General features: G+C 35.8%; 2 protein-coding genes across 6 annotated transcripts in view; one reads left to right on the top strand and one right to left on the bottom strand.

The window, feature by feature from the left end:
* The first annotated feature begins 26561 nt into the window (after nucleotides 1-26561).
* On the top strand, nucleotides 26562-55528 carry LOC148941105 (BPTF-associated chromatin complex component 1-like). Of its 2 annotated transcripts, none has more exons than XM_089103982.1 (4): nucleotides 26562-26591; nucleotides 42212-42312; nucleotides 43564-43665; nucleotides 55238-55528. In XM_089103982.1, exons 1-4 carry the CDS (start codon nucleotides 26574-26576, stop codon nucleotides 55458-55460), a joined length of 444 nt encoding a protein of 147 aa, XP_088960108.1. In that variant the 5' UTR covers nucleotides 26562-26573; the 3' UTR covers nucleotides 55461-55528. The 2 variants fall into 2 exon arrangements, with proteins under 2 accessions (XP_088960108.1, XP_088960107.1); XM_089103981.1 differs by lacking the exon at nucleotides 26562-26591 and adding an exon at nucleotides 26687-26742.
* An 11683-nt stretch (nucleotides 55529-67211) lies between these two features.
* The window catches only part of LOC148941104 (serine protease inhibitor 88Ea-like), a 51258-nt gene continuing 46380 nt past the window's right edge, over nucleotides 67212-72089 (bottom strand). For all 4 annotated transcript variants that reach the window (XM_089103997.1, XM_089103994.1, XM_089103996.1 and 1 more), the window contains exons 5-7: nucleotides 71494-71629; nucleotides 69914-70137; nucleotides 67212-67588 (exon numbers count right to left, since the gene is read on the bottom strand). In XM_089103997.1, coding sequence (XP_088960123.1) covers nucleotides 67292-67588; nucleotides 69914-70137; nucleotides 71494-71629 — 657 coding nt within the window. In that variant the 3' untranslated portion in view covers nucleotides 67212-67291. The remainder of the gene's footprint in view (nucleotides 67589-69913; nucleotides 70138-71493; nucleotides 71630-72089) is intronic.

Genomic DNA, 72089 nt, shown 5'->3' with positions numbered 1-72089 from the left:
TGTAAACCGAAGACTGGCAGGATCAATACAAGATATTAGGGCGTGTAGGAGTGCTGTTGTTGCTTTTAAAAGTAAAGGTCACCATCTATTAGTGTCTAGGGTTAAAAGCTGAAATTTTGGAAGGGTAACTACCTTCTGGGAAGTTATGATGTTGGTAGACTCCAGGATAAGAATTTGAGAGAAACTTTTCAGGAACAGTTTGAATGCTAAACTCGAGAGTTTAAAATTTGGCAATGTAGAAGGGGGATGTAACAATTTTAGGAAAACAATTTGTGAAGCTGGAACAATTTTAGGAACCAAGGTAAGTGAAACTTTCCACCTGATCAATCTTCTCATTACCCAACGTCACCTTTTCATCTTCACTTATTCCTAGCCTTAGTGACTTAGTCTGCTTAACATTAATTTTCTTACCGGTTCTAGCACCCTGAACTTGCAAAACCTCTAAAAGTTCATTCATTTTGCTAACATTTTCATCTAGGATGCTTAAATCATCAGTATAATCTAAACCCAGGAGACTTTTTCCTCGCCATTTGATTCTGTGATCACCCATTGCCTTTCCTGTGCTCCTTATAACAAAGTCCATCAAAATAATCCATATAAAGGGGGATAGAACACAACCCTGCTTAACTCCTGATTTAATACAAAGCCGGCTGCTAACCTCATTTCCTACCTAAACCGCAGCAGTGTTATTCTCCTACATACCACTAATCACTTTAATGTATTTGGCTGGTATACCATACAAGGATAACATCTTTGCTAAAGCTCTTCTACCAACAGAATCGAAAGCTTACTCATAATCTATAAAACTGAGGACCAAAGGTGTTTGACAAGTCAGGCACATGTTAATTATTAACCTAAGAGTGAAAATTTGGTCGATATATCCTCTACCTTTTCTAAAACCGCTCTAAAACTGTTCTCCTCTTAAAACTTGTCTACAGTATTTCTCAGTCTAAAAAGTATTTTGTTACTAATTAATTTTCTATTTACAGAGACCAGACTAATGCTTCGATAATTACCACACTCATTACTATCCCCTTTCTTATAAAGTGGCTTAATAAAGATTTTCCTAAAATCGTTAGGTACTTCCCTTTTTTCAAAAAGTCATATTCATAATCTTCAGTAACTTATTTCTAACCTCAGAGCCACCATATTTAAGAAACTAATTTACCACACTATCTGAACCCGGAGCTTTATTATTTTTTAATCCTTTTAGTATTGTTGCTAATTCTCCCTCATAGGCAGCGCAATAGCGCTGCTTAAGTAAAGAACGAGTGGGCACAAAGTTTTTTTTTTCTTCTTTTTTCTCCATACCCGGGCACTTCGTATCGAAGGAGTTGTTGCAGAGACTTCGAAAAGAACTCATTCGATTGAAAATTGGAGGGGCTATTGCCCTTTTAAATAGTCAAAAGTGATTGGTGGGCAACTAACCCGCCCCACGCCCATCATTCCCCCAAACTCATCCAATCAAAATTTTGAGATAGCCATTTTGTTCAGAGTAGATGATTTCCAAATAGAAAATATGTTTTTGAGGAGCACACTCCCCCAAAAGCCACGGGGCAAGGGTTTTATGTTATGCACTGAGGTCATCAAACAGTTCGTGGTAACGAACTGTAAGTAAGGAGCGACCCGGTTCAATGGTAACCGAAACTCTAGAAAACGCGTTTTTGATGCACATATATATATCAAAAAAATTAGATTTCAATGCTGATTTCAAATATATAATTTTCATCAAGTTTAGAGCTACCCATCAAAAGTTACGCACCTGAGAAGATTTATCTGATTTTCAAAAAAAGAGGAAAATACCCCCTAAATATAATAGAACTTTAATGAAAATCACACCATCATAGTCAGTGTATCAGAGAACCCTACTGTAGAGGTTTCAAGTTCCTATCTACAAAAATGTGGAATTTTGCATTTTTTGCCAGAAGAAAGCTCACGGATGCGTGTTTATTTGTTTTTTTGTTTGTTTTTTTTTTTTTTTTTTTTTACCCAGGGGTAATCGTTTAGACCCAGTGGTCCTATAATATCGTAGGAGGGAGCATTGGAACGGAAATTAAAAGTTCTAGTGCCCTTTTTAATTTACAAAAAAAAATGGAGGGCAACTAGGCCCCCTCCCACGCTCATTTTTTTCCCAAAGTCACCCGATCAAAATTTTGAGATAGCCATTTTGTTCAGCATGGTCGAAAATATGATAAAAATGTCTTTTAGGATGACTTGATCCCCCAAAGTCCCCAGGGGGAGGGCTGAAAGTTATGAACTTTACTCAATGTTAACATATAGTATTGGTTATTGGGACGTATACAGACTTTTTCAGAGGAGATTTTTTCTCGTATGTGGGGAAAGGAGAGGGTGGGGGGCTATATGGAAAGATCTTTCCACGAAGGAAATTTGCATGGGGGAACGGACATTGCTCTGAAGGGGGCACCGGATCTCCCAGCATTATTAAAGAAAAAGATCAGGAATTAAATTAAAAAAAAACAAGTTTTTCAACTGATCAACTGATTTTAAGAGGTCATTTTTAAAGAACTGGAAAAAAAAATTCGAACTATAGTTTAAAGAGCAGGGTATTGACTAGGGGGCGAACCCCCTAATATACGTGTTAAAAATTTATGAATATAGAAGTTCGTTACGTAAGTTAATTCTAAGTTACGTATATTTATTACTAATAAAAACGTTCGTAAATAAAATTAAACAAGTTTCGAGAAAGCCATTTAACCAAATAATATGAAATTTTGTTTTAATTATTCATGTACGGTGAGCCAAAATCAAAACCTGCATTAATTCAAAAACGTTCAAAAATTAAATAAAAAAAACAAGTTTTTTTAACTGAAAGTAAGGAACGACGTTAAAACTTAAAACGAACAGAAATTATTCCGTATATGAAGGGGGCTGTCCCTCCTCAACGCCTCGCTCTTTACGCTAAAGTTTGACTTTCTCACAACTCTATTTTTTTAAACAATAAAAAAACTTTAGCGTAAAGAGCGAGGCGTTGAGGAGGGGACAGCCCCCTTCATATACGGAATAATTTCTGTTCGTTTTAAGTTTTAACGTCGTTCCTTACTTTCAGTTAAAAAAACTTGTTTTTTTTATTTAATAGCCTATAAGAACGATGTTGGTACAATGTATCCTTTATTATTATTTTTTTTTTCCTTTAGAGCAGGGCACTTCGTATCGAAGAAGTTGTCATAGAAACTTCAAAAAGGGCTCATTCAATTGGAAATTAGAGTGGCTTGTGCCCTTTTTAATAGTCGAAAGTGATTGGAAGGCAATTAACACCCCTTCCTAGGCCACTATTTCCTGAAACAAAATCAATCAAAATTTTTAGATAGTCAATTAGTTCAGTGTAGTTGATTTCTATATAAAAATTATGTTTTTGAGGAGGAAAATCCCCCACAGCCCTCAGGGCAAGGGTTATAAGCTATGCCCTGGGGGCATATAAGGTTTTTATAGAAGGTGTTGTCTAGAAACTTGAAAAAAGGCTCTATCGATGGGAAATTCAAGGGGCTAGTGCCCTTTTTAATAGTCGAAAGTGATTGGAGGGCAACTAGCCCCCCCCACGCCCATCATTCCCCCAAATATATCCAATCAAAATTTTGAGATAACCATTTTGTTCAGCGTAGTTGATTTCCAGATAGAAAATATATTTTTGAGGAGGACACTCCCCTCAACCCTCGGGGCAAGGGTTGTAAGTTATGCCCTGGGAGCATATAAGGTTTTTATAGAAGGTGTTGTCGTAGAAACTTCAAAGAAGGCTCATTCGATTGGAAATTCAAAGGACTAGTGCCTGTTTTAATAGTCGAAAGTGATTGGAAGGCAACTAACACCCCTTCCACGCCCACCAGTTCCCCAAACACATCCAGTAAAAACTTTGAGATAGCCATTTTGTTCTACGACGTTTAAATTTCAGAAAATCATAGCTTTGAGCCGGAAACTTACCCCAAAGTCTTCAGGGCAGGGGTTATAAGTTATGCCCTGGGGGCATATAAGGTTTTTAATGAAATCTTTGTCGTAGAAACTTAACAAAGGGCTCATTCGATTTGGAATTCAAAGGGCTAGTACCCTTTTTTTATAGTGGAAAGTAATTTTAGGGCAACTAATCCCCCTCTCACGCCCACTTTTTCCCCAAACACATCCAATCCAAATTTTTAGATAGCCATTTAATTCAACGTAGTTGAAAATTTTGGAAATTAGGTCTTTAAGGATGACAACCCCCCCCCCAACAGCCCTCAAGGCAAGGGTTGTAAGTTATGCCCTGGGAACATATAAAGTTTTTACTGAAAGCGTTGTCGTAGAAACTTCAAAAGGGCTCATTCAATTGGAAATTTAAAGGGCTAGTTCCTTTTTTAATAGTTGAAAGTGATTGGATAGCGACTAATGCCCCTCTCATGCCCACCATTTTCCCAAATACATCCAATCAAGATTTTGAGATATCTATTTTGTTCAACGTAGTTGAAAGTTCTGGAAATTAGGTCTTTTAGGATGATAACCCCCTCAGAGCCCTCAGTGCAAGGATTGTTAGTTATGCCCTGGAGGTAAATAAAGTTTTTATTGAAAGTGTTGTCATAGAAACTTTAAAAGGGCTCATTCAATTGGAAATTGAAAGGGCTAGTACCTTTTTTAATAGTTGAAAGTGATTGGATAGCGACTAACACCCCTCTCACGCCCATCATTTTCCAAACCACATCCAATCAAAATTTTGAGATATCCATTTTGTTCAACGTAGTTGAACGTTCTAGAAATTAGGTCTTTTAGGATGATAACCTCCTCAGAGCCCTCAGTGCAAGGGTTGTAAGTTATGCCCTGGAGGTATATAAAGTTTGTATAGAAAGTTGTTGTATAAATCATAGGCAGCGCGATCGTGCCGCCTAAGTAAAGAACGGGGACACTCGAGAACGAGACAAGAAACGGGGACTAACTAAAGAGGAGGACACTCCTCCCCAACCCTTAGGGCAAGATTTTTTAGTTATGCCCTGGGGGCATATAAGAACGATGTTGGCGCAATGTATTATTTATTATTTTATCCTTTAGAGCAGGGCACTTCGTATCGAAGAAGTTGTCGTAGAAACTTCAAAAAGGGCTCATTCAATTGGAAATTAGAGTGGCTTGTGCCCTTTTTAATAGTCGAAAGTGATTGAAAGGCAATTAACACCCCTTCCTAGCCCACCTTTTCCTGAAACACATCCAATCAAAATTTTGAGATAGCCACTTTGTTCAGCGTAGTTGATTTCCAGATAGAAATTATATTTTTGAGGAGGAAAATCCCCCACAGCCCTCAGGGCAAGGGTTTTAAGCTATGCCCTTGAGCATATAAGGTTTTTATAGAAGGTTTTGTCGTAGAAACTTTAAAAAGGCTCTATCGATGAGAAATTCAAAGGGCTAATGCCCTTTTTAATAGTCGAAAGTGATTTGAGTGCAACTAGCCCCCCCACGCCCATCATTCCCCAAAACAAATCCAATCAAAATTTTGAGATAACCATTTTGTTCAGCGTAGTGGATTTCCAAATAGAAAATATGTTTTTGAGGAGGACACACCCCCACAACCCTCGGGACAAGGGTTGTAAGTTATGCTCTGGGAGCATATAAGGTTTTTATAGAAGGCGTTGTCGTAGAAACTTCAAAGAAGGCCCATTCGATTCGAAATTCAAACGAATAGTGTCCGTTTTAATATTCGAAAGTCATTGGAGGGCAACTAACACCCCTCTCAAGCCCATGATTTTCCAAAACACATACAATCAAAATTTTGAGATAGCTATTTTGTTCAACGTAGTTGAACGTTCTGGATATTAGGTCTTTTAGGATGATAGCCCCCTCAGAGCCGTCAGTGCAAGGGTTGTAAGTTATGCCCTGCCGGGTGTATAAAGTTTATATACAAAGTTGTTGTATAAATCATAGGCAGCGCGGTCGTGCTGCCTAAGTAAAGAACGGGGACACTCGAGAACGAGACAAGAAACGGGGACTAAGTAAAAAGGAGGACACTCCCACACAACCCTTAGGGCAAGGGTTTTAAGTTATGCCCTGGGGGGCATATAAGAATAATATCGGTAGAATGTATTATTTATTAATTTTTTCCTTTAGAGCGAGGCACTTCGTCTTGAAGACGCTTTGAAGAAAACTCAGAAAGTGCCCATTGAATAGGAAATTTGAGTGGTTTTTGCAGTTTCGCATATTTAAAATTTATTTAACGGCCACTAACACTCCTTCCACGCCCACCATTTACCGAAACACATCCAATCAAAATTTTGAGATAGCCATTTTTTCAGCGTAGTTGATTTCCAGATAGAAATTATGTTTTTGAGGAGGACAGTCCCCCACAGCCCTTAGGGTAAGGGTTGTAAGTTTTGACCTGGGGCATATAAGGTTCTTTACAGAAGGCGTTGTCGTAGAAACTTCAAAAAAGGCTCATTCGATTGGAAATTCAAAGGGCTAGTTCCCTTCTTAATAGTCGAAAGTGATTAGAGGGCAACTATTCCGCCTCTCATGCCCATCTTTTCCCCAAACATATCTAATCAAAACTTTGTGATAGCCATTTTATTCACCGTAGTTTTAAGTTCTGGAAAGTAGATCTTTGACGATGACAACCCCTCCACAGCCCTCAGGGCAAGGGTCGTCAATTATGGCCAGGGGGCAGATAAGGTTCTTATGTAACGTGTTGTCGTATAAACTTCGGAAAGGGCTTATTCGTTTGGAAATTAAAATGGCTAGTGCCCTTTTTAATAGTCGAAAGTGATTGTAAAGCAACTAACACCCCTTCCACGCCCACCATTTTCCCAAACACATCCAATAATGATTTTGCGATTGCCATTTTGTTGCACGCAGTTCAATGTTCAGGAAATTATACCTTTGAGCAGGACACTCCCCCCACAGTCTTCAGGGCAAGGGTACTAAGTTATGCCCTTGGGGCATATTTGGTTTTTATTGAAATCTTTGTCGTAGAAACGCGAAAAAGGGCTCATTCGATTGGAAATTCAAAGGGCTAGTGCTCTTTTTAATAGTTGAAAGGGATTTGAGGGCAACTAACCCCCCTGTCACGCCCATCTTTTCCCCAAACACATCCAATCAATATTTTAGATAGCCATTTTATTCAACGTAGTTGAAAGTTTTGGAAATTAGGTCTTTAAGGATGACAACCCCTCCTCCCCCACAGTCCTCAGGGCAAGGGTTGTAAGTTTTGCCCTGGGGCATATAAGGTTTTTATTGAAAGCATAGAAACTTCAAGAAGGGTTCATTCAATTGGAAATTGAAATGGCTAGTGCCCTTTTTAACAGTCGAAAGTGATTGGAAAGCAACTAACACCCCTTCCACGCCCACCATTTCCCCAAACACATCCAATAATGATTTTGAGATAGTCATTTTGTTCCACGAAGTTCAATGTTCAGGAAATTATACCTTTGAGCAGGACAGTCCACCAACAGTCTTAAGGGCAAGGGTTATAAGTTATGCCCTGGGGGCATATAAGGTTTTTATTGAAATATTTGTCGTAGAAACTTGAAAAGGGGCTCATTTGATTGGAAACTCAAAGGACTAGTGCCCTTTTTAATAGTCGAAAGTGATTGGACGGCAACTAGCCCTCGTCTTACGCCCATTTTTTCCCCAACATTTCCAATCAATATTTTAGATAACCATTTTATTCAACGTAGTTTAAAGTTTTGGAAATTAGGTCTTTAAGGATGACAACCCCTCCTCCCCCACAGTCCTCAGGGCAAGGGTTGTAAGTTTTGCCCTGGAGCATATAAGGTTTTGATTGAAAGCGTAGAAACTTCAAAGAAGGCCCATTCGATTCGAAATTCAAACGAATAGTGTCCGTTTTAATAGTCGAAAGTCATTGGAGGGCAACTAACACCCCTCTCAAGCCCATGATTTTCCAAAACACATCCAATCAAAATTTTGAGGTATCCATTTTGTTCAACGTAGTTGAAAGTTCTTGAAATTAGGCCTTTTAGGATGATAACCCCCTCAGAGCCCTCAGTGCAAGGGTTGTAAGCTATGCCCTTGGGGGATATAAAGTTTATATAGAAAGTTGTTATGGAAATTTCAAAAAGGGCTCATTTGATTGGAAAATGAAATTGCCCTTTTTAATAATCGAAAGTGAATAAAGAGTAATTACACACCCCCCCCCTTATTCCCACCCTTTCCCCAAAAACATTCAATCAAAGTTTAGAGATAGCCATTTTGTTCAACGTAGTTGAAAGTTCTTGAAATTATTCATTTAAGGATGACAAACCCCCCAGTATCCCCAGGGCAAAAGTTTTAAGTTTTGCCCTTGGGACATATAAGGTTTTTGTAGATAGAGTTGTCGTAAAACTTCAAAAGAGGTTCATTCAACTCGAAATTGAGAGGGCTAGTGCCCTTTGTATTAGTCGAGAGTGATTGGAGGGTAACTAAACCCCCTCTCACGCCCACCAGTCCTCCAAACACATTCAATCAAAATTTTCATCTAGCCATTTTGTTCAACGTGGTAGACAGTTCTGGAAATTAGGTCTTTGAAAATGACACCCCCCCCTCCCATCACTCAGAGCCAGGCTTGTAATTTATGCCCTGGGGGTCTATGAGGTTTTTATAGAAAGTTTTGTCGTAGAAACTACAAAAGGGCTCATTTGATTTGAAATTGAAAGGGCTAGGGCCCTCTTTAATAGTTGAAAGTGATTGGAGAGTGACTACCGCCCTTCTCACGCCTACCATTTCCCCAAACACATCCAATTAAAATTTTGATATAGCCATTTTGTTTAATGTAGTTGAAAGTTCTGGAAAGATGATGATGACATTAGAGGATGACAACCACCCTAACAGACCTTAGGGTGAGGGTTGTAATTTATGCCCTGGGGGCATATAAGGTGTTTATAGAAAGCGTTGTCGTTTCCAAAAGGGCTCATTCGATTGGAAATCGAAAGCCCTAGTGCCCTTTTCAATAGTCGAAAGTGATTGGAAGGCTTGACAATCTCATAGTAAAGATCGAAATGGTTATGATGTGTTATTTTTGTTGTTGTTGTTGTTGTTGTTTAGACTTGTGCACTACGCACCGAAAAAGTTGTCACGGTAATTTCGTAAAGGGCCCGTTCTATTAAAAGTGGAAATGGCTGGTTCCGTTTTTCCTTGTAGAAAGCGACTTGCGGGCGACTAATCCCCCTTCAGTTCCCACCCTCCCACGTTCAACCTCCCATTTGCTTATTATGTTTAAAAACTAAATGTTTACTTAAGATTAAATCAAAATGCACTGTGATAATGCTAATTCCCAATAAGGCATCTCAGCAGTATCCCAAGAACGACTGATCGTATTATGTTCAAACTTTCGGGGCTACTTCTGTTCTTAAAATTTAACCAAATCAAAATGGCGTAAGTAGATCCAAGCTATCAAAGAAAGTAAACATATTTTTTGCGAATGGTATCAAGTTTTCCATTTCAGGTCAACTAGAAGAGGTATGAAACTAAATTAAACAGTACTATTTGTGTCCAAATTTTGAAAAGGGTGTATATTGTTAAAAATTGCTGATAAATTTTTCTCCAGCATACAAATAGTTGGCCAAACTATTAAGTCTTAAAAAACGCAAAGATTTAAAGTATTATTTTCTTTTTCGCTGAAAAGACTATGTCAATATAAAACGAACAGAAATTAATTTAAAGAATACTTTTTCCACAAAATAAGTTTTTCAAAGAAAAGTAAAGAACTTCATTAAACAAAAAATGAGCAAAAATAAAATCAAATAATCTAACAAGCGTGAACCTACCATAAAGCAGCATCGATAAATAAATGAAACCCAAAATGAACAGATATTACTATAAATAACCGAGTCAAACTCAAAACAAGCAGAAATTAACACAAGTTGGGCGGAAAACCCCTATGCCTTCCCAAGGTCAGAAGAAAATTTGCACTTTAATGAAAAAATACAAATGAATGTGCATTGTCAGTTTAATATACATATACTGATATTTAGTAATCAAATTGTTAATATTATTTGATTTATTAGAGTTATAAAAGTAAAAACATTTAAGAGAAGTTTTAAGGGAAGAACCGTGTAGTTTCAGGAAGGGTAGAGGATGTGTCGATCAAAACATTAAAGTGTTTAGTGGTATGTACGAAAATAACATTACTGCGGTTAAGGTAGGAAATAAGGTTAACAGCTGGTTTTGTATCATTTCAGTGGTTAAGCATGGTTGGTTCTATCCTTTTTTATATGGATCATTTTGGTACACTTTGTCTTAAGGAGCCCAAGAAAGGCAATGGGAGAGCATGGAATCAAATGGGGAGGAAAAAGTCTCCTGGACTTAGATTATGCTGATGGTTAAAGCATCCTAGATGAAAGTCTGAGCGAAATGAATAAACTTCTTTTTGGGTGAACTCGTCGAGGTTTGACGAGTTCAGTATGGTAGAATAGGTTTGTAAATTATTGTTAAGAATCAGTTTCTAAGGCTAGGAATTAGTGAAGATGATAAGGTGGTGTTGGGTAACGAAAACATCAGTCAAGTGGATAGCTTTACTTACCTTGGTAGCATTATTAGAAAGACGGTGGGAACAGTGAAGATGTTCAAAGTAGAATAGCCATACCTGAACTCTGGATAAACGTGGGAAAATTGATCCCTTATTAAGATAAATTAGTAGATACAAATTTGATTTAGTCAGTCTGAATGAGAATTATCTTTGTTGAGCCGAAGAAGAAAATATCCTTCGAACCACTTTTTTATTGTTTATGATACACCGACAATGATCAAGGCAAGGTATCAGCTTCAGTCTCCCACCGAATTCTAAGATATCACTAATCAAATTATTCGAGAGAATTGTGACCATCTGTCTTAAAAGACCCATCAAAACGTATAAATCTTAGAGATGTACGTTATGGAATTTGCTCGAAGTGAGGAGGATTGCCATCAATTTCACCTCCAGTAACAGAGTATCACTGATCATATACCAAAATGACAATATATTAATCGTCTTGATCAAAATATTGGTGGATAGTAGCCACATCTATTAAAGGGATGCCATGGGTCCAGATAGACATGGACATCTTAATGTAAGGGGAGAGCAATTAATCGGCTCCTCCAGAGTGAGTAAATCATACATCACCAACATCGCTTGCAAGCACAGACGCTATTGAAAACATGGAGATTAGACCATCCAATAGAGTGTCTGAAAACATGATTGACTATATCCTGATATAAAATAAAAGTTCAAAATAGGGATAAAATCCTTTTTAATAGACAGTGTATAATAAATTTCACAAAAAATACCAGATATTTCGGTCACATATGCAGTGACAGTCATCAGTAGTGAAACTAAACTAAAACAATTTAAAACAAAAGTTTAAATACTAAATCAAATAAAACTACATCTACATATTGTTTAAATCTCTAATTCTTTTCAAAGCAAAGGCGGACGCTAGCCTCTCTGACCTTCTTAGATTCGGTTCAATAGCGTTCAATGATATTACATTTGGACAAAGGTCAACTACATTGGGTGAATTGAACTTTACTCTGTCAGATTTTAATATAATATCATAGATAGAGTTCAAACAAACACAACTTAAAAACAATAGGGAAATTTTTTCAAGACGGAGAAAAAAAAAAATATTCCCTATTGTTTTTAAGTTGTGTTTGTTTGATATGGAAAGGCAGTGTGGTCCTCGTCAATATTTAAGATAGAGTTCAGCCCATATTCACCTGTATCCCAATTCAAAGCAATATTCTTGAATAAGATTTTCTTTATTTCAAGAGTTTCACGAAAAGTTTGCTTTAAACCCCGATCCTTAGAAATCAAAGAGACATTCTCGAACAAAATAAAATGGTCTGGAAAATTAAAAATAAGTTCTGAAAGGGCTGAAGTAAAATCTTCAGACTTAAAATCTTGCTTTAAAGCCGTAGAAATAGAAACTTTATGTTGTAATAATCTCATTTTCAAACTTTGGTTAGTACATCCCACATATGAGCTTCTGCAAGTACGTGGGATCTGATAAACCCCACTGTTTTGCCCCCAGTGAAGTTAGATCCTTCCCAGAATTTAGAAAACTACCCAAAGTATTATTACTCTTTAAGGCTACCCTTAGACCATTGCTTTGTAAAATGTTTTCAAATTTTTCAATTACCCCGGGTATTTATCGTAAGGAACAAAAAACATCCTTCTCCTGAGTTGTCTCCAAGACTTCCTTAGAAATCTCTAGAAACCTTTTTCTTCTTTTTGAAAAAGTCTGGTTAATTAACCATTCGGGATACATGTTGCTTATTAGTATTTTCCTTAGAAAAGACAACTCCTCAAAAAATTTTGGAGAGTAAATACTAAAGATTCGATCAGTTAAAGAAATGATCAAACCAATTTTTACTGGGCGAGCGTGACCGGAACTATAAGACATAAATCTATTGTTATTTGTCGGTTTTCTGTAAATTTTAAAATCCAGACTATTTTGATTTTTCAAAAGAAGAACATCAAGAAAAGGAAGTTTACCAGCCTGAAGTAATAGCCCATCGCCCATTGCCCATCGCCCTGGCCATCGCCCTATGTTCAGTGTTGCCAAACTTTGAAGAAAACATCCCTCGACCGATCGCCCAATCTTTCAAATTGATTATAGTGTTGCCACATTTAGTCTCCTTTAACCTAAAGGACTATTAAAAATACTTTAACACAATTGACTTACAGCAGAGGAGATTCTAAAGGGTCAGACACTCATTTCTGGGACTGAATTTTATCTGCTTGACTAGTAGTTCATTTTAAAGCACATTTTTTGTTGATTCATAATATATACGTCTTAGTACGTTTAAAATTCTTGAATTCAATTTAGTTCCCAAATAAAGTTTTTTCTAAGAAATTCAAAATCCTTGTCTTGGAAAAAGCGGGCGATGGCCATGCTTTGGCTTATTATTTCCTATACAGTGTTTTTATGAAGTGAAAAACAATTTACCCTAACATTAGCATAACATTTAGTATTTCCTTCATTGCTACAGCTCTTTGTGACTTTTTTATTAACCATCTTATCGCCTTAGTCTTAAAATTCCAGCCATAAGGTCAAAGAATGAGAAAAGGGTTCCTATTCTTCTCAAAACGTGTAGTGCTATCATCAGACGGATGAGACGTTTCAAATGAGCTCTCATTCGCCACAAATCGGAGCATAATCACAACTGACTCACAGCAGAGAAGATTCTAAGGGGTCAGACACTACTTTTTGAGACTCAACCTTATCTGCTTGACTAGTAGCTCATTTTAAAGCCCATTTTTTGCTGATTCATAATATATACGTCTTACCGCGTTTAAAATTCTTGAATTCACTTTAGGTCCCAAATAAAGTTTTTTCTAAGAAATTCAAAATCCTTGTCTTGGAAAAAGCGGGCGATGGCCATGCTTTGGCTTATTATTTCCTATACAGTGTTTTTATGAAGTGAAAAACAATTTACCCTAACATTAGCATAACATTTAGTATTTCCTTCATTGCTACAGCTCTTTGTGACTTTTTTATTAACCATCTTATCGCCTTAGTCTTAAAATTCCAGCCATAAGGTCAAAGAATGAGAAAAGGGTTCCTATTCTTCTCAAAACGTGTAGTGCTATCATCAGACGGATGAGACGTTTCAAATGAGCTCTCATTCGCCACAAATCGGAGCATAATCACAACTGACTCACAGCAGAGGAGATTCTAAGGGGTCAGACACAACTTTTTGGGACTAAACGTTATCTGCTTGACAAGTAGCTCATTTTAAAGGCCAGTTTTCTCTGATTCATAATATATACGTCTTACCGTGTTTAAAAGTCTTGAATTCAATTTAGTTCCCAAATAAAGTTTTTCTAAGAAATTCAAAATCCTTGTCTTACAAAAAATTACAAAAAAGCGGGCGATGGCCTTGCTTTGGCTTATTATGTCCTATACAGTGTTTTTATGAAGTGAAATACAATTTAACATAACATTACCATACCATTCAATATTTCCTTCATTGCTACAACTCTTTGTGACTTTTTATTTAACCAGGGCGATTTTCTTATCGCCCTAGTCTTAAAATTCTAGCCATAAGGTCAAAGAATGAGAAAAAGGTTCCTATTCTTCTCAAAACGTGTAGTGCTATCATCAGACAGATGAGACGTTTCAAATGAGCTGTCACTCACCACAAATTGGAGCACAATCACAATTGACTCACAGCAGAAGAGATTCAAAGGGGTCAGACACTACTTTATGGGACTAAACCTTATCTGCTTGACTAGTAGCTCATTTTAAAGGAAATTTTTCTGTGATTCATAATATATACGTTTTACCGCGTTTAGAAGTCTTGAATTCAATTTAGTTCCCAAATAAAGTGTTTTTAAGAAATTCAAAATCCTTGTCTTACAAAAAATTACAAAAAAGCGGGCGATGGCCTTGCTTTGGCTTAATATGTCCAGTACAGTGTTCTCATGAAGTGAAAAACAATTTACTCTAACACTACCATAAAATTTAGTATTTCCTTCATTGCTATAACTCTTTGGACTTTTTTTTATTTAACCAGGGCGACTTTCATATCGCACTAGTCTTAAAATCCTAGCCACAAGGTCAAAAAATGAGAAAAAGGTTCCTATTCTTCTCAAAACGTGGAGTGCTATCATCAGACAGAAGAGAAGTTTCAAATGAGCTGTCACACGCCGCAAAAAGGAGCACAATCACAATTGACTCACAGCAGAGGAGATTCTAAGGGGTCAGACACTACTTTTTGGGACTAACCCTTATCTGCTTGACTAGTAGCTCATTTCAAAGGCCATTTTTCTCTGATTCATAATATATAATCTTACCGCGTTTAAAAGTCTTGAATTCAATTTAGTTCCCAAATAAAGTTGTTTTTAAGAAATTCAAAATCCTTGTCTTACAAAAAATGAAGTGAAAAACAATTTACCATAACATTACAATAACATTTAGTATTTCCTTCATTGCTACAACTCTTTCTGACTTATTTATTTAACCAGGGCGAGTTTCTTATCGCCCTAGTCTTAAAATTTCAGCCATAAGGTCAAAGAATGAAAAAAAGGTTCCTATTCTTCTTAAAACGTGTAGTGCTATCATCAGACAGATGAGACGTTTCAAATGAGCTCTCAATCGCCACAAATCGGAGCACAATCACAATTGACTCACAGAAGAGGAGATTCTAAGGGGTCAGACACTACTCTTTGGGACTAAACCTTATCTGCTTGACTAGTAGCTCATTTTAAAGTCCATTTTAAAGTCCTATTCCTTTCAAAACGTGGAGTGCTATCATCAGACGGATGAGACGTTTCAAATGAGCTGTCACACGCCACAAATCGGAGCACAATCACAATTGACTCACAGCAGAGGAGATTCTAAGGGGTCAGACACTACTTTTTGGGAATAAACCTTATCTGCTTTACTACAGCTCATTTTAAAGCCCATTTTTCTCTGATTCATAACATATACGTCTTACTGCGTTTAAAAGTCTTGAATTCAATTCATTTCCCAAATAAAGTTTTTTTTAAGAAATTCAAAGTCCTTGTCTTACAAAAAAGCGGGCGATGGCCATGCTTTGGCTTCTTATGTCCTATACAGTGTTTTTATGAAGTGAAAAACAATAGGCCTTAGATAATGTAAGATTAATCGTATAGGAGAACAGCTACCCCTTCCTTATCCCCTTCTCCCCCTCAAGGTCATAGAAATTTTGAAGGGTGCTCATTTGATCCTGAATCAGTGCTACATAGGAATTTTCTTCCACTAATTAGTTTTTTTTAAATGCGGTTTTTAAATTTTAGTTACTTTTGGGCTGTGGTTCGCTCTTTAAAGGATTGCAGCTACCGCTGCAACCATGACTCCTGTTTTTGTTATTGCGTTTTTTCAGTCGTAATACTGCAAGCCATTATGTGATATTAATCGCATAGGAGGAAAACTTCCCCTTCCTTATCCCCATCTCCACCTCAAGGTCACAGAAACTTTGGAGGGTGCTCATTCGATCAGAAAATGAGAGTCATTTTATTGTAAGTGGAAAGCGATTGGAGACCAACCAGACGCAGGGAGTAAAGGCAAGACCTTTTTCAGTTGAAAAAAAACAGCTTTTTGTGAATTTGTCATTTAGTCGAGATTTGACAATAATTGAAACCAAATCAAATTTTTTACCTATTTCTCATTTATTGGTATTTTTCTTACCAAAATTGACCTGGCATTATTTTGGATATTAATCTAAGCTATTGCCGAGTGACTCGATAATCTACTGACAACATTATTCAAGCTATTTATTTTCGACTTCATGAAAATGTAGACTATTGACTAAAACGAACATATTGACTAAAACGAATCTCTACCATAACGACTTTGTGACTAACAGAAAGAACAACAACATGGAATGTGTTCTACCAAATGCTGGACTGAAGAATTTGGGAATTTCATGCTACATCAACGCTGCTTTACATGTAAAATATTCATTTCATTAAAATATTAGCCGTTTTGGCTTTTTACCCCCATTTCATTATTCCCAGCCTTTCTAGTCCAGAAATGGCACCCAAAATATGAAAACAGTTCTGTAGGAGAATTCAGGTAATTCTTCCCAAAATTTTTGAAATTAAAATAAACTCAGTTTATAATACAATCTATCGTATCTACACGAGAAATGATCTTTTTTTAAAATTTCGATTCATTTCTAAGTAATGAGTGTCTTTTCGATTTTTTTAAGTAACTCTCTAACTCTGAAGGCACATTTCTATCGAACTAGCAAAATTTTTCACTAGTATATCGATATGCAAACCTGTCCACTTAGTTAGCCTTTTGTTTCGAAGCTACTCGCCTGGAGCTACTTTCTGAAGTGCTACCAAATTAAATTTTCTTAAACAAAGAATTAAATATATATTTTTATTTTTTAATTTTTGTTTACCAAAAGAAATGACTCTGTGTTTTAATTTTTTTTTCCACTCTAAGCTTATTTTTTCCTTCGATTCTTGTACCGCTTCATCGTTCAGCTCCTTAAGAAGGCTTGAGTTGTCTTATCTTTCATAAATTGGAAGAGATTAGAAATTATATAAAAAAATAAGTTTTAAACTGAAACTATGGAGCAAAATTAAAACTGAAAACGAACAGAAATTATTCCGTTTAAATAAAAAGATCATGGGATTGTTTTTTCTATATTAAATTATAATAAAAAAAGGTAAAATTATACTTTAGATACTTTTGGCTATCTTGGAAAGAGGTTAGGCTAGGAAAAAAACTCTCAGGGTTGAGTCTACAGGCTAAAGTATGTCCCTGGAAGAGATTTTGAAGTACCTGCCGCCACTCCTTCTCCTTCTAGAGGGTCCTGACCTTTGATGACCTTTAAAAATCTGTGTGTTATAAAAGTAAAACCTTGCAAAATAGGTGTTCTTATTAAATGAAGTAAAACAAAATCGTCATCACATTTACATCTTTAATCAATCCTAATATATGAGATTTTAAAGATATGCAAATACATATCCTAAATTTGAAAAAAAAACATTTATAAGACTTAAAATTCTAATAAAATAACAAGAATTGTTTTTTCGGAACTAACGCCAGATAAAAAGAAACTGATAAATGAAAATCAAGGCTAAATGCTGTTTTGTCAAAATTTCTATTTTAAGAGGTCAAAATAGACCCGTCACGTAGGCAAATTTCAGGATCCTCGAGACGGAGAAGGAATGGAGGTATGTACTTCAAAATTGTAGTCGGCATTCACCCCCCCCCCCAGTGAATAATCCCCCTCACCCCCCCCCCCCCGGCGAATACCCCCCTCGCCCTCCCCCCCCCCGGAAAATACCCCGTGGAAAATAAGGCTTTCCAAATTTGAGAATTTTATTTAAGTTTTTTTTTCCGTAGGGGGAAGGAATTTTGGTACTTGTGTATTATGCACCACTCACTAAAGTTTATGCTGTGTAAAACTCGAGAACAAACCTGTTTCTTCGTTAGTTTTTTTCAGCTTAGCATGAGACAACACAAAGAGAAGTGACAGAATATATGGGAAATATATAATTTAGGCTATAAGTCTTGAAAAAAGCAATATTTCATTGGTCGTTACACTTAAAATTAGCTAGTCAAATAAAAATTTGTATCTACAAGTCTGTGTTATAAACTGGTATATGTTCATTTTTGGGTCATTTTGTGTTTTATATTCCTCGTTTATGATGTTTTTTCTCACAAAAAAGTGAATAATGGAAGATATTTTAAGCGACCTTAAGTTTAAAAATTTCTAAATTATAACGTCGTTGAGTGGACGAGGTGCCGTAGCCACTCTCTGCAGTTAAATCTGTAGGAGTATATAATAAAAAAAAGATGCTACGCGGGAAAAGTAAAAAACTAAATTGACAGTAGTACCCTCATTCGGCTTTTTTTTATTATAATAGAGTTGGGAGGGGACACTGAAATTGTCTTTCCCCGGGTACTACCAATACTAGAAATGATTATGCTTGAAACAACGTGGAAGGCTTACACACTTCTCCAGAAACTAGTCAAATAATTCCATAAAATCACAGTTTTTCATAATCAGACTTAAAATTAAATGCTGAAAAAGCACTAGTAAGTATTAATTTTCAATACAACTTAATGTCGGCTGAAGTAGAGGTATATGCAAAAGCCTAGCATTCTAGTGACAGGGTGACAGTAATCATATTCCAGGTTAATTTGACTTATTTTATGCATAATCATTTTCCTGACTTTCATGCCAACAAATCTTTTGTTTTGACCAATTTTTACTTCCTTTATTTTCCTACTTTCAGGCATCTTTTGTTGCATAAGGCCATTGAAAATCCTCTGTTAAGGAATTCATAAATATCCACTGAAACAAGCAATTAATGAGGAGCAAAGAGAATTCATCTAAGCCCAACATATTCAAAGCCAAAGTTGAAGAAACAAATGAAGACGAATGCTTTGCTATTGTTCAAGCTTCATGAAGGCTGATAATTGAACTTAAGCCATTTATGTTTTGTTAATAAATCATGACGAAATTTTTCCATTTTTCTACATTTTATTCATAATAAACGATTCCTTTAAGAACAAATTGTAGTCACTCCACAGTAAACTAGGGAATAAGGAAAAATAAATTTTTAAATTAGAAAATCAGAAAGACATTTAACAATGGAGAGCAAATTGAATTATATGATAAATTTACGGGGCAATTATTTATTTGAGTTGTTGGTCTTCTTTGCTGGATATCGCGGCCGTACCCAGAGGGGGGGGGGGTCAGGGTGGTTTGAACCCCTCCCCCTCAAATGTTTGTCTGACTCGTAGAAACGTAACAAAAATGGATATAAACAAATTTTGTATGCGTTTTTTGATGCGATCTTGCTTCTTTTTTTTGTATGCGTCTAAGAGAAAAGGGCGAGAGTCATAATTAATCAACAACTCTCTCGAAAAATGATGGTTATTTCAACCTGGAGAAAGGGTCGTTGATTTTGAATGCGAAGTAATTTTATAAATATTGAAGACTTTAGCGTAAATAGCAAGAGTTGGGGAGGGGGTAGACCCCATCCTCACAATTTTAAGGTTTAATTTTGTTCCCAACTTTTACTTCCAAAAATGATTTTTATTTAAGACTTTTCTATAATTCTTTGCTAAATTAAAACGGTATATAGCGCAAAGCCAGTCAATCTTTTAATTGAGCATTTTTGAGAAGTCCAATAATCATGAGCTAATTGTGGTTGTGCTCCGACTTGTGGCAAGTGACAGGTCCTTTGAATCGTCTCATCGTTTTCATGAAAGCGCTCCGTGTTTTCATAAGAATAGGAGCTTTTTTCTCATTCTTTGACCTTATGGCTGGAATTTTAAGACTAAGGCGATAAGAAAATCGCCCTGGTTAAATGAAAAAGTCACAAAGAGTTGTAGCAATGAAGGAGATATTGAATTTTATGGTAATGTTATGGGAAATTGTTTTTGACTTCATAAAAATACTGTATAGGACAGAATTAGCCAAAGCAACGCCATCGCCCGCATTTTTGAAAGACAAGGATTTTGAATTTCATAAAAAAAATTTATTTGTGAACTAAATTGAATTCGAGAATTTTAGAAGTGGTAAGACGTATATATGATGAATCAGCGAAAAATGGGCTTTAGAATGAGTTACTAGTCAGGCAGATAAGGTTTATTCCCAAAAAGTAGTGTCTGACCCCTTAGAATCTTCTATGCTGTGAGTCAAATGTTATTTTGCTCCGATTTGTGGCGAGTGACAGCTCATTTGAAACGTCTCATCTGTCTGATGATAGCACTCCACGTTTTGAGAAGAATTGGAACCTTTTTCTCATTCTTTGACCTTATGGCTGGAAGTTTGAGACTAGGGCGATAAGAAAATCGCCCTGGTTAAATGAAAAAGTCAAAAAGAGTTGTAGCAATGAAGGAAATATTGAATTTTATGGTAATGTTATGGTGAATTATTTTTCATTCCATAAGAACACTGTATAGGACATAAGAAGCCAAAGCAAGGCAAAGCAACGCCATCGCCCGCTTTTTTGTAAGACAAGGATTTTGGATTTCATAAAAAAAAAACTTTATTTGGGAACTAAATTGAATTCAACGTATATATTATGAATCAGCGAAAAGTGGGCTTTAAAATGAGCTACTAGTCAAGCAGATAAGGTTTAGTCCCAAAAAGTAGTTTCTGATCCCTTAGAATCTCCGCTGCTGTGATTCAATTGTGTTGAAGTATTTTTAATAGTACTTTAGGTTAAAGGAGACAAAATTCGGCAACACTGTAATCAATTTGAAAGATTGGGCGATCGGCGAGAGATGTTTTCTTCAAAATTTGGCAACACTGAACATAGGGCGATGGCCAGGGCGATGGGCAATGGGCTATTACTTCAGGCTGGTAGGAAGTTTCCCATTCTCTTCCAATTCAACAGTAAACTTTAAATCCCCCCCCCCAAACAATTAAGATGTTCCAAAAATCCTTTTAATTCTTCCTCCCCATAATCTCAAACTGAAATAATGTCATCCATATACCGGTCCCAGAAAATATGTTTTAAAAATTATGAATCTAACGCAATTGTTACAATATTCTCCACAAAAATATTAGCTAATAAAGGGGATAAAGGGGCCCCCATAGATAAACCATTTATTTGTTCGAAATACTCCCCTCTAAATTGAAAAAATAAGAGAACTTACTGGACAACCTTACTAAATACATAATTACAGAAACTTCCAAATCTGTTTTGCCACTAATCAAATCCAAATTTCTTAACAGCTTTCCTTCTAGAAGAGTTTTGGCTGCTTCTACATCAATATTTGTGTACATTGATACTATGTCGAAGCTTGAAAGCAAAGAAATCGAAGAAATTTCTACTTTTTTCAATTTTTCAACCAAATTCGAAGAATTCTTGATATACGAAATTTGTGTAGACAAAAGTGGTTTACAGATTGACACTAACCATTTGCTCAAAACACTTGTTGGTGACCTTGTACTTGACACAATTGGTCGTAATGGTAGGTTAGGCTTATGAATTTTGGGAAGCCCATATAATTTAGGGCACAAGGAACTGCGTGGCAGGAATTTGTAATAAAGTTGAGGTGTAATTTTTTCCTTCATCCTTTAAGCACCTCAATTCGTTCTTAAACTTATTTGTAAAAGAGTCTGTTGGATTATACGATAGCTTCTTGTATGTTTTTTCATCATTTAGTAAACTTCTTAATTTTGATTCGTAGTCCTCAGTATTTATCACAACTAAAGTGTTACTCTTATCTGCTTTTGTAATAGTAATTGAACTATCCTTTTTCAAGTTTTTAAGACTTCTTATGTCTTTGGTGGTCGTACTAAGAAATTCCGGTTTCAATACAAAATTAGACAGGGTTTTTACGGTAGAAGCTCTTACTAAGCTAACATCTTTTATTAGATTTACGTTTTTATGCAAAGATGTTTCTATTGAAGAGATAATGTCTTCCACGGGGACATTATCCGGTTTAAAACAAAATTTCGGACCCTTTTCAAGCACTGATTCTTCTTGTATCGTTAAAGTTCTTGATCAAAAATTAGCCATACCTGGTCCAAGAATTGACGAAGGTATAACCGCATTATTTGTTGATGATTTCGAAAACTTTTTTTTAGCAATCTTTCTCTGGAAAGGCGAAAGTCATGATTGAAGTGATTTTTTCCTGTTTGTTGAATAAAACAAAAGTCACTTACACCAACTTTTTTTTATATAAGATTTTCCAGGGAAAGTTTATTTGTCACTATTAAAGCTCTTTTTCTACTTTTATCCATAATAATGTGATTTAAAGTCTTGAAATCTAAGCTTCGTTCAAACTTTTATTCCTTGAAAGTGCCCAGACGTAAATTGAATTTTAGTAAGAGTGTCACGATTCTTACTTTTTTACATTGTAGAAGAAAATCCTGTTGATTGAAAACACTTGCATGTTTTTTCTGAGCGCTTGTAAATTTATGAACAATTTTTTTCGAACCATCTCCATAAATAGGACATAGATAGTTTCGAAGACCGCACTGCATTTCCATGGCGGTAAATAAAAGTTCAAATTAGGGATAAAATCTTTTTTAATAGACAGTGTATAATAAATTTCACAAAAAAATGCCAGATATTTCTGCTCTCCAAAATTTGTTGAGGAGGAGTTGTCTTTTCTAAGGAAAATACTAATAAGCAACATGTATCCCGAATGGTTAATTAACTAGACTTTTTCAAAAAGAAGAAAAAGGTTTCTAGGGATTTCTAAGGAAGTTTTGGAGACAACTCGGGAGAAGGATGTTTTTTGTTCCTTACCATATTTACCCGGGCTAAGTGAAAAACTTAAAAGAATTTTACAAAGCAATGGTCTAAGGGTAGCTTTAAGGAGTAATAACACTTTGGGTAGTTTTCTAAATTCTGGGAAGGATCTAACTTCATTGGGGCAAAAAAGTGGGGTTTATCAGATCCCATGTACTTGCAGAAGCTCATATGTGGGACGTACTAACCAAAGTTTGGAAATGAGATTATTACAACATAAAGTTTCTATTTCTTCGGCTTTAAAGCAAGATTCTAAGTCTGAAGATTTTACTTCAGCCCTTTCAGAACATATTTTTAATTTTCCAGACCATTTTATTTTGTTCGAGAATGTCTATTTGATTTCTAGGGATCGGGGTTTAAAGCAAAATTTTCGTGAAGCTCTTGAATTAAAGAAAATCTTATTCAAGAATATTGCTTTGAATCGAGATACAGGTGAATATGGGCTGAACTCTATCTACGATAATTTATTGAAATCCGACAGAGTAATGTTCAGTTCACCAAATGTAGTTGACCTCTGTTCAAGTGTTATACCATTGAACCCTAACGAAACGATTCCATGACGGTTAAAGAGGCTAGCTTCCGCCTTTGCGTTGAAAAGAATTAGAGATTTAAACAATATGTGGTTTTATTTGATTTAGTATATAAACTTTTGTTTTAAATTGTTTTAGTTTAGTTTTACTACTCATGATGGTTACTGTATATGTGACCAAAATATCTGGTATTTTTTGTGAAATTTATTATACACTGTCTATTAAAAAGTATTTTATCCCTATTTTGAACTTTTATTTTATCGTCATGGAAAGGCAGTGTGGTCTCCGAAATTATCCTGATATATGGATGATGGAAATGATCAGTAAGAGACAGTTTCACAATCTAGAGGAAACTATGACTCTGACAAAACGCTGCTGATATCCAACTCAAGTTGAAGTCAAAACGACCCCCCAAAAGAAAAAAAATCCTAGATTTCAAGCAGAAATCCGCCGTGACCTTTCCAACAAAAAAGACCCTAATGCTACTTTTCCTTTAACAAAACTACGTAAGATCTTGAGTATATTATCTTCCTTCAGAACTCCAGAAGAAACTGACCAGTTAGTAGAACATACTACCTCTTTAATACTAGAGACCGCCGATGACATCCTTCGTAGAAAGAACATAGTAAAAAAAAACTTGAATCGCTGAAGGCATTAAACAATTATACGACCAGAAACGCCTTTGCAACAGCAAATCAGATACAAGTAGCTGACACCAAGTATGGAAAAAGTTCCAAGGCTGCCAGTAGCAGAATTCCAAAAGCTGCCAACACTTTAGCAGCATAACTTGTGTTTTAACAACTTTTCTTTGAGCAAAAAGTATTTTTATATGTAAAAATGGTATTTTCAGACAAATTCTGCCAACAAATTTTACTAGGCCATGAAAACTGCCAAGTGGTATTGCTACTATGCTACCCCACTTTTTGCCTGGCAGCCTGCCTGACACCTATGTACATCTCAAAAACATTAAAGGAAAGTCAGGAAGGCACTCCAGAATCATATTACTAAAAAGTATTCTTTGAGCAAAAAGTATTTTTATATGTAAAAATGGTATTTTCAGACAAAATCTGCCAACAAATTTCACTAGGCCATGAAAACTGCCAAATAGCATTGCTACTATGCTACCCCACTTTTTGCATGACAGCCTGACACCTATGTGCATCTCAAGAAATATTAAGAGAAAAGTCAGGAAGGCACTCCAGAATCATATTACTAAGAAATGTAAGAACAGTGAAATATAATTTTTTTTTAAGCAACAACCACGAACTTTCAGAAAATAAACACATGTTTTTTGTTTTTTTTACCAAAAGTGATTCTCCAGCGCCAGTACTCATGGACAAACATGGGAATGACATCAGTGACACAAAAGCAAGGCTTGCCTGATGAGATGTATATTTCAAAGAGAAATTAAACCCACTAATAAAGACAGGCGAAGTGTCCTATGCTGTTTTGCAACAAGACAGCGTGTCAGCCAGCCATTTCCAATAATATCTGAAACCAAAGTGGCCAATTTTATCCATAGAGTAAATCAAAGCTCCGAGAGTAGACGGAGGCACTGCAAAAGTAGTGAATTTCTACTTAAATAATGTCAACGACCTATAACAGTGTTAAATCATTCACTTGGTCCAAAGGATATGTATCATGACAGCAGTTTAAGGCATTAGTATTCCCAATCTATATAAAAAAAAATGTATCGAATAAAGGGTTTACACTTTACCAGCCTATTTATCTCACAAGCCACCAAAAGTGAATCTTAACGAAGATCCTCTTTTATAAAATTTAATCAATCATCGCTCACAGTAATGAAAGGACAAGCTGATTTTTACCTCAGCGATCGACTTTTAATCAAAATTTCTCTGGTGCACTAACTACTGAAAAGATGCATCCAGTTTGATGGAGAGCTCTTCAAGTATAACTTGATTTTAGATATGCCTTTTACATTTTTGGGAGGATAAACGTGTAGCATATTACAAAACACTCTGGTGTCTCTAATAAAAATCGTTCAAATAATTCAGGACATGTATAACCAGTAAGTACTCCAGATGTTGACTATCAATACGATATCCTAATGAATCTTTGACAACAACAGAAGTTCTCTAGAGAAGTATACTACTTAATATTTGTTAAGCCTTTTTCTGCATATCATTCTTTCTGTTATATCCCCTGTGTTGGGGAGAAAAAACAAATGGGGTAAGTATAGACAAACTGGTCTATACTGATGGTATTTTTCAGCTAGCTACAAGCACCCAAGAAGTCCACTGACTGGCGGTCAGCATTTCTCTTGCAGTGAAACTGTTTGGGTGGGTACTCATGCAAATAAAACAAAAGCCACGGTTGTGTCATAGCAGGACACCTTAAACCCCCATCTACTGTAAGAGATGGTGTGTAACTTAAAGCAATGAACCACTTCCTTTACCTTGGTAGTCTATTAGCGGTTGATAGTTTCTAAACTGTTAATGCCAGACGCTGCCAGGCCCTGGTCAGCTTTAGATACAAAAGTGCTTTCAAAATTTTTGAAATCTAGCCCCGTTTTGAACCACACGAAAATTCGCCTCTTTAAAAGCCTGATCTTACCCATTTCTCCGTTTGGGTGTGAAATATGGATGAAAAAATATGAAAATGAACAAGCCCTTCTCACGCTAAATATAAGTTGACTTTGCTAGATAGCAAAGATGAGATGCACTGATCTTGTGACAAATAAAGTAGTAAGGAAAGATTTAATTAACCAGAAATCATTACAACCAAATTTAGAAGACAACAACTGGGGTAGTTCAAGGCCTGGCCAGGGTGCAGCTGCCCCCAAGATTTTTTTAAATATTAGACTCCTTTGATTTTTTATTTTACACTGTTATGGCATACCTTGCCCTCCCTTTGATTATGAGACCTAAAACCGCTACTGGACAGCAGCTGCGCTGGTTCGGTCAGGTGAAGAAAATAAAATACCTTGTAAGAGGTGGACAAACAACTGTGGCCAATAGTGTATCATCTAATTGCCTAGAACTGAGCCTGACAGAGTATCATATCGAGCAGTGCTCAATAAAAAATATAGAGGAGTGGCCCCAAAATGTCCACAGAGGGCCGATGGGATTTGGGCGAGTGGTTAAGTACGTACATAGTTTATAGCCAATATCTTTGGTAGAATGCCAATCTACCCAAAGTATTGCATCCCACCCAAAGAAAATATAAAACCATGTGAGTTTTCAGTATAATTTTAACAGCACTTAATATGACAGAACGACATTTATTCAAACGTTAATTTATTATAGTAATTATTTTCGAAATAGATGGTGTAGAAAGAAGCGGTATATTTGAAAAATGACAACGCAGTCTAATAAAGTGGGTTCAACACTATTTTGTATTTCGTATTTGAGAGGAAAGGATATCTGACGCCTACAAATTTTATGAATATGAAATTTAATGTCTTGTTGTTATCATTTTGAACTGAATATTTGTCTTATTTACTTGTAGATTAATTATAGTTTATTGTTTTCACAAAGGCATAGTCTAAAGCTTTTAAAGGAAAACCATGGATGAAAACAAATCTAGATGATATTGCAGATTGACATCTTGGTAAATGTCTACCAAATCATATTATTGAGTTAGGAATAAAGTGAATACACCATTTGATGCCCTTTTTTATGCTGATTACGAATATAGGCTAATAAGCATTTCTATCAGAAATGAATTTCAGCCCCCCCTCCTATATAGGCTATACCTAACCTTGAATTGGCATATATTGGGGGGGGGGCTGAAATTCATTTCCGATAGAAATGCTTATTATATTAATTATCAGCATAAAAAAACGCATCAAATGGTGTATTCACTTTAGTCCTAACTCAATAATATGATTTGGTAGATATTTGCCAACATCTCAACAGAAAGTAACAGTCATTACTTAGAAACTCTGGTTTCATCCCCCCCCTATATATGCCAATTCAGGGTATATATTTCTACATTCGGGGGGGGGGAGGGTAATGGCAAATTTTGTTTCTGATGTAAATGGGAGGTACTTTTAAACTTTACCCCCCCCCCCCATAATGTAGAAATAATTGCCCTAAATTGGTATATATATAGAGGGGGGGGGGGCTAAAATTCATTTCTGACATAAATGGTTATTATATTTGTAATCAGCATAAAAAAAAGGCATTGAATGGTGTATTCACTGTATTCCTAACTCAATAATATGATTTGGTATATATTTACCAAAACTTCTCTTACAAAGCTCAGGATATAAATGTTTTTAAAAATGCCACTTTTTTTGTTTTTAGTCTTCCTAATTAGCCTACTATTTTTCAGGCAAGAGTGTTTTATGTATTTTATAAAAGATGGCTCATAAACCTTTAAAATGTTTTGAAACATTTTAACAACAAACGTTTATTAAAACAGTGGGGATCTCTGTTTTAGTAGCAAGTTAATTTTCTTCTTGTTACAATCACCAGTTGAATAAATTCCTATGGGCTTGTTTTTAATTTTGTAAGCAGAAAAAAATGGTTGGTAGCCTATTGGTTTTCACTCAAAAGAAAACACTATAAAATTCTTGAAACCATTGTGAAAAATCCTTAAATACTTAATGATGTCATTCTTATAAGCACTTCACTTTTCTTACACCCTTCCCCCTTCCTAATTTGATAATATATAGGCCTAGCCCAAATTGTATATTACACATGCCCTTTTACACTGCTTGATTTTGTTAGTTACCTTAAACTGCATGCCCAGTGAAATAAGGTGGTAATGAGCCTCCTGTGGAACATCTTGCTGTTGGTTTGACATGACTAAATTTTGTCATCTCAGGTTAGCCTACACTCTGCATTGGCCCAGTCCTGGTCAACTCCATTCTTGAATACATCTATGGTTTGGGACTGGATGGTAATTGCTGGTGCTCAGGTTGATGGCAATGGGGGACTTGCAGCTTCTTTGTGTGACCTCTTGTTGTACTTGCAAGGGATGAGGAGAAAATTTGACTTGAGAGGTTGTTTTCTAGCAGTTTGCAAGTATGGTAATGGTTGTGTCTTCAAGTAGGTAATCTTCAATACAGGAAGGTTGTCTAGGATTGTTGTGCCCAAGATGTAGGACTTTGCATCTTGATACATTGATCTGCAAACCCCACTCAAGTGACCATCTAGATAGTTGATCTAAGTCTTCCTGCACTTTTGAATGATTGGGGCTAATTTGGGCCTGTCCTAAGAGCTTGCAATCATCATCATATATTTTCAGTGGGTTGTTCAGTTGTTAATATATATGCTGAACAATGTGGGCCCCAAGGTTGTGCCCTGTGGGACTCCACTAATGACAGAAATTTCATCTGAATAAACAGTTTTCCCAGTGGCATCATAAACTACTACCCTCTGAGTTCTTCCAGTAAGAAAGCCTTCAATCCAGGCAACTATATCCTCATGTACCCTGTATGATTCTATTTTCAGGAGAAGTTGATGCTGTACTTTATTAAAGCCTTTTGTTTGTACTAAACAGTATTAACTCCATCAGAGGTCATCATTCAAGAATATTTTCACAAAGTCATTTGTTTCAATAAGATTTGTGTTAATTGAGCAAACTATTATAGAAACTATGCTCACTTTTTGAAAGTGACTGATTTCTATCTAGGCGAGAGACCAGTGCATCATTTATGATGCTCTCAAGGACCTCGCATACAACAGAAGTAAGACTTATAGAGTGGTAATTACTGGCTTGGTCCTTTCTCCCTTTTTCGTAGATGGGTTTGATGTTTGCCTGCTTACAGTCACTTGGGAGCACTTCAGAAGTGAGTGACATCCAAAGAATCATTGCTAATGGCTCAGCAATTTGTTCAGCTGCTTCTTTTAATAGTCTGGGTTGTTGATTATCTGGCCCAGCTGCTTTATTTGCATCCAGTCTTTTAAACCTTTTCAGAACATTCTCTACACTCATAATTGTCATATATATTGGTTTGCTATGGGCTGAGTGGAGAAATTTGTACCAAAGCTAGAGTTGAGCAAATCTGCTTTTTCTTTAGCTTTTGAGGTCTTTATGTCATCCTCTTTCATGAGGTCTGGGATATCATGTCTAAAGGGATTAGCTGCTGAGACATGGTGCCAGAACCCCTTTGGACTCTGCTTTGTATCAGCTGCAATTGCCTCCTTGTGATTTTTTACAATCTTCCGAGTCAAATTTCTTAGCCTGTTTCTGCATTTCTTGAACGTATCATAGTGGTTATCACATCTGCACTTTACGTATTTGGCCCATGCTCTTTTCTTCTTCTTTCTAGCTCTTATGACTTCTTTGGGTAGGAAGGGGAGTGTTTTTGGCAGGAGTGACCATTATACCTGGGTATGTTTGTTTTCTGTAGCTAAGACTACTTTTTAAATGCCTCCCAGCTTTTTTCTATATTAATACCATCAAACACATTCTCCCATTTTATCTTTGACAGGTCCTGCTGTATCAACTCATAATCTGTAAAGAATCATTTTATTTTCCTTCTTAGTGTTCATGTGTATCTCAGTCAAGTTGGAAATATGGTAACTGCTTCCAATTGCAGGGATATAGGAAGTAGAAATAATTTGTCCAGGGTCATTTGTGACAACTAAGTCTAGTAAGGAGGGTTGTTGCTGGTGCCTGAATTGTGTTGGTTGGTCAATAATCTGTGGGAGTAGTTTGTCAGTGAGGGATTTAGTAGTGACATAGGGAGGGCTACTTTCAGGGGAGAATCCTATGCCCTCAACCCACTTAACATCTGACATTAAAATCTCCAAAAAAAAGATTGTTGAATGGTCTTGAGCGTTTATCTTCAATATGAGATCAGATGCAGCTAGGTGTGAAATAAATTGATTAAGGGCAGACAAACTTCGGTAAATAATACCTATTATAAATGATTCAGATCCAACATGGAGTTTCAAACAGACATACTCAACCAAACTACTAATCAGAATTAATAAAAGAGTAACTCAGTTTCAGCTCTCAGTCCAGTTCTGCAATATATTGCTGCTCTTCTCTGACACTCGGTGGTTATCCAAATTGCTACACAGACTGAATCCAGGGATTTGGATATGAGATTCTTCCAATTTATACACTGAGTTTTTAGGGCAAATTATATCAAGGTCAAAACACACAGCTTTCAGTTTATTAAGTTTTGGGGCAAGAGTATCAGAATTTGTGTAAAAAACATGGACATTTCTAGATTTTTTTTAATTTTTGTTTACTATTTTAGCAATATTGCCACTAGTACAAGAAAAACTTATGTCACTTTTCCCACCACTCTCACTGCCAGTGTTGTCATGGTTACTCTCACTGCCCAAACAGGCGGTTTCAAAAGCTTTGTCCATTGTGACCAGTGACTAAGTGCTGGCAAAGCTTGGAATTTGTTTCACTGCAAATGACCACTTGCTCCCTATTTACACTATGTACATTGCTTTGTGCCACATCTAGTGCTCCATCTGCTTTGGGACTGGGTGTCCCAAGGGAGGCCTGTTTTTTGCCACAATGACCCCATTCCTTATTCCCAGATTATGCCCACTGGCAGTAGCTCTTCTTTTGATTTCTTCAACCAACTCTTTTCTTCTCTGACAGTCCTCAAGATGTGTCTATGTAAAAGGCAATAGTGCCTTTTTTTTGGGAAAGCTTTAATATTGCTGTTCTCTGTTTACCTGAATTGATGGAGAATAAGATGGGATCAGGCCTTGCAGCAGCTTCTTCTTCTTCTATTTAACAGCAGGCGGGCTTTTCAGTAAAACTATTTAGCCCTTTTCCTTTTGCTTCACTCTGTGGGCTACAGAGCTACTGGCTTGATTGCCTCATATTTATTAGATATATTCAGATATCTTTCAGCAGATCTTTCGACTCTAGGAGTTCAACTATGAGATGATAGATGTCGATTTCTATGCTCTGTGTGTAGGTATAGTTGGCTAGGCTCTTGGTTGATAGTGGGATTTTGTGGTGTTTGAAGTATTTTAACAGTTTACAAAGCAAGGTATGTTGTGCAGACGTCAGCATATTACATTCATATAGGCAATGGTCAATTGTTTCATTATTCATATTACAATGCCTGCAAAGAGGGGACAGGGGAATTGAACCACTTGAATTAGAAAGTTTATATGAGAATGCAAGGAAATTTAGTCCATTTGTTCCAGAACGAATTCTATGATAAATTTTAGAAAGATATTTATTGGGAAAGGGGGAAAGGATAGGATTAATCTTATTAAAATTAATATCTGATAGCCTCCATCGGTAAATATCTCTAATTGGGATTGGTCTCCCACTTGGCTGGTCAATATTTATAGCATTTTTTGCTATTTCATCAACCTGATGATTACCACTTATGCCAGCAGCTGATGATCCAGGTGCACTATGGTTTTGCCCTCCTGGCAGGCCTCAAATATTTGGAATGACACCCACGTCTATCTTGAACTCACTTTTCAGAAAGTCATTTATAAATTTGGCATCATCTGTCTGAGGTGGTACGCCATAAGCAATGAGGTTCAGATATCTGTTAAACTGGTCTTGTTCTTGCCTGACTATTTTGCAAATATTGGCTTCTAGCTTATCAGCAACACTACAGTTTACAAAGTCCTTGACTTTCAACACAGAAACTTTTGTTTTTATACTCACATCAAGGTTATTGATTTTTGCTTTGATTGAGTGCAGAGAAGCAATCATATCTTGTTTGAATGAGTCAAACATGCCCTGCATTTCATTCTTGTGTTCTTGTAATGTGGTGTTTACAACGTCTGAAACGGTTTGTTTGCTACTGCTGGTTTTGCACAAGGGGCAGACCCAAACACTTCCAAGTCTTTGGTTCATTTTGTTAAAAATATTGTACTCTGCATCAGACATTGAGAGGCACCCAGCACAAAACCAGGAATTACATTTGTCACATTGTATGACATTTGGCCTTTCATCCAAAGGACACCCTTCCACTGCGCACTTATCAGAGCCTTTTTTGAGCATTGAGGTTTTTGGCCATTTCATAGTGCTTTGAACAAAAGAGGGGTGATGGACAAATACATAGAACTTATATAATTTGGGTGATGTTTTTGCTTCTTAGGAAACAGTGTTAATGTTTACATTAATAATTTAAACATTAACCATCAATGTTTGCAGTGTTTACATAACTTAACCAATTACGATTTTTTTTAGTTTTTCAGAATCTAATAGTATTTCTTTTGAACAAGCCTGACTACACACTTATACCAAAAGGCCATGGCTTTAGGCAAAAAAATCATGCACAATTCAAATTCCCATCGACAGCAAATACTTTTTGCACTGTATACAATCTTTTTTTTTCCTAAAAGTAATCTTCATTAATTAGGAAACTCCTTCAAGAGATAAAATTTTTTTCAACATTAAGTACAGTGGGAAATTTCTGGTGACATATATATAGAAGATCATAACAGTGGTATATGCTATGACAAGTAGATGTAGGAACTGCTTGGTAGCAAAAATAACTGGCATTAGAAATTGTGCATATTCTATTTAGCTGCTCAAATCTAGAAGCAAATGTCTTGAAACTTTTTTGTCCCCCCCCCCCCCACATTGTATATAAAAATTCTATGTATGGTTTAAATAATGCTGACAGAAGAAATTGCAACAACTATCATGGGATTTTTTAATTTCTCCATATCTATATAACTTGTTTAAGTAAGCTTTCCCTTCTTTTTTTAAGATTAATCAAAAAAAACTTTTTGCACCAAATAAATTTTTCAAAAAACTCCATTAAACCAAAAATGAACCAAAATAGAATCAAATAATCTACCAAGCATACAACTACCACAAATCAGTACCAATAGATAAATAAAACCCAAAACAAACAGAAATTAAAATAAGTCAAACTCAAAACGAGAAGAAATTAATCTGAGTAGCCTAGGGTTCTAAACCCTATGCTTTCTAAAAGCCAGAACACAATTTGTGCTTTACCAAAAACAATTCAAATGAATTTACTGAAAAAAATGTGCATTGTCAGTTTAATATACATATGCTGATATTTATTCCTTAAAATCTTAATTAATTTTTGTTTTCTTAAAGTTATAAGTCAAAACATTTAAAGGATTTTTTTTCAGAACACTTAAAAGAATTTTTAATCTCTGGGGTTTATTTCAACCCCAAAGGCCTTGTTATATGATATTTAGACTATTTTGAATAGAACGGCTATCTCAAAATTTCTATTAGACGCATTTCGGGACAATATGACGTGTGTGTAGGGGTGAAAGGGTAGCTGCCCTCTGATCACTTAACTCTTAAAAAGAGCGCTAGAGCGTCTGATCACCAATCTAATGAAACCCCTTCGAAGTTTATATGACCTCACTTTCTATAAAAACCCTATGTTTCCCTGGGGCACAAAATATAACTATTGCCCTGAAGGTTGAGAGGACTTGTTCTCCTGTAACGTATAGTTTCTCTAGCTTATTGATAGGCTGAGCAAAATGGCTCTATAAAAATTCTGAATGAAAATATTTTGGAACCTGATGGGCGTGGAAGGACACATTTGCTTTCTGATCACTTTCAACTAATAAAAAGGCACTAGTCCTCTCAATTTCCAATCGAATGAGCCCTTTTTGAAGCTTCTACAACAAAACTCTATAAAAACGTTACATGCCCCAAGGGCATAACTTACAACCCTTGTCATAAATAGCGACAAAGACCACACTGCCTTTCCATCATAAACAATAAGTAGAGCAATGGGGAAATTTTTATACAAGACAGTGGAACGCAACTTTAAATGAATATTTTGTCCCTATATCCAAGGGCCGTCCTCAGCAAAACAACTGAAAAATAAAACAATATAAAAGAAACTCACATTAAACTCACATTCAATCACTAAAACTGAAAGAAGTTTTTTAAAATTTTCAGAACAGTCCTAGCATCATTACTTCAAGGAAGTTCAACCAGGAACTGAATTTTTTTTTTCAGTTTTAATGATCAAATTTTAATGTGAGTTTCTTTTATATTATTTTTTTTTTTTTTGTTGTTTTGCTGAGGATGGCCCTTGGATATAGGGTCGAAATATTAATTTAAAGTTGCATTCCACTGTCTTGTATAAAAAAAATTCCCTGTTGTTCTACTTATTGTTTATAACCCTTGTCATGGGGGCTATGGGGGAGTGTTGTCATCCTCAAAGACGACATTTCCAGACCTTTCAACTATGTTGAACAAAATGGCCATCGCAAAATGTTGATCAGAAATGTTTGGGGAAATGATGGGCGTTAGGGGGGAGGGGATTCTCATTCTGATTACTGTCGACTTTTAAAAAGGGCAATAGCCCTCTCAATTTTCAATCGAAAGAGCCCTTTTTGAAGTTTTTACGACAACACTTTCTATATGACATTATATGTCCCCAGGGTATAACTTAAAAACTTAGCCCTGAGAGCTGTTGGGGGCTGTCATACTCAAAACATAATTTCCGGACCCTTCAACTACTTTCAGCAAAATTGCTATATCAAAATGTTGATTGAAAGTGTTTGGGGAAATGATGGGTATGGGGGGGGGGCATTCGCCCTCCGATCGCTTTTGACTGTTAATAAGGGCACTAGCCCTCTCAATTCCCAATTGAATGAGTCCTTTTTGAAGTCTCTAAGTCAACGTTGGCAAAGACCTAATTTCCAGAACTGTAAACTACATTGAAAAAAATGTCTATCTTAACATTTTGATTGGATGTGTTTGGGGAAATGGTGGGCTTGAGAGGGGCATTAGTTGCCCTCCAATCACTTTCGACTATTAAATAGAGCACTAGCTCTTTCAATTTCCAATCGAATGAGCCCTTTTGAAGTTTCTAAGACAATGCTTTCTATAAAGAACCTATATGCCCCCAGGGCATAACTTACAAACCTTGCTCTGAGGACTGTGGGGGAAGTGTCATCCTCAAAGTCATAATTTCCGGATTTTTCAACTACATTGAACAAAATGTTTATCTCAAAATTTTTATTGAATGTTTTTGGGGAAATGGTGCGCGTGGAAGCGGTGTTAGTTTTCCTCCCCTCACTTTTGAATATTAAAAAGGGCACTAGCCTTTCGAAGTTTGTATTACAACGCTCTATAAAAGCTTTATATGCCCCCAGGGCATAACTTACAACCCTTGCCCTGAGGGGTGTGGGAGGGGAGGGGGTTGATCATCCTCAAAGACATATTATCCAGAGCTTTAAACTACATTGAAAAAATGGCTGTCTCAAAATTTTGATTGGATGTTTTTGGGGAAATGGTGGGCATAAGAGGGAGGTTAGTTGCCCTCCAGTCAGTTTCAACTAGCCTATTAAAAAGAGCACCAGCACTTTCAATTTTGAATTGAATGAGCCTTTTTTGAAGTTTCTACGACAATATTTCCTATAAAAAACCTTATATGCCCCAAGGGCGTAATTTACACCCTTAGCCCTGAGGGCTCTGGGGGGAGTGTCATCCTCAAAGACCTTATTTCCAGAACTTTCATCTACGTTGAACAAAATGGCTATCTCAAAATTTTGATCAGATGTGTTTGGGGAAATGGTGAGCTTGAGAGGGGGGCTAGTTGCCCTCCAATCACTTTTGACTATTAAAAATGACACTAGCCCTTTAAATTTCCAGTCTGTTGAGCCTTTTTTAAAGTCTTTACAAAAACTCTTTCTACAAAAACCTTATATGCCCCCAGGGCATAACTTACAACCCTTGCCCTGAGGGGTTTGTCATCCTCAAAATCATAATTTCCAACTACGTTGAACAACTTTCAACTAGGTTGAATAAAATGGCTATCTCTAAATTTTAATTGAATGTGTTTCGGGATATGGTGGGCGTGAGAGGGGGGTTAGTTGCTGTACTATTAAAAAGGGCACTAGCCCTTTCAATTTCCAATCGAAGGAGCCCTTTTTGAAGTTTCTACGACAACACTTTCTATAAAAACTTTATATGCCCCCAGGGTGTAGCTTACAACCCTTGCTCTGAGGGGGCTATAATCCAAAAAGACCTAATTTCCAGAACTTTTAACTACGTTGAACAAAATGAATATCTCAAAATTTTGTTTGGATATGTTTGGGGAAATGGTGGGCCTGATAGAGGGGGTTAGTTGCCCTCCAATTACTTTCAACTATTAAAAGGGCACTAGCCCTTTCAATTTTTAATCAAATGAGCGATTTTTGAAGTTTTACGACAATACTTTCTATAAAAACCTCCTATGCCCCCAGGGCATAACTTACAACCCTTGCCCTGAGGGCTGTGGGGATTGTCATCCTCAAAGACATAATTTTCAGAGCTTTCAACTATGTTGAAATAAATGGCTAACTCAAAATTTTGATTGTATGTGTTTGCGAAAATGGTGGGCGTGAGAGGGGGGTTAATTGCCCTCCAATTCCTTTAGACCATTAAAAAGGCAACTAGCCATTTCAATTTCCAATGGAATGAGCCCTTTTTGAATTTTCTACAACAACGATTTCTATAAAAAACCTTATATGCCCCCAGGGCATAACTTACAACTCTTGCCCTGGGGGCTATTTGGGGGGGGGGGGGTCATCCTTAAAGACCAATATCCAAAGCTTTCAACTACATTGAACAAAATGGCAATCTAAAAATTTTGATTGTATATGTTTGGGGAAAAGGTGGGCATGAGATAGAGGTAAGTCTCCCTCCAGTCACTTACGACTATTAAAAAGGGCACTAGCCCTTTGAATTTCCAACCGAATGCGCCCTTTTTTAAGTTTCTACAACAAAGCTTTCAATAAAAACCTTATATGCCCTCAGGTTAAACTTATAACCCTTGCCCTGAGGGCTCGGGGGGGGGGGTTATCATCCTCAAAGATCTAATTTCCAGAACTTTCCATTTAACAAAACGGGTATCTCAAAATGTTGATTGGATGTGGTTGGATAAATGGTGGGCGTGGAAGGGATGTTATTTGCCTTCCAATCACTTTCGACTATTAAAAAGGGCACTAGCCATTTCAATTTCCAATTGAATGAGCCCCTTTTAAAGTTATTACAACGCTTCCTATGAAAACCTTATATGCCCCCAGGGCATAAATTATAACCCTTGCCCTGAGGCCTTTGGGGGGGGGGGCTGACATCCTCAAAGACCTAATTTTCAGAACTTTCAACTACGTTGAGCAAAATGACTATCTCAAAATTTTTATTGGGTGTGTTTGGGGAAAAGCTGGGTTTGAGAGGGGGGTTAGATGCCCTCTAATAACCTTCGACTATTAAAAAGGGCACTAGCTCTTTGAATTTCCAATCAAATGATGCTTTTTGAAGTTTCTACGACTACACTTTCAATAAAAACCTTATATGTCCCCAGGGCATAACTTACAACCCTTGCCCTGAGGGCTGTGGGGGAGTGTCCTCCTCAAAAACATAATTTCTATTTGGAAATCAACTATGCTGAACAAAATGGCTATCTCAAAATTTTCATTGGATGTGTTTGAGGAAATGATGGGTGTGGAAGGGGTGTTAGTTGCCTTCCAATCACTTTCGACTGTTAAAAAGGGCACTAGACACTCCAATTTCCAGTGGAATGAGCCCTTTTCGAAGTTTCTACGACAACTCCTTCGATACGAAGTGCCCTGGTCTAAAACCCCCCAAAAATAAATAAATAATACATTGTGCCAACATCGTTCTTTACGATAGCTAATCAATTCTATTCTCAACCAAGATTTAAACAAGCTTTTTGGTCTTTGCACTACAAGAGGTCATCATCAGCGTATCTCACTGGCAATTGCAATTTAAGGTAATTAATAGTAAAAACTACTCAAAAAAGTTAAAAGCAATACTAAAACTAAGGACATGCAGAAATAAAGTCCTGTAACACCTCAAATTGAAAATAGCCAGAAATTACTATAAAAGCACAAATTATAATGGGTATTGATGTGCGTGATTGACATCAATCTATGCTATATCTTACTCTCTTCTCATCAAATGAAACCATCCCACGTGTCTTATATGAATAAGGAGACCAAGTATATGCCAGCAAACAATATGTGTATTTATCAAACAAATACAAAACGGAATTGATCAAGCCACAATGGCTTTAAAGTAACCAGTCTTGAGATTCCATAGAAAATTTTACTGGGGGGCGGGGGAGGAAGATGGGCACTTGCCCGGGCGCAGAAATATTAGGGATACAAAATTCAGAACAAATGATTTAATGGTTATAATCAAGTTGTAATTTTTGAAATTATATTTTTATTAAAATAAAGTAAACGGTGCAGTTGGCAAAATTCTTTAATAAATGAAGATTTTGTTAAAATTTGGCCTGAAAATTTTTGGGAGACCCTGTTGTAAGGAGACCAAGGTCCTTAAGCACCACTGTTCCTGGGCTTAAAGTCTAGACACTTTGAATGGAATCATGAATTCTAACCTTCCTCCCCATCAGGATCAGATGAGATTCAAGTTATCCACTGATATTGTAAAGAAGAGAAAATTCATTTTTGTATTACTGATTCTGTTGTTATTTCAAATGTAAAGTACCTGATTCACCTTCTTTTTTAATTGGTTGTAATTATATCCCAATACTACAGCCGGTGTAATAACATTTGAAAGAATTTGCCTCTGGTGTTCAAGGACTTTTTGCTTTATGAAGAAGAAGGCTATCCAAATATTTCAATTTTGCAAATATTCAGTTTTGTTTTTCAGTTGAAACCTTTGTCTCTTGCATTGCTAGTCTCTACAAGCAAATAGGTGATTATTAGAGAAACAGGCCTGGGTAACAAAACCTGTGTCCAGGTTCTCCTATTTCATTGGCTCCTGTATTTTTGCTATTCTATCTGTCACTACAAACAGGTACACATGCCTGTTGCAAGGTTAGATTGCCTTGAGTTAGGCTTGTAGTTTTGACCTTTGTTCATTTTACTTGAATCAAGCAAAATGAAAGGTTAGTTTTAACTTCACAAGCAAAGAAACCTTGGGATTGCAGGGAAAGCTGTTGGCTGGATCACAAATTTTCTGGCTCACTAAGAACTCAACGAATATTCTGGCTCACTCAGAACTCAACAAATTTTCAGGTTCATGCTGAACTCAGAGGGTTAAAGTAGATGGCCCCATTAGCATAGTTATGACAAAAGTAACTAGCAGTGTCCTACAAGGTAGCATCATTTGGCCCCTGATTTTCAATCTTGTTGCAAATAACCTGCCTGACAGTATTAACTCAGATATTGTACTCCATGTTGAAAAATTGAAATATGTAAATTCAAATATAGTAAATGTCCAAATGATTCTCAAGAACTTTAGACCAACTTGAACAAGATAGCTGATGGATGAGGGCATGGGAAATGGAGGTCAACACAAAAAAAAAGCTCCCACCTTTGCCTTGGACTGCAGAATTTTAAGCCAACCTATAGCTTTAACACCAGTCTAATACCAAAAACATCTTTTGAGTGGGACCTTGGAAAGGTCCCACTCCCAAGCTAAAACTCACCAACCATTACAAATTTATCGTGAACAAGGCTTTGAAAGTTGGACTTATTTGTAGAAAGTTCACTCTAAACAATCCTCAGCTGTTTTCAACTCTATTCTAGTCTTTTGTTTGGCCTATCATTGAATATGGTCACGTGATAATAAGACCTCACCTTCAAAAAAACATTGATGCACTTGAGAAGATTCAGCAAAAAGCAACAATAGCTGTACCAAAACTAAGAAGTCTCTCTTACTGTCAATGACTGGAAAAGCTGTCCCTTCCTTCTATCTTCTATAGACTTTTCTGAGGGGTTCTAATTGAAACTTTTAAGCTATGCACAACTAGTATATTAACACTGGACCAGAGGAAATACCCTTCTTCAACACAAACAATCTGCGAGGACACAACTTTAAGCTAAAGCAAAACACTTTCAAAAAAGAAGTCGGAAGCTGGGCCTTCTGAAACTGAGTAGTCAAGGAATTGAACAACCTTTTCCAAGAAGTGGTTGTGGCTGACTCTACCAACTCTTTCAAGAATAGTATTGACAAGTTTTTTAGCGAAAGTAAAATTTTATAGAGGATGAAAGCCTTTTTGTTGTAGTATATTATTATTATTATTATTATTAATTTCAAGCAGAAATCAACCTAGTTTTGAATCTGTGAATTAAGCCAAACGGGTAAAATTTGCCAGAAGCAAAATGGGGAAGAGCAGTATGCTTTTTTTTTACGTTGAGAGTAAATGGTCTTAAGGCTCTGGTCCAACTTTGCTTAATTACCAATTGGACTTATGAGATTACAGGTATTAAAAAAATATTTTCATGTGTGTGAGTAACGGATCAAAACTAATAGAACAATTAGTCTGGTCTCTAATTTTGTTTATATTTTAATTTGCATTGTATAAATCAATTATAGTTTTTTATATTATACTTAATTTTTGTTTGGCCCCTACTTTAACAGTGCTTCTAGCATCCTAACAAAAGCTGTTTGTTAATAATTCATGTTGGCAAAGCTAACAGAAAAATGTTGGTTAAATTACTAAAGACTTCTTTAACAAGTATCAAATTTGCTATACCATCAAATTTTTGACAAGCAAAAACAAAACTTTGCGAATTTTTCCATTTGAGTAATAACTACCGTAAACTCTTAGTTTTTAATGTTTTATTACATTTTTGTTCATAAGTTTAAAATCTGGTATATAGTCTTTCTGCATTTGAATTTTCTATAACAATTGATTATAAAATTTATGATTTTTGGATATCGTCCACAATTATTACCTTACTGCTTTTCTAGTGAACATTTCTGTGTTGATAAGTAGCTGATAATTGCTAATAGATATTGTAAAAGAACGAAAAGGTTTTAGTATGCCTTACCATTGGCTTGTTTTGTGAGTTTTGACGTAATAATTTTAAGAAAAGTTTTTCCTTCATATAGACAAAAGTTTTTCCTTCAGTTTTTCTTTCATAAAAGTTTTTCCTTCAGATAGAAGTGAGGAATTTGATGATCATCTTAGTCCTTAAATCTCTGATCAAAGTATAAGGAACTTTGATGTTACGAAAAAAAGGCCTGGATTATAATATCAACCTGCAAATTGTATTTAAAATTGTGTTCAAGAGACAAAGAAGTGCAAGTTCTTAGCCAGTTGATTAACCCCAAATACTTATGATGCCTTACCTAAAAGTCTTAAGTTTAAGAAAGAGACTTGAATTAAGTGTCAGGGGCTTATTAGGAATTTATTTTAGTTAATCAGACTACAAAATAATTCAATCTCAAGGCTGGAAATGGCTCCTCTGAAAGTAACAAGTTGAAACTTTTAATTAAGACTAAGCGTTCAGCATGAAAATATAGTTTTACTAAAAATTTGGATTGGTATCCTTTAATCATGACAGCTTTAGAATGTGTTGTCTGATTTTTAGAATAATTGACCCTCCCCCCCCCCCAAAAAAAATGCAGGTCAGCAAGTAGCTCAAATCCTAAATTGATTGGTTGTATTACAAACACCAAGAGATATTGACATATAATGCTATGATCGCGATGTTTTCTTTTTTCATTTCCTACTTGACAAAAGCCAAAAGCCTGCAAAGTTAGAAAATAATCAAGTGCTTTGATGCGTAAAATCTGAAAAGGAAATCAAATTATCAATGTAGGTTAACTTTGTTTCCAAACAGCTCCAATATAGGAGAAAGTAAAAGTTGTTCTCCCTGGTATGTCATGAATAACAATAACAAAAAAGTTTACTGTTTTGAGATTCCTTATCTACCTGTTCGTTAACTATGGAAGGGAAGATGCAGATGGGCCTTCTCTTCCTGGAAAGTATTAGATACTGTGGCCTAAAATATATTTTAGTCTGTCTTTTGACTTCCCCGTCCCAGTTTCGGAATTACAAAAAACGCATCAAAAAATCTCTTTATATTCATTTTTGGGACTTGCTTTACGAGTTGGACAAACATTTTGGGGGAGGGGGGTTCAAACCTCCTCTGGATACGGCCTTGCTTGTAAGGCTGGGATGTGTGTCTCCCGAGTTATAATCAACTATTGTTTTAAATCAGCACAGTTCTAATGAATTTTTCTTGTAAGCAAACCTACATAGAAATAATCTGGAACATACATTTATGGCATAAAATCTTTAAATGGTTATTAAGTTGACAATATTTCATGTATCGCCTCTATATACTTCCAGTACACTTTCTGTATATATGTGAAATGTAGAAGGTTTCAGTTGTATTTTTCCTTCAAGGTAGGCGAAATTTTTTCAGCTGCTGGTTTCGCTTTCTCAGAATTAGCCAAGCTGACAATGCATCTCCACCCATCAACAAATCCAGAATCACAAACAACAAAGTAAGTATGTTTTATTTAAAGAATACAAAACAACTAGCAAGAGAGGAAACTGAAGCTTTTCTCAAAGAAAAAAAAAACAAACACGCTTTGCCATCTCACATTGCCAAGCAAAATTCCAAAGATAATTATTGAAACTTAAAGAAAATATCAGTTGCAAATATTTTTGGCTGAACCCCATTTTACCAGAGAAGGGCAAAATAGCTATAATTATACATATTTTTTTTTACCTATCTTAGTCAATATACCTATTACTGGTATGTTTTTTTTTCAGGGGCGGACACAGATTTTATATTTAGGGGGCGTACAAAAGTCTTGGCCTCCCTGTGGATATTATCCATTCTTCTACCCCTGTAATAAGTGCAATTTTCAATCTTCTTTGGGCACTTGTTTCTTTGCCTCCTACCCTACTGGATCCACCCCTGCTCAGGGTTGCCACCTGTACCACCTGAGCTGTGGCTAATGTACAGGAGCAGTAATTCCTTGGATATATCCTATTTTGGTACTTCATGACACGTCCAAGCCACGGCCTTGGTGGCTCTTTCGAACTACGCCTGAGCTTCTCATACTACCATAATTTAAGATTTTTCCCGTTTGTAATCAGTGCCAAGTAGATTCAAGCTCTACTTAGGATCTTACGTTACGTAAGTTTAAGTTGCTCAATGGAGTAGTCGTAGCACGAATTTTAAGTGGAGTAGTTAGTAAATTTTGAAATAATTTTGAAAAATTTTGAAATAAACGAGTAAGCTTTTCCTAGATAGAACAGACCTTGAATCTCCATTCCATGTTTATAATTCCTGAAGAGTTTGCTAATGTTGATTGCAATGTTTTTCGAAGAGGTCTTTTGGATTTTTACGTTAGCCAAGTCTACGTTTGCCTACAACTTGTCTATCTGTTAAAGTTTATGCTAAAAGCGGCCTAACTTAACCACTAACATAACATAAGATAACATAAGCAATTTGACAAGCACTTAAAGCGGTTTGTTGGTAAGGAGTTGTATTTGCAATTTATCTCTAATCGCTTGCCAAAAATGATCTTAAATAATTTTGCTAAAAAATGTCTATCATATCGAGTTTTTTTTAATCCCCTGTTTTTTAATTAGTTAATTCGTCATTGCCAACCCGGGCATCCTAAGTTTTCATTTCGATCCCTAAGCTGTCACAATTATTCTTAATTAGAATGAAAACGTCTTGTGCTTTTTTGTCATGTATATAATTTTCATCTTTTCAATTTGTTTTATTTTTGCATTTTCAGTGTGAGATGGAGTGAAGACGAAATAAACATGCTTCATGATGCTGTTTCAAAATTTGGCAGAGATCTAGAGTTGATTAGTGGCCGTATTAGGGAAAGAGCAACGTAAGTGTACGATCACAATATAGACCAAATGACTGATTCAATTACAAGCTTTCCGAATTCAGTCGAAAAGAAACATTCATGCTGGAAATCTTCAATGAAAGATTGAACTGAAATTCAGTTCAATTCAGTTGGAAGACTTGTACTAACACAGCTTTGTTAAATCTATAATTCTGTTTCTGTTGAGCAGGGGCGTAATTTGCTATGGGGCAGGGGGGGACTGCCCCCTCCAGACCCAAGTTTGCTCCCCTAGACCCCAACCCCACCCCCCCTCCCAGCTGAAATTTAGTTTCTGCAAAAAATGTTGTCAAAATTAAGTTAAGCCTGCGTTATTCAAGTATCCAAAGAAACAGGATAGTTTTCTTTAGTAGGCCTATATCTTTGCCTTTATGGTAATATATGACTCATTTTTCAGTTTTCTTTGTCATTTTCACTTGCTTTGGGAAAATTGGCTTAAACTGTGCCCTCCGCCCCCCTGGATTTAGACGAAACAACAGCGCCCCTGCTGTTGAGCTGTTCCATTAAACCCACAATTGGCAGATTGTCAAAGATTGTTCTTTTTGGCCAACCGTCTAGGCCTAAACGGAAAGCAGGTCGACCGCGGTTGGGAGGATGTCATAAAGACAGATTCATAAAGAAGAATGGGAACCTCCTGGGAGGGTGTAAATAGGGAAGCTTTGAATAGATTGGGATGGAGGAGGAGCGTGCATAGCTCTGTTGGCCTCAAGCGGCTTGGTGCTGCAGTGAGTTGTTGCTATTAGTAGTATTAGTATTCCATTAAAAGTTTCTTAACTGAAATTTTTTACCTTCATTTCAAAAATATGATTTTTAATTTAATATTGAAAGTAGAGAACTAACATATTAGAGACAAAAGTGATTAAAGAAATTTTCTTTGTGGAAGTTTTGCTAGACTTCTTTCTAGTCAATATGACGTAATTTTAGCTTCTATTTTTTGTCAGAGGATATATCCAGGTTGTAGCGGTAGCTAGCAACCTAGTAAAAGATGATCACGTCCAATGTTAAGAAATATAGAAACCCATAACTCCTAAAAAAAGAGTCAGATCGAAACAAAGAGTACACCTTTAGAACCGCCTCGTCCGAAAACCCCTATATAGGAAACTTTCTGTCCCTTGGCTTGAACAGCAAGGGAAACAAATTGGCTTGAAAATCAAGAAAAGTGGCAGCTACTACAGCATTCTGCCTAAACGGTATCTTTTTTTTTCCACAGATAGCTTGGCACTGGAACATCGTAGAGAGTTGTTCAATGACTCATTTTAAAGGAAATTAATTGGGTTAAAAATCTTTTGTAATTCAAACAAATTATTTTTAGAATTGAATCAATTTTTTTACGAAAAACTGCATATTTCATGTTAAAGATTGATCAATGACCTCATAATTTTATTACAGTAAAGAACAAACTTCCAGCCCATAGTAACTAAAATAAGATTATAATTTCATATTAAAGATTGATGAATGATGTCATAATCGTAGGTTGTAGCCAGGTCATCTCTTGAGGGTAGTTTGATGAGAGCTGGTAAGTTATCAGTAACCCTCTTGATGAGAGTAGAGTTTCGAAGTGGCTAATAATTCTTATATACTACTAGGTAACGTTAAACTCTCAATCAAGTGGATATTTATTGTCAGGTATCAATAAAGGAAGTGGCTCTTGGTTTTTGAATTCTCTTTAAAACTATATAATTGTTTACGCCAAAACTCACCATTTTGTTTTATACTTTTTTTTGAGAATGTGAAAGATAGGGTTTTACGTGTACTATATGCAAAAGAATCGTCCCTTAAATATGACGCTAGCTCACAAACAGATCAGAAGAGAGAGAAAGCGAGCGAGAGAGAGAGAGAGGGAAGGAGGAGGGTAATTCTAGACGAAAAGCCTAACGACTAGAGAGAATCTGGCGCTAGCTCACAAATAGAGAAGAAAAAGTATCTTAAGAGGAGATTTGTTGGAATTTAATTACGATCTAATAAGTAAATTTTGTCACTAGTGGTTCAAGTAGGAAAACTAGTATGTTGACCAATATAAAAGATATGTCGTAGTACATTAAGCGCATATTCTATGAAGTCACTTTAATTTTGTCACTAGTGGTTCAAGTAGGAAAACTAGTATGTTGACCAATATAAAAAATATGTCGTAGTACATTAAGCGCATATTCTATGAAGTCACTTTAATTTTGTCACTAGTGGTTCAAGTAGGAAAACTAGTATGTTGACCAATATAAAAGATATGTCGTAGTACATTAAGCGCATATTCTATGAAGTCACTTTAATTTTTTCACTAGTGGTTCAAGTAGGAAAACTAGTATGTTGACCAATATAAAAGATTTGTCGTAGTACATTAAGCGCATATTCTATGAAGTCACTTTAATTTTGTCACTAGTGGTTCAAGTAGGAAAACTAGTATGTTGACCAATATAAAAGATATGTCGTAGTACATTAAGCGCATATTCTATGAAGTCACTTTAATTTAAAGTCAGGTCAGACGGTATAAACATCATAGCGGTGGGAAATCTATGACGTAGTTTTCCGTATGTAAGACGCCAACAAGTAATAGAAGACTACATTTGATTTTTTTTAATATCAAAGAATGATTGATTGGGGAGAAGCAACAGATATGCAAGAGCAAGAACTTGCTCTACAGGTTAAAAACGTGATCATTGACCGTAACAAGGCTACTGAACAGAATGAGGATCCAGAAGAAACTGAAAATATATATCTAACCAAAAGGTGTAGACGTCGAATCAGAAAGAAAAGAACGGAACTCCTTCATAAAGCGTTAAACACGTCAGGAGCACAAAACGTCATTGAACAGGATATTAAAACTCCTGGAGGTAGAGGAATATCTACGGTCAGTAGTGGCACAGGAAGGTCCAAGTTTAACAGAGGTAGAGAAAGTTGTGACTTTAACAGAGGAAGCGGAAGGTCCGAAGCTGCAAATTTGCAAGAGCAAGAACTTGCTTGACAGGTTAAAAACGTGATCATTGACCGTAACAAGGCTACTGAACATAATGAGGATCCAGAAGAAACTGAAAATATATCGATATATCTAACCAAAAGGTGTAGACGTCGAATCAGAAAGAAAAGAACGGAACTCCTTCATAAAGCGTTAAACACGTCAGGAGCACAAAACGTCATTGAACAGGATATTAAAACTCCTGGAGGTAGAGGAATATCTACGGTCAGTAGTGGCACAGGAAGGTCCAACTTTAACAGAGGTAGAGAAAGTTCTGACTTTAACAGAAGAAGCGGAAGGTCCGAAGCTGCATATTTGCAAGAGCAAGAACTTGCTTGACAGGTTAAAAACGTGATCATTGACCGTAACAAGGCTACTGAACAGAATGAGGATCCAGAAGAACAGAATGAGGATCAGTTTTTGAAGAAGTCAAAGAAAACAGTTGCCAAACAAAACGGATTTGTTTTGTTTCAAGAAGAAAGCTCCTGTTCATTCTTTGCTTAGCATTCTTTCGAAGGACACTGAATTCAGCCTGGCCTTATTTTCAGCAACAGCAACCTTATAAGAAAATCGAAATATATTTTCTTGTGATTATTATCTCTTCTAATCAGCAGTTGTACTAAACCAATTCTGCTCAAGTCATCCTCAGGGCTATACTGTGGTGTTTATCCTCCCCATAGTATAGTGCAGACGGTTTGATATCATCTATTTTCCCTTCTTGTTTTGGTTTTATTTTTGTGTTTAAAGCTTTTTCCATTAGGCAATGATTAGAAGTCCTCCAAAAAAAAAGTCCCCCCAGATCCCAAATCAAATTCCAGTGAAAGTGTCATAGTGAAAGATACCCATCCTGGCTGGTCAAGCACCCTATCTCAAAGTTCTAATGATAGCTCCAATTCGGAGAATAAGACAATGATAAGTGTAGGGTCTAATGTAACCATAAATGATGATAATGGGTTTCAAGAGGTCCTCTCAAGAATTTCTAAAAAAAGTAAAAAAATCTCCCCAATTAATAGAATTTCCCCTCTCCCTGCCCAATATCCTCCCTCCAAAAACTAAGGAAATTACCTTAAAATTACTCCCACTACCCCCTTTAAAAGAAAAAAGATGACTGCAATATGAGTTGCAATTTTTAAATTGCTAAAATCAATATTCTCTCTTAATATTAACCATGATGGATCTCTGCTAATAGCTGTAGAAGATCAGAAATCAGCAGATACAATAATTAACCTTGAATCCCTTCTGAATAACCCAATTATTGCATCTAATTGGAACCCAAAACGATCACCAACAAAAATAGTAGTTTATAATGTTCCCCCAGAGATATCTACTCAGGAGTTAAAAGAAGGCCTTTCAGATAGGGTTGGAAACACAATCCCAGTTGAGTATGTTACACAACTTTGAAAAACCAACTCTAATTGCCTAAAAACTAGTAGATACTTCTTATTCACACTGAAGGATAAAATTGATATCCCAGAAAAATTATTCCTATTTGGGCAAATCAAACCACACAAGGAATACAAACCTAAGCCTTTTCAGTGTCAGAAGTGTTTCAAACTGGGACACACAACAAACAAATGCAATGAAATTCTCCAAGAGTGTAGTAATTGTAAATCTTTCCATCCTAAAGAGCTGACAACTTGCAACAACACCCAGCCTACATGCATCAATTGCAAAGGCCCACATGAATCTACAAATAAATCATTATGCCCTGCATACAAGAAAAGAGCTCTAACACTCCAAATATCAACAGAGAAGGCCATCCCATACCCCTTTGCAGCAATGGAAGCAAATGCTGCCCAACAATACCAAATACATCCTGTAATGAAACCAACCAAACCCCCCGAGTCAACTGTCCCCAATGCATCAAGCACGCTATATCAAACACCATCTTTTAGTCCACCTAGCTGAAATCCCTATCAGAAGGAATCATCAAGCCACTAAACCTTCTGTTCTAGTGAGATGAGGTCGGTCTGGCCCTCCCTCCCAACAAAAAACAAACCAGAAAAACTACCAGGAATCAATCCCTTAACCAACAACAAGGATGCACTAACAAAAATGCAATCCCCAAATATATGCTTATTCATTCTAAACTGTAATGCAGTTCAGGCCATGAACATACATCAACTACAGAAAACAAAAACTATTGCAGAATTGGCAAAAATCTACATCCCAGATGATATGCTCATTCAAGCGAAAAAAGATCTTGCTTTACTCTTAACAAAGCTGAACATTGATACACAGTTATATGAAGAATAAATCAACAACACAACATTTATCAATACTCCAATGGAATGTAAGATCACTCACAGAAAATAAGCTAAATGAACTAATATCATTTATGAATAATAATTCAATTAATATTGCCTGCCTCCAGGAAACTCATTTAACCCAAAATCAACAAATTAAGTCTCTGGGATATACTATCCTGAGAAAGGATAGATCTTCAGAGAGAAAAGGAGGTGGTGTAGCTTTATTAGTTAATAATAATATAAAATTTTGTGGCATCAAATTTCCAGATTTTGAAAATGATGTTGATGTAATTGGTATAAGTGTTTGGCTGAATAATTTAAAAACCTACATAATAAGCTTTTATAACCCTAATGGCCAAACTACAGATGCCAAGGATTTCTTTAATTATATAAATAATTCTAATATGTTAAAAAATATCATTATTTGTGGTGATTTCAATGCCCACAGCCTTTTGTGGGGGAATAAACCAGCAAATAAAGCTGGTAAATTTATTGAGCATATGACTTCAAATAATAATGAATTAGTTGTTGCTACCCCTCCAAACCTGAATACTTATTTCAACCCCAAAAGTGGCAATTTCTCCACAATTGACCTACAAATTGTGTCTTTAGATTTTTTGAACAAAATTTACATAAATAAAATTGATAGTCTATGTACAGACCACTTTGCTATAGTTTGCTCCCTAAATGAACCTGCTGAAACTTTATCTCATACATCCAAATATATCAACACTAAAGCAAATTGGTCTATTTTCCAAAATAAGCTAAATGATGAAATTACAAGTTTCACCCAAAGTTCATGCATTTCTAACACAACAGTTGACACACATGCTGAAGCGTTGACATCTTTACTAATAAATACAGCTAATCATGCTATCCCCAGGACAACACCTAAGAAAACATTCCCTAAACAAATTCCTAAAGCATGGTGGACAAATGAGTGCCTAAATAAATGGAGGATAAAAAAGGCAGCTAGGACAGAATTCATAAAAAAACCAACACCTACTACATATTTAAAAAAATTACAAGCAGAATCTAATCTAAAAAGGACTATAATAGATGCTAAATATAAATACTGGAATAATTTTGCAAATAATCTCTCCAGAGAAACAAATGAGCCAATTATACATAAAGTCATAAGCCACATATGTGGGAAAAAGACTTCTCCCAACCCACTCCTGTATGAGATTATACATAATAATACCCATTATGACAATGATAATGAAAAGGCTAACCTATTTGCAACTCTTTTTGTTAATAACCTAACATCAAATAATCAAAGCAAACTGTCCACAATTCCTATGAACCCTAGTTACCAACCACGCCCAGGATCCGAGTACATAACTAATCCATTTTCAATCCAGGAATTGAATAATGCAATACATCATATTAGGTCCAAAACTAGCAGTAGCTATGACAATATACACCCTACATGGATAAAGAATCTCACACCTTCATACAAACAAGAATTGCTAAATTGTTATAATCACGCTTGGGCATCTTCTAGGTTCCCCAATATATGGAATAGTTCGTCCCTCCTACCAATCCTAAAGAAAAATAAACCAAAAGATAACCCTGAGTCTTATAGGCCCAGAATGATTACACCTGTGATGGGGAAAATAATGGAGAAAATGATTTATCACAGACTCCTCTGGTTTGTTGAGAAAAATAATCTGATCCCACACAGTCAAACTGGATTCAGGAAATACCACTCCTCAACAGATGCTTTCATTTTGCTAACAAATGCAATAAATGAATCTTTCTCAAAAAATTATATCCTAGTGGCAGCTTTCCTAGATTTTGAAGGAGCTTATGACAATGTGAACCACCAAATCCTTTTAAATAAACTTGCAAACCTTGGAGTACCTCCTAAGGTAGTATCCTTTATTAAATCCTTCATAGAAGTGCGAAGTTTCATTGTTTGTGTTGGTTCAGCCTCTTCACCCCAAAAGACAATATCCAAAGGCCTACCTCAGGGAGCAGTCCTCAGTTGCCTCCTTTTTGCCCTATATCTCTGGGACATGAACCTACCCCACACGAATCTACAATATGCTGATGATCTGGTGCTATGGTCATCTGGCAACACCTTTCAGATAGCACAGTCAAATCTGCAAAAGTCACTTTTCCAGTTTGAAAAATTCTCTCAACATTCAGATTTACCCATTGCACCCACCAAGTCAAAAATAATCCAATTTCACCGGAAGCGAAACCATGTTAATGCAAAACTAACTCTAAATAAAACAACTATTCCAGAAGATAATAATATTAATTACCTAGGTCTCATGCTTGACCAAAAACTTAATTTCCACCTCCACATTTCAAACACAATAAAAAAATGTTATAGAAAAGCAAATATACTAAAAAGACTTCTTTCCACACCCTGGGGTTGTAAGGAGAAAACCTTACTCCAGTTTTATAAATCACATATAAGACCCCATATTGACTATGGGCTCATTGTCTATGGTGCATGTGCAAAGACCCAGATGCAAAAAATTGAAACAACACAAAATGATATAATACGTCTCATATTTGGTCTTAGGAAACCCACAAGCACCAAGTTACTGCTTATGGAGAGTGGATTAACAACAATAAGGGAGAGACGTAGTTTACTCTTGATAAAACATCTTACAAAAATTGAATCAAATAGCTCACACACATTACATAATAGGTTATGAAATCTAGCCATGTATAGAGGTATTGCAGATGAGTATGCCAATATTCAAAAGAAGTTCCATGTACCAGCAAAGTCTATTGTACCTACTTTCCCCCAATCCCTTCCTTGGACTTGGTCATTTCCCATAATAAATACTGAATTTTCAAAATGGAATAAAGATTTAACCCCCATTGCTTTTGTCCAGAAAAAATTTGCAGAACTTAATACAATTACTTATAAAAATCACTTCCAAATATTTGGTGATGGGTAAAAATTGAATGAGAAGGTCGCAAGTGGTGTTTTCCTTCATCACATGAAAATTGCACTGTGAGAGACGTTATTTAATAATTTATCTATAATGTCTGCTGAGTAAATGCCATAATAATGGTATTAGAACACCTTAAGCAAAACCAACGTTTGATTGATAATTTTAATAATATTATCATCTATTCCGACTCTTTATCAAGCCTTGAGTTGCTGGCCTCAGCTCCTCAATATAAGTTGGACATTGACACTTATCATTGTCTCAGTATTATTGATAATCTTGCTTCAAGTGGCATAAAAACGTACTTTCAGTACATTCCTAGCCACTCTGGCATAAGTGGTAATCCTCAGGTTGATGAAATAGCAAAAAATGCTATAAATATTGACCAGCCAAGTGGGAGACCAATCCCAATTAGAGATATTTACCGATGGAGGCTATCAGATATTAATTTTAATAAGATTAATCCTATCCTTTCCCCCTTTCCCAATAAGTATCTTTCTAAAATTTATCATAGAATTCGTTCTGGAACAAATGGACTAAATTTCCTTGCATTCTCATATAAGCTTTCTAATTCAAGTGGTTCAATTCCCCTGTCCCCTCTTTGCAGGCAGTGTAATATGAATAATGAAACAATTGACCATTGCCTATTTGAATGTAATATGCTGACGTCTGCACAACATACCTTGCTTTGTAAACTGTTAAAATACTTCAAACACCACAAAATCCAACTATCAGCCAAGAGCCTAGCCAACTATACCTGCACACAGAGCATAGAAATCAACATCTATCATCTTATATTTGAACTCCTAGAGTCGAAAGATCTGCTGAAAGATATCTGAATATATTTAATAAATATGAGGCAATCAAGCCAGTAGCTCTGTAGCCCTCAGAGTGAAGCAAAAGGAAAAGGGCTAAATAGTTATACTGAAAAGCCCGCCTGCTGTTAAATAGAAGAAGAAGAAGAAGAGCAAGAACTTGCTTGACAGGTTAAAAACGTGATCATTGACCGTAACAAGGCTACTGAACAGAATGAGGATCCAGAAGAAACTGAAAATATATCGATATATCTAACCAAAAGGTGTAGACGTCGAATCAGAAAGAAAAGAAAAGAACTCCTTCATAAAGCGTTAAACACGTCAGGAGCACAAAACGTCATTGAACAGGATATTAAAACTCCTGGAGGTAGAGGAATATCTACGGTCAGTAGTGGCACAGGAAGGTCCAACTTTAACAGAGGTAGAGAAAGTTCTGACTTTAACAGAAGAAGCGGAAGGTCCGAAGCTGCAGATTTGCAAGAGCAAGAACTTGCTTGACAGGTTAAAAACGTGATCATTGACCGTAACAAGGCTACTGAACATAATGAGGATCCAGAAGAAACTGAAAATATATCGATATATCTAACCAAAAGGTGTAGACGTCGAATCAGAAAGAAAAGAACGGAACTCCTTCATAATGCGTTAAACACGTCAGGAGCACAAAACGCCATTGAACAGGATATTAAAACTCCTGGAGGTAGAGGAATATCTACTGTCAGAAGTGGCACAAGAAGGTCTAACTTTTACAGAGGAAGCGGATGGTCAGATTTTAACTGAAGTATATTAGATTTTAACAGAGGCCGAGGGAAGGCAGAGTTTAGCAGAGGGAGCGAAGGGCTACCGATTTTAACAGCGCCAGGGGAAGGCCATATTCTAACAGAGGAAGAAATTCGTACGATGCCAAAGTAAATAATTTTCTCGATAGAGGCTGAAGAAATGGAGAATTCAACAAAGGAAGAGCGATTGGTTATAGTAGGAGCGCAGATGAGGAGAATGAGGGAGGGAGACGTAGCTACAATAGAGAAGGTTCCCACCCCACCGATGCACATAAATTCCTTGGCAGAAGCAGAGGAACTAGAGACTTCAACAGAGGCAGAGAAAGACAAGATTTTAAAAGTGATAGAGGAAGCAGCCATATTTGGGTCGAGGAAGAGTTTAATCAGGAATGATGAGCATGGAAACACTTCCAACACATTCATCATTATTAGGGTTGGCTTTTTGGGATAAAACACGAGGGACAAATATTATGATGAAAAAGACTGTGATTTGTTGTAATATAGTTGTTTAAAGGAATTAAAGTTTACAGTAAGAAAAATAAGATTTGTAATATTTTTAACCATTTAACAACACCGGAACAGTTCCAGCCTTTTATTCCCAAATTTCCTCGTTAGGGCATTTGTTGGGGTATATGTGTCAAATATACATATACAAGTACGAACATATAATCGTATTGTTTCCATTTGAGAACATGAAACTATCTGTTACCCGCCTAATACTTCAGCATTAGAGCATTGTTTTAATTTTTTGCAAAGGAAAATAACTTATAAAGGAATTAAACACTAAAAAGTAAACATTACAAAAAAGCAAAGAATTGTTACATGTATGTTTTATCTTCCCAAAAAGTGACATCACCATCTTTGATCTTTGTCATTTCAATGACAACAATTTAAACTCATTAGAGTAATAAACTACAACTAAACTAGTAAATAAACTATATAATAATATAAATAAACTATATAAATACACTGTTAATAGTAATAAAAGTAAACTCATGTTTACTCTTTTTAAATATCAGGAGACCATGCGTTAAATTGATTTGGGGTTTTTTAACATATAATCAGGGCATTTTCACCCGACCAAGAAGACCTCAATGAAGACAACAAAATTGGTTGTATCGAATTATAGCGCCTACTTATGGACTAAGGAGTTTTGTATCCGAAGTTTTATTCAGTCGGAGTTTCGTATCCTCCGACGGGCTTGAACTTACTTTTAAGTTTATCAATTTAGACAAAAATAGGTTGAACCAGTTTGTGACCCAAGAGAATCTGAAGTTTTGGCCTAATCGGCTTGCAGGCTACAGGGCATGTAGACTGGGCAATACAGATGTCCACGAAGACAAAACTTGTCCAAGACGACAACTTTCGTGTATATTTTTGTTTTTTAGGCTAGTTTTCCTCTTTTTTCTGTAGGAAAAAAATTTTGAAATGTAAAGCCGAAACGATTTGTCTTTTTATTTTATTTACTGTCTCAATATCAACTTTTACTGATTAAATGTATATATTTCTGTATTTTCGCTTTATTTATCAATAATGACATCAATTAAATATAATTTAAGATTAATTTAATATTCTTGAGACATAACTCATAATACTAATTAATGCTAATTAATCAAAAGGTTCTTGGAGATGTAGAAGGTTCCGGGGATTTTCTGGTTCTATGTGCACCAGACATAGCTAGAGCTTTTGATTCGTGTATTTTGTCCAGATTTTGGTAGAAGCTTTCAAGAGAGGGGTTGACTTCTCAGTTATAAAGTTTCTTCGATACATGTATGAACATCTTCGTGCCAAAATGAAGTGCGGTTCAGAGATTTTTAATTTACTTTATCTAATCCATTTGTTTTGTTTTCAGAGTACAAAGTAAAGCTATAATGCGGAAGAAACAATATGAAGCTTCTGGTTTAAGTCAAAATGTTCCCCAGAAATCTGTTCCCCTTGTTGGGCACACGGTGTCGCATCACCCTACGAATAATCAAAGGAATGTAACTCTTAATATGTTAAATGCCTCTGAGGGTGATGTGGACGTGGATGATATGAAGTTTGAAACTGTCGAATCGGAAGTTATAACCACGTAAAGACTGTTCCACTATATATATTCTTTTGTAATCTTTATAATTAAAATTCAAGGTTTTTAAACATGCAAGGAACTTTACGTTTTAAGAGAATTTTCCAAAAATCTAATTTTTTTTTATAAACAAATGCTGGTGACTTCATTAAAAAGTAGGAAATCAAACAGTTCGGGGCAACGAACTGTAAGTAAGGAGCGACCCGGCTCAATAGTAACCGAAACTCTAAAAAAAGGAATTTTGATACCAATAGATACACCAAAAGAATCAAATTTTAATGCTGATTTTAAATATATAAATTTCATCATGTTTAGTCTTACCCATCAAAAGTTACGCGCCTGAGAATATTTGCCTTATTTTAGAAAAAAGGGGGAAAGACCCCCCTAAAAGCTATAGAACCTTAATAAAAATCACACCATCATATTCAGCGTATCAGAGAACCCTACTGTAGAGGTTTCAAGCTCCTATCTACAAAAATGTGGAATTTTCCATTTTTTGCCAGAAGAAAGATCACGGATGCGTGTTTATTTGTTTTTTTTTCCAGGGTCGATCGTATCGACCCAGTGGTCCTAGAATATCGTGGGAGGGCTCATTGGAACGGAACTTAAAAGCTCTAGCGCCATTTTTAAGTGACCGAAAAAAATGAAGGGCAACTAGGCCCCCTCCCACGCCCATTTTTTCCCAAAGTCACCCGATCAAAATTTTGAGATAGCCATTTTGTTCAGCATGGTCGAAAATATTAGGTCTTTTTGCTATGTCTTTTAGGATGAATTTATCCCCCGAAATCCTCGGGGGAAGGGCTGAAAGTAACGAACTTTACCCAATGTTAACATATAGTATTGGTTATTCGGAAGTATACAGACGTTTTCAGGGGGGGTTTTCTGGTAGGTGGAGGGGGGGGGTCGGGGGTTATATGGGAGGATCTTTCCATGAAGGAAGTTTTCATGGGGGAAGGGACATTGCTATGAAGGGGGTGCCGGATTTTCCATCATTATTAAAGAAAAAGATCAGAAATTAAATAAAAAAACAAGTTTTTCAACTGAAAGTAAGGAGCAACATCAAAACTTAAAACGAACAGAAAATATTACTTATGTGATTGGGTTTACCCCCTTGTCAATACCTCGCTATTTAAGCCAAAGATTTTTTAGTACTTTCATAAGAGCTATTTATTCTAATTAAAAGCCTTTGTGATTAAGGGGTCAGTTTAAAGAATTGGAACAAAATTTGAACTTTAGCTTAAAGAGCAGGGTATTGACTAGGGGGAGAACCCCCTAATAAAAATATATGAATATAGAAGCTCGTTGCGTAAGTTAATTTGTAAGTTATGTAAATTTACTACTAATAAAAATGTTCGTAAATAAAATTAGACAAGTTTCGAGAAAGCCATTTAACCGAAAAAAGTAAAATTAATGTGCAAATTTTTTTTCAATTATTCATATACAGTGAGCCGATATCAAAACCTGTATTTATTCAAAAGCGTTCAAAAATGAATTTAAAAAACAAGGATTTTTAACTGAAAGCAAGGAACGACGTTAAAACTTAAAACGAACAGAAATTATTCCGTATATAAAAGGGGCTGTCCCCTCCTCAACGCCTCGCTCTTTACGCTAAATTTTTTTATTGTTTAAATAAATTAGAGTTGTGTGTAAGTCAAACTTTAGCGTAAAGAGCGAGGCGTTGAGTAGGGGACAGCCCCTTACATATACGGAATAATTTCTGTTCGTTTTAAGTTTTAACGTCGTTCCTTACTTTCTGTTTAAAAAAAACATGTTTTTTTTTATTTAATTTCAAACAGGATTGGATAATTGAGATAAGCATTCTTTAGGATTTAAGCCGATGTAATACACCAGGCTGTGATAATAGTAATAAATATAGTAAAATATAAGAATAATGAATATCGATATATAATATAAAGTATATTTAAATGTTATGTCTATTAAATAATATGTATGTTTAATAATATAAAATAAAAATAATAGATATAGTAATAAAATAAATAATAGTAATACAATAAAGATGAATTAAAGCTGAATTAATTCCTGGAAAGTAATATAGCTAATGCGAATTCTTTTATTTTCAATAATTGTTTTAACTTAAAATCCAATCTGTATAAAATGGGCCCAGGTCAGCCTAGGTAAATCTTAGTGGATTAACAAAGCCAACTGACTTTTAGCTCGTACTAGTAACGGAATCGGGGTTTTTCCCTCTCTTGTATTCTAAACTACGTAAAAGCTTACTCTGCCAATTTATGGTAAGAAATTAATTAAGAGACTCGATATCTCGGGTTTTGATATTTTCCCCAAAACTATTTTAGTGCAAATTTAAACTATTCTGAAAAGTAGTTGAATACAGAAAGTAGGACTTTCGGAAGAGTATCTAGAGCCATATAGCAAAAATTTGTTCCCCAGGAAGGTGTTTCAAAACTCAAAAGAGTTCCAGCATTCGAAACAAATGCTAGATGACTTTGGTGACCTTTTTTTCGACACAGCAAGTGTCAGCTTCATTGACAAAAGCTATATGATACGGATATCCAACTGAGCAATTTTTTGGTAACCATTTTTTGGGATTTGGTGCTTGTGCTAATTTGCCTTTATTTTCTTCCAAAAATGATTCATTAATGGTGTATATCAAAGCAAGTTTATTCAGAACATTTGATGTTTACAAAAAAAATTCTAAAAACTTAAATAACTCGTTAAAAAATTGTATTGTTATTACTTGTAGGTTTTAATCCTATGATCGTTAATAAATATAATTTAACATTACAAAATGGTCGTTTAAGAAGTGTGTCAACACTGTCTTCTACAGTGCAGTGCCATCACCACGAATAGCTTCAAGGGTTATACCCGACTCATTTGTAGCATTGCAGAATAGGTCGCTTGGACATCTGTGTTGCATAATTTTTGTCTGTATTACGCTTATCATGTTCCCATACTGAAGTATACACGATATCGTTAATATTCGATGGATGTATTTATATTGGTGGTTAGTCTTCAAACAGTTATGTGAAAGAGTTGTCTGGAGATGTAAAAATGTTGAAAAATACCTCTACTCACGTCATTAATATGTTCATTTCCAAGAAAGATTTTTTTTTCAGGTTAAAATGAAATTTAGTGATGCAATTAAAATTCTAGAAGGCTATGTGTTTTTTTTAAATAGCTGGAATTACATTTTAATTAACGTAAATATTAAACTGTTAACTTCTTTTAAGAATTAGAAAACATGATTTTGTTTTAACTCTTTTCACCAGTTTTAGATTTACAATTGGAATTTCTTCGTCACTCAGTTTTTGCTCATTGTACTTCTAAAAGTTGTTTTTTTCACAAAGTTCGAATGCTTTGAGTTAAAAAAAGAAACAACGACAGCAAACTTCTCTAATGTGGTTTTGTACACTGAATTAATAATATAGTTCTATTTTTTCTCGTACCTGCTGATTTATATGATGATTTTTCAAAATGTTTCCTTGCACTTTAAAGGAAACCTTTCTCCCTTCCCTTGCACTTTATCCCCCCTGGCTACCCTACCAGTATGACTCTGGTTTAAGAGAAAGCAGGCAGAAGGATCCACAGTTAACACCTCCATGTAGAGTTTCTAAAACTTCAAATAGTAAGACGAATTCCACCGTAGTTCCATATCAACTTAATAATATTCCCATAATTTGTCCACTGTCCTCCTTTTCTCTCAAGCCCGGTCCAGTCCAACCTTTTAATAAGGCCTCAAAACTAGCCCCTGATCCACAGTATCCTCCTCATAAACTTCAACCCTAAATAATTCCACCCCGAATTGAGAAAAAATCCCAATATCCAAATCGGTTTAAATTTTCAACTTTCCTAGTCACCAATGCTGACAGCCTGAATCTGGATAAAATTACCGAACTCGAGGGCATCCCTGAAATTCATAAAATTAATATTATTGCTGTGACAGAGGTTCAGTCCCAGAACCCAGATTTCCTAAAAATCAGCAATTATACTCAGTTTATAAAACTTCGCCCTCCTGATCACCCTCTCGGGAAAAAAGGGGGTGGTATATTATTTTCTGTCCGAGATAACCTCCAACCTAAACTCATCCCCACCCCCAACTTATCAGATTATGATGAAATTCTATGTGCTGACTTTGTGAAAAACTATAAGTGCTGACTTTATGTTATCAAAGTATCCGAACGCTGGTATTTGCTTACTTGGGGATGCGAATGACCTGAGGATAGACTCTATCTGCACCTCTCAATATTAAACAACTGGTTAAAATATCTACAACAAAAGGCAACACCTCTCTGGATGTTATTTGTTCAAACATGAGTAAGTATTACAACTCCCCGCAAGCGCTACCACCATTAGGAGGCAGTTAGATAAGATATTTAAAGATAAGATATTTATTTCAAAAAATTACTATCACAAGCTCCGAAGGGCCGAATTTGCATTTCGGTGTCATATAATAATAAAAGACATAGAAATAGCACAACAACTAAAAAACTGGCTAAACAATGCCAAAAACAACAATATCAGAAAGGCAAAGCCATTCATTAGTCTAAAAAACAAAAAGTGTCAAATGTAAGAAAGTTAAAAAGGCACAAATTAAAATAAAACCAAAAAAAAATTGAGATAAAAATAGTGTTAAAAAGGTTTAAAAGAGAGTATGTAAAAAGGGGAGGGAACGGAAGAGCCAAACGGACACCAGCATGGGTATCACCAGTACAAAAAAAAGAAAAAAAAAACAAAACTGGTGGTTTATTTGATCAGTAATGAAGGGGACAAAGGTTTTTTCATATCTGGAGGTTAAACAACGGATGGGGGACAAGATAGGGATGGGTTCAGATACAGTACGTGGCAGGCGATGTCTGGATAGGGAGTGTCTTTTGGGGAAAATTTTTTCCGTGCGAGGGTTTATTATTGCATTTTTTGCAAAGCGGAGGCACAGCGTTCCTCTCCTGTGCTCAAGAGTTTCCAGCTTGGCCTTTTTTAGAAGGAGTGAATATGGTACCAAAGTTTCTTTAAAAATTATTCTTAGGGCTCTTTTTTGAATAGATTCAATTTTATCTGATTCATCACGGGAGATGCCAGGATGCCAAACTGGACAAGCATATTCAAGATGCGGGCGGAGAAAGGAAGTATAAATCCTTAAAGAATGGGATGGGGGGATGTTAAATTTATTCAAGAGCTTAAGGAGAGACATGGACGCATTAGCTCTACGGACAATATCTTTCACGTGGATATCCCACTTTAAATTAGAGGAAATTGTAACCCCAAGTAATTTAAAGGAAGACACAGAAATATATGGGGGGATAGGGTCAAGGAAGGCGGGAATAGATTTCAAGAAATTTATCGTCATTATATTTGACTTAGTGGAATTTACTTTCATATTTAGGTTCTTAGCTTCATCCGAAATGTGGGATAGAATTTCAAGGGGGTCACTTTTAATATTCCTGTGACATACTTCGAGTATCGTCAAGTCATCCACGTATTTCCACCTTTGGGGGAACTCTTTACCAATATCGTTAATCATGACTAGAAATAAAAGTGGTCCCAATAAGGTTCCTTGAGGAATTCCACAATATATAGGGAGGGGGTTAGAGAAAATATTTTTGTATTTAACAACTTGAGATCTATTTGAAAGAAACGATATAACAATATTTACTAACAGAGGATCAAGTTTAAAGTTAACCAGTTGTGAACGAATTAGGATTGTGTGGTCAACCAGGTCAAAACCTTTTTGTAAATCAGCTACGACAAGGTTCAGCCAAACATTTGGTTTATCAAGGCTACTCACGGCGGTTTGCATTCAGTGAACAAGGTAATGGGTGGTGGAAGTTTTCTTTAAGTTACCAAACTGCCGGGTGTCAATACGCAGACAAATTTTATTCTTAAGCCAGTCACAGAGGAAGCCTTCATAAAGTTTGGAAAAAACAGAAGTGAGCGCAATGGGGGAATGTTGGCAAAAGTTAGACTGGCACATATTTTAGGGACAGGTGTTATAAAACCTTGTTTCCAGCAACTTGGGAATTTACCAAATTTTGTGATGTGGTAGAAAAAATTTGATAAGGGCTCAGCAATTTTGTCTGAAAAGGCTTTAATTAAGTCAACTGGGAGGTCCAGGGGACAAATACTTGATTTTCTTAGCTTAAGAATTTTATTTATAACATCAGAGGGAGAAATAAAGGGGAAGGAAGTATTGGGAGGAATAGTTGGAATTGAGCCAGTGAAAGGGGGCGACTTTGCACGATGGAAGCAAGGTACAAGTTCAGATCGTTGGCAGTCTTATTAGGGTGTTCAGGGAGATGAAAATCAATTTCGGAATGACTTTTTCCGCATATTTCTTTAATTTTTCTGTACCAGTGCTTGGGCTTGTTAGAATATGGATCTTAGACTTTATTATTATAATAATTAGAAGCTGCTTTTCTTAATTTTTTCTTTAGAACTTCCTTAGACTATTAGCCTCAGTAATGCGACCTGCTTTGAAAAAATTGATTTTTTTTCTTATAAGTTTTTTAAAAGACTCAGTAACATAAGGTTTATCTGTAGAACACGTTTTAAATTTTTTCTCAGGGAAGTGGAATTCATAATTACTCCTCAATAGATTTTGGAGGGACAAAGCCATGTAGTCTACGTCATTTGTTTGATACACAGTGGACCAATTATCAGTAGTAATCCAGAAGCCAAAATTGAAAAGTCCTGAGCCAGTCAGAGTTCTATAAGCGGTTTGAGTTATAGAAAATGATTGTTTAACTTTATCCAGTGGAGATAGAAGGTTAAAGTGGTAACTACCCTCCAGAGGAGGCAGAATGAAGATGGGTTTTTAAAACTTTGAAAGATTGGTGCAAATCAAATCAAGAGTGGTATTGCCTTTTGTAGTAGGGACATTAACGACCTGTTTTAAATTAAAAGCGTTACATGTAGAATCAAGTCTTCTATTGTTTGCGTCACCCATCAGGAAAATTCCTGCATTTGGGTATTTTGATAGTACGAAGTCAGCGCTTGCATGTAATTTTTCGATAAAATTTATTTTGTCAGCGGATCTCTGATTAGGGGAGTAATAAAAACAACAAAGGACAATTAAATTAAAAGGACGCGGCAAGACTTTAGGTCGAACACACACCCACATAACTTCATCAAAGGGATTAAGACACGGAATTGGGATTTCACTTGGGTATATCTCATTAAAGACAAAGAACAAAATTCCGCCACCTTTCTTACCCAGAGGGTGGTTTTCTGGTCTGATTTTAATAAATTGAGAAAAATTGTTAATCTTTAACATGTGCAAATTTTGAGCTTGAACTTCAGTAATAGCAATTAGAAAATAGTTACCACTATTGTCTTCTTTTTTCTCCCTCTTCAGCCATTGAACATTCCTTTACTACCTCCATTGGGGTTTGCCGTCCCCTCGGTGACACAGGCCTTTTTTCTTTTGGATCATGGCTGACCAGTGAAAATTGGTCAGAAATTTATTATTCTAATAACCTTGGTAAAAAAATTTGATTTTTCAAAAACAAATATATGACTCCTAATCATTATATGTCCCAGGAAAAAAAAATCAAAAAATACTCCAGTGATAAACCATACATAACCAATCACATAAAAAGTTAAATCCGCACGAAAATAAACTTATTTAACAGGGGTAATTTAGCTGAAGCAAATAAGTTAAGAAAGGAATTAAAAAGTCAAATTAGAAAAGCTGCCCGAATCTACTATAAAAATAAAATAAGATATGTGCGCCCTGATAAGCCAAAGAAACGGTACTCTGAAATTAAAAAATTTACTGGCAAGAGTCAAGAACAACTAAATTTTAATACGAATGAACCTCCAAAGGCCACAGCTAATGACCTCAATGAGATTCTGGCTTCTATTGTCCACAGTCTCCCACCACTACCTTACGTATTTCCAGATGTTCCTGATCCTTTTTCAATCCCACATATTTTTCCACTTGATTTAAAAAATAAAATTGAAAAACTAAAACGATCAAGCATTTGCCCTTTAGATATTCCTGTTTCTCTGATTAAAGCTTTCAGTGATTACCTCTCAAAACCCCTATCCATCCTGTTTAATGAAATTACCAAATCTGGACAGTTCCCTCAATATTGGAAACAAGGCTTTATTACCCCAATCAAAAAGAAAAATGGGAAGCCTGGCTTTGATGGCGTTCGTCCTATCACCCTTACCTCAATTTATTCAAAATTGTATGAAAGTTTTCTCGCAGACTGGCTTAAGATGAAAGTCCTCCCCCTCATTGATCTTAGACAGTTTGCTAATCTCAAATCCACGTCAACCTCTCATTACCTGATCCATCTTGTTGATACCATGGGTAAATTACTTGAAAAACCTAACACTTCGCTTAATCTGATTTCTATTGATCTTCAAAAAGCTTTCAATTTGATTAACCAAAATTTACTCATAGATAAATTTATAAATGAATTCCACATTGAAATTTTCCTTGTTAAGCTCGTTGCCTCTTTTCTCTCTAATAAATCTCAAGCAGTTACATATCTAAATTGTTTCTCAGATCATCTTCTCATATTTAATGGCAATCCTCAGGGGACTATTCTAGGCCCTCCCCTTTTTTCTCTTATGATTAACCTTTCAACCCTTTACGACAATAGGTGGAAATTTGTCAATGACTTGACAGTTATAGAGATATGTCACAAAAACATTTTCAGCAACCCAATGGGCATACTCCAAGATATTGCCTGTGAGGCCTCGTCCCTTGACATGGCAGTTAACCCTTCTAAATCCGCAATACTCTCAGTAACTTTCCTTAAATCCCCTCCCCTTTTTCTTCCTCCTATTCCTCCTGAAACCTCCGTCACATCTCTTAAACTCCTTGGGGTTACAATTTCTTCTAATTTGAAAGGGGATGCCCATATAAATAATATCCTACGACAAACAAACTCCTAACTTCCCCCCCTTTAACTTTTAAATAAATTTAGTTGCCCGTAATCACATTTACTACAAGTATACATTTCTTCTATGCGTCCCATATTAGAGTATGCTTGTCCTGTGTGGCACCCTAACCTCTCAACTGAAGCAACACAAAAAATTGAAAATGTCCAAAAGAGAGCTCTAAGAACTATTTTTAAAGAGGGCAAGATACCATATTTGCATTTGTTAAATATTTCAAAACTAGAGACCCCCGAGAGACGAAGAAATAATTTGTGCCTCCGTTTTACAAAAAATGCCATAACGAACCCTCGGACGGCAAGTATTTTCCCCAAACGTCATTCCCCGTCAAGATTACGGCTGCCTCAAGCTTTTTCTGAGCCCACCCCTGTTTTGTCTCCCATTCGCTGCGTTACTTCGAGATACGAAAGAACTTGCGTCCCCTTTATTACAAGAAAAATTAATAAAATGTCCCAATAGCTTCTTTTTTTTCCCCTCTTTTTTGTCCCCCCCTTATTGATCAGTTTTTATTTTTAACTCTTTTATTGACTTACTGTAGTTGGATTATTGACACTTTCTTAGTGTCCCTTTTAATTTATATGCATTTATGTCTCGCTCTTTTTTTGTGTATATTCTGTTATTCCCCCCTTCCTTTTTTTTATGTCCGTTTTTTTTTACGATTCGTATTTGTGTAAGTTTAGGTAAGTTTAGTTTGACCAGTTTTTATCTTTTTAACTTTTTAATTGACTTTTTACAGTTTTAATTATTGACTGTTAAATGATTGTTCATAATGATGTTTTTTTTTCTTTGTTGTTTTTTCCATTTTTGCCAGTTTTAGTGCAACCATTTATAATGTCGACTCCGAAGTCCGAATTCGGCCCTTTGTGGGCTTGTGATAGTGATCTTTTTGAAATAAATATCTTATCTTATGTTTTTGACTGAATTACCAAAAGTTAAAAAAAGGTAAAAAAAAATCTCCAGGTACCATAGAAAAATGATTCAACACTTGAATTTCGGACAAAATAGAGCATAGACTTTCTTAAACAATTGTAGTAGACTTGTTTTCAATGCAAAAGACTTTAATTTCGCAGAAGACTGCGGATACGAAAAGTCGGCTGATGGAAAAGTTCCCATTGTGCATTTGGATTTAATATAGAAAATCGCAGTAAAGGCATAAAGAAGTTGTTTTGCAATGTAACGGTGACTTGTGCGTCTTGAATCAGTAGTATTGAAAGGCTTTGAATTAGTAGATCAAATTTCTCACCAAAGCACAAACAGAAAAAAACAAAGTCAAAACAAAAAGGGCTTTAAGAATAATGCCCGTGCCACATCATAGTTACATCTATCGATACACAAAGCCAAATATCATGAATGATAGTTTTCTTGATTTTAGCGTCACACTTGTATTTAAAACGCAAAAAATTAAAATTGCATGAAATTAGTTTAAAGAGTTTGCACCAACAGTAATTTGTGTCCATCTGTTCTCTACTAATACTAAGTCTTCTTAACTTTTGTCAGATTCCTCTCCCAGGTAGAAAAACCACTGTTCTAAGTTTCCATCTTTCTAGTTTTAAAAAGTATGCCTTAAACCTTGACTCTGATTGGTCAGTCAAGAAATTTATGTTTGAAAGTTGAACAATGTTCAACTCGAGAAATCACGTACGGTGAACGTAATTGGCACTGTAGTCGTGCGTAATTTTAATTTTATCGACAAATGTGACTATAATGTGGCACGGGCTTAATATACACTCAAGCCAACTTGAGCCGTCCTAGCTGAGTAGTTAGCGATCCAGACTTGAAATCCTGAAGTCAGGGGTTCGGGACCTGGTATCGTTGGTTATTTGGTCTAGAACGGGGGTCAATCGTGTGACTCTGTGAACTCAATCAGAGTCGACCCAGCTTCAAATGGGTACCTGGGGAAAAACACGGGAAGTATCGGATGATTTACCCCCAACCACGCATTGCATTCCCAGCCGAAGGCATTGAATCAGGAGATTGGTACTTTGCAACGCAGACCATGGTCAGAATGCGAAAATTTTTTTTTTTTTTTAGACAAGCTTTCCTACCACTTTCTCCTGCCCAAGCTGAAACAAACCACTCTGACTAGGAGGTAGTATGCTGTATGTAGAGTTTTGGGCTTAAGGCTCTTTTTATATTCAGATTCTGTTTTTTTTCCACTTTCCATTTCCATCTGCCCCCGAAATCACAAGAATTACATGAAGAAAAGTCCTGTTCTTTGCACTGTGGCATCTACCCCTGACGGGTATAAGAAATCTTTTATACCCTCATTTGTAAAGTGGCACTGCATTAGCAGATAGTGGACATTTCGTCTCTTTCGAAATATCCCCTTAGTCTTAAAGGCAGTAAACTTTTGTAATTAAATCACACTGCCTGACCACTACACTTAAGAGCATGCAGCCCGACAGTATTTTATATAGCTATTGACCCTTTGATTTTTAATCTGTATGCTCAGTTGACAATATCGCAATTCGGCCATTAGAGATTGTGAGTAGAAGTCCTAAAACAAACGATTGGTTCATTTATATACTCATTCACACTTTTCCATACGTATTACTCAGAAGCTGTATATATTTCACCTTTTCCTGTATCATGCTAAAGTACCAAGTTCTGATTCAAAAGGACTAGAAACCACAGCTGTAATATATATTATTATTGTTCTCATTAAACAAAAAAAACAACATTTTCTTCTATATTAAAACAAAAATTGAGTGGTGCCATCCCAATTTGGCAGAAATATTCAGCCCTCTTGTTTAATTTATTATCTTAATCTATGATGTGCCTTTTGTTATTATTGTGTCAATTAATAAAAATAAAAGTGATAAACATATATGCAGCAATCTTATTGAACTTATGCTTAATCTATGAAAATAGAATAGTCAAAAAAGTGACACTTATATTAAAAACGTGCAAAATAAATCATAACAAATCATATAATAAATACATCTTAATTAATCTAACTCAAACACTGCTTTTAGGGTTTCGATAAGCCCCCATGAATAAAATAGAATCCACCATGTTGTCATAAATCATAAAGATAAAGGGGTGGTTGCAGATGAACTTTTCACGCTCAAGGGGGCGGGAGGATCGAAGAGCAATGAGTGCAGTTGCTGCTGCTGCTTCTGATCCTTCTTCGTTGAGCTCTACAACTGCTTTGTGTTTCAGCTCATCAAAATATAGACCTGGACTTGAAGAGAAATCCGTCATGTTAGCCATTACAGGATCGAAAATGCTTTCAAGTCCCATATTTTTCAGCGTCTGAAAAAAAAAACAAGAGTAACAAATGGGCTCTGAATAGAGGGTAAAGGAATCACCCAATGATCGAAATAAACGGTGTAGAGTCTTGAGTCATTACTCAAGGGTACAAATGCATTGTATCTAGGGCCAGTGAGCCTCATGTGGCTTGGTGTTGCGATGAGTTGTTGGGAGGAGTAAACAAAAAAACTTAAAAAGTCTGAAAAAAAGTAAAAATCAGAGGAGCAAATGGGCTCTGAAAAAATGGTAAGTGAATCAGAGAATGGTCGGAACAAACAGTGCATAGTCTTGAGTCATTACTCAAGGGTACAAAATACAATCTAGCTAGGGTCAGTGAGCCTTATGGGGCTTGGTGTTGCAATGAGATGTTAGGAGTAGTAAAAATAGATTGAAATTATCAATACTTTACAATATTTGAGAACATTTGCAATAGCTTTCGGCTATTCTTTACGCCTCCAGGCCACTAGGGCTACTGAATATTTTGTGGCTTGGTGTTGAGATGAATTGTTAGGAGTAGTAGTAATAAATTGATATCATCAGTAGTTTTGAAAATATTTGAGAACTTTTGCTGCAATAATTTTCGGCTATTCCTGACACCTCCAATTCTTAGCACAGCATCTATTTGCTACCTTTTATTCGGCTCTTTTTGTTTTGTATTTGAGATGGGAAGCTATGGTAATTTAATAATATATATATATAAATATATATATATATATATATATATATATATATATATATATATATATATATATATATATATATATATATATATATATATATATATATATATATATATATATATATATATATATATATATATATATATATATATATATATATATATATATATATATATATATATATATATATATACATATATATATATATATATATATATATATATATATATATATATATATATATATATATATATATATATATATATATATATATATATTTATATATATATATTATTAAATTACCATAGCTTCCCATCTCAAATACAAAACAAAAAGAGCCGAATAAAAGGTAGCAAATAGATGCTGTGCTAAGAATTGGAGGTGTCAGGAATAGCCGAAAATTATTGCAGCAAAAGTTCTCAAATATTTTCAAAACTACTGATGATATCAATTTATTACTACTACTCCTAACAATTCATCTCAACACCAAGCCACAAAATATTCAGTAGCCCTAGTGGCCTGGAGGCGTAAAGAATAGCCGAAAGCTATTGCAAATGTTCTCAAATATTGTAAAGTATTGATAATTTCAATCTATTTTTACTACTCCTAACATCTCATTGCAACACCAAGCCCCATAAGGCTCACTGACCCTAGCTAGATTGTATTTTGTACCCTTGAGTAATGACTCAAGACTATGCACTGTTTGTTCCGACCATTCTCTGATTCACTTACCATTTTTTCAGAGCCCATTTTTTATCACCCACCAAGGAGATGATATCTGTTGGGTGTTTTGAAGTTGATGTATTCTTTTCTGCCTTCTTTGTCTTTTTTCTATTACAGATTCAAGTAATTTTATGGGATATTCATTGCAAAATAGAATGTCCTTTGAATAGGTCAATTCTGAGACTATGCGAGCTTCTGAGCATATTCTTATTACACGAACAACCAAATATATAACTACTTCTCTTTTAAAGCAAGGAGAGTGGTTGGAAGAAAAATACAAATACCTATCGTTATGTGTAGGCAAAAGGATTTTTTCGGGGGGGGGGGGGTAAAAAAAACTTAAAAAACACATCAAAATTTGTTTATATTCAATTTTGTTACGTTTTAACGAGTCGGACATAAGATTTCGGGAGAGGGGGTTCAAACCCCCTAACCCCCTCCCCCTCTGGATACGGCCTTGCGAAGACTAATAAGTAAAAAAGAAAAATTACATGAGCTTTTTGAAATAGCACAAGGGAAACTTGAAACCAACTATCTATTTCTCAAGATGTGTGATTCGACTGCTTTTTCATGACTAAAAGTAAAAAAGAATTAGCTGAGCTTTTTGAGATAGCCTCGCCTCTTATTTGATAATAATTAATTTCAGTTTTCGGTGGCTTGAGCTCTACTTACTCGAATGAAGCACCCCTTTTTAGTGAAATTTCTTTCATTCTAAGTTAAAGGCAAGTTTCAATTTGTTTCTATGAAGTATTGTGTATATTGCTCAAAACTTTAGCCCAAAACTATTTTAAACCTTAATAAGTAAAGGGATTGAGATAGCTATTCTGTCTTCATGATGCTGAATTTTCAAGAAAGACTATAACTTATATTTTCGTCATTATCTTCTAGTTAATGTGCAGAATAATAAAAAAAAAAAAATCTTTACCTTACTCAATTCCATTGAGGCTTCAATTTTGAATTTTGGTATTCCTACTTCAATGTCAACTTTCCACATGCTTCTCAATGCCTCTTTCAAAATGCTGCCGTTAAGTTTTGACAAAACTTCATCAAGAGCGTTTTCCACAAATGGAGGAAGAAGAATAAACATGCTTATGTCCTCACCAACGTATGGAAGTTCAAGGATATAAGACATCAGCTCCTCACTAACCCCTAAAACGGGTTTGGAAAACTTCAATAATAAAAAGTTAGCCGAATCCAGCTTAAATATTTGGAAGGCTTGGGCGAGGGTATGTGCGAACCCGAAGCAAAGCAAATATTGACAAATTAATAACAAATATATGAAATTATAGGTTAAATTGCTAGTCCCGTTATTTTATTAGTAAAAACCTGAAAACACATGCCGGTTCACATATGCCTACTTGAAGAATGTCTTAGACCACATTTACACATAGACCCATTCATAAGTAAAATGAGATGAAAATATCATAGTGGGTAAAACAGTCAGATAACCGCCAAATGTCGAGATATATATAGATACTAGCAAAAGTCCTTCATACGAACATTAGGAAACCTTTATCAACGGAATATTTATATATATATATATATATATATATATATATATATATATATATATATATATATATATATATATATCATCTTAACCGAATTGAAACAACAATAAATGAATAAATAATAAACGAAACCAGGTAAGTAAATGTAAATGAGTTAGTAATTACCTAAAAATGTAAGTTAAAATTCTCGAATACAGATGTTTTGATCGCATTGCTTTTTTTTAGTAGTGTTACGTCTTACCAAAGCTACATCCAGGGGGGGGGGGGTAGAATTTAAAAACCCCCGGCTCCTCCCCCCGAATTTTTTTCCAACTTGAAAAAAACGTAAGCAAAATGCGTATAAAAAAATTTTTGTTTGATGTTTTTGAAGTTTTTTTTGCCCCTTCCCCCTCAACAGCAATCTTGGATACGCCCTTTCATCTTATCATGGCTGAATTGTCCAATATGGTTCACCGCCGAAGCTTTGAGGAAGAATAAAAAGCCCCTTTTTACCGAGTTCAGATAGTTTTATCAAATTCCATATCCTAACAATATGGAAGCACCAGATAAAAGAGAAAAAACGGTAAATAGAGTGATAATTAAGTTAATAGTACAAGTTACCAAAACCTATAAAGATGCTTTTGACTTGAACTAAAGATACTACTTAAAATCCGCTAAAATATAACAATTCCAGTAAAATACGTTCATACTTCCCTAAAGTATGAACATGGGAAATTGAAAAAATACTGTTTCTATATGAACAATATTACCCCCTAAATTTTTAACTGCCCCAGTCTAAATGCTTTAATTGACCCGTCTTCTAGCCAGCACTAAAATACCCTAAAATAATGCGGAATGATGATAAAAACTTGTCAATAATTCACAGCAAAAACCCCAATAAGAACGTGTCTGTGGTAGAGACCGGCAATAACTTGCTCAAGATATTTGGCTAAACTCCCCAAATAAAAACAAAAAGTTTGGCCCAACAATTTTTGAATAAAGTGAAGCTTCTTACCGTGTCTGAATTGTCCTTTTTGGTACATCATCTTAACAAAGGTTTGCTCACTGGGTGAAACGTGGAAAATCGTAGGCTTTGTTCTCTCAGGCTTGAATTGAGATTGCCAATCTCCTTTGAAGTAGGCTGCGTTAGCCTAAAATCAGAAACAAGATAAATTATCAGTTAGTGGCACCTAGAAGCATAGTTTTGACTTAAAATAAAACATTTTGGCTTACAGCCTGCTCATTTTTTTTATACAGGCTTCACGGCTCCTTCACAAGTGATGATATGCCGCTTATCCACGCTATTTACTTTGAAGGTGTTTCTTATACCTTCTCTTGAACACCTCAAGGGAAAGATTTTCCGGGATTACCCCTACTGGGAGGCCATTCTATGTGGCGACACATCGTTGAGTGAAACTTGTCCAAATATTCTTGGCAGGGTGTGCCCGGCACAATGTAGTCCGGTCGAGCTATACTTTGGCGAGTTGATCACAAAGCCTTTATTTTGTCTGGAACAAGCTTTGATACCTCCTCAGATGGAGGGCAAAATATGTATTTGTGAGAACACCGACAATGAAGCCACGTCAAATTGATTCTGGATCGACTGCAGGG

Source organism: Artemia sp. Qi Xiang Cuo, chromosome 18 (assembly GCF_049724085.1).
Source record: "Artemia sp. Qi Xiang Cuo chromosome 18, ASM4972408v1, whole genome shotgun sequence".
NCBI lineage: Eukaryota > Metazoa > Arthropoda > Branchiopoda > Anostraca > Artemiidae > Artemia > Artemia sp. Qi Xiang Cuo.
The sequence above is the reverse complement of the archived record's forward strand: the minus strand, read 5'-3'. Positions and strand labels throughout refer to the sequence as shown.

Excerpts from the sequence above, each read along its gene's own strand:
- LOC148941105 (XM_089103981.1), top strand. The coding sequence starts at position 26,719 with ATGATATTGCAGATTGACATCTTG. Across the intron at positions 42,313-43,563 it reads CCAGAATCACAAACAACAAA|TGTGAGATGGAGTGAAGACG; the intron begins GTAAGTATGTTT and ends TTGCATTTTCAG. Across the intron at positions 43,666-55,237 it reads CGTATTAGGGAAAGAGCAAC|AGTACAAAGTAAAGCTATAA; the intron begins GTAAGTGTACGA and ends TTTTGTTTTCAG.